The 71724-nt window shown below is 41.2% G+C and overlaps 2 protein-coding genes across 2 annotated transcripts; one reads left to right on the top strand and one right to left on the bottom strand.

Moving 5' to 3' along the window:
- Positions 1–18507: 18507 nt before the first annotated feature.
- PUM3 (pumilio RNA binding family member 3) lies at positions 18508–41530 on the top strand. The gene is made up of 18 exons (XM_071581278.1): positions 18508–18557; positions 19127–19242; positions 21002–21184; positions 22975–23110; positions 23833–23908; positions 24685–24778; positions 24966–25032; positions 25312–25486; positions 27072–27175; positions 27382–27460; positions 28836–28934; positions 29999–30052; positions 31602–31682; positions 32570–32712; positions 33486–33708; positions 34770–34857; positions 36678–36768; positions 41286–41530. The coding sequence occupies exons 2-18, from the start codon at positions 19137–19139 to the stop codon at positions 41413–41415; spliced, it is 1929 nt and encodes a 642-aa protein (XP_071437379.1). The 5' UTR covers positions 18508–18557; positions 19127–19136; the 3' UTR covers positions 41416–41530.
- A 14545-nt stretch (positions 41531–56075) lies between these two features.
- On the bottom strand, positions 56076–61100 carry KCNV2 (potassium voltage-gated channel modifier subfamily V member 2). The gene is made up of 2 exons (XM_071581572.1): positions 59661–61100; positions 56076–56393 (listed from the first exon to the last, which is right to left on the bottom strand). Exons 1-2 carry the CDS (start codon positions 61098–61100, stop codon positions 56076–56078), a joined length of 1758 nt encoding a protein of 585 aa, XP_071437673.1.
- Between the last annotated feature and the right edge of the window lie 10624 nt (positions 61101–71724).

Raw genomic sequence — 71724 nt, 5'->3', positions numbered from 1 at the left:
GTAACTACAAAAAGCAACTTGTTCTAGTCACTTGTTACTGCAGCATGACACCTAATCTTGAGTCTGACTGAATATATGGAAATAATCTTTTAAAATTGGCACAAACTATTCTATACAGAATGCCATGTGAAAAGCAGACATTTCCTCAACCTTTACCATGGGGGAGCTTTTCCTTGACTCTGTTATTTGTCTGTCAGTGCCACATGAATGCTGAAACCCTTGTGCCCAACCAGCCTATCAGTGTGCCATTATGGGGACCCTTCACTGAGCAATCTTGCTGGTTCGGCAGTTCAACTGCCTTATTAAGGGAAACCCCAACAGTGTAAGGGAGACCCCTCAGCGGGGCTTCCCGCTTTATTTGCGCTGCCAGCACCTATGGAGAACTCACAGTAACAGGTTACAGAGTAACACTATTAATACAAAAGTGTGACAGTTTAAGGTTCTAGGGTTGCTAGTGACAGTATCTGGCTGCAAAAACATTTTCGAAGCAATACACAGACATGCTCTAATTCCCAGTAAAAGTATTTAGCATGCACAGAGTATGGTTCTTACCTAGCAGATGTCCCTTCGGGGAAGAAGGCAGGTTCAGCCCATCAACCGATCCCAGCAGTTACAATGGAGTCTTCGCTAACTTTTTCCCCATTCTAAACTTTTATACCATCTGTTTAGATGGAGCTTGAGCAACTTTAGTCATGCACACCTTTGTTACTGAATGGTGTAAAATTCTCTCCCTTTGCTTTTAAACATACAATCAGAAAATACAGGGCACATACCTAGTGGGAGGTGGTCATACCTTGGAGTGAGTAACTTTGGGATGGAGGTGTGCATTAATATTTCAATTAAGTTTAATGAACCACATTCATTCAAGGAGAGAGATTTTGCCACAGTGGCTGGCTCAGCAGCAGTTCACCTTGTCCTGTCTTCCCTGGTGACAGGTGCTGTCCAGGTTATCAGCTGCAAAGTACCATCTAGTTCCTACCCCTGCAAAGCCTTCTACAGAGCCTGGCCACAGTGTCTCTACTCCACCCTGTGTTCCATTCCCTGTGGCAGGTGCTTACTGTTGTATGGGGAATCACTGTGGAGCTGCCAACCACATTCCATCCAGGCAGTAGCAACTGCATTTTACCCTGTAATTTCTGTACCATTGTAACTTCTCCTAGGATGTGAATATAACTTCTCTGTTTCCCCTGATTTTGCCCCCAGCCATCTTTCCACAGAGTCCCCGGCCATCTTTCTACATCACAGTATTCATTCTACACTGCTTGCAATCCATGACTCTTGATCTGCTTGTGATTACATGTTTCATTTGTTAAGCTGCAAATAAAGGCAGAGCTCTGTTTTGAGGCTGATAGGCCAGCACCCTGGTAGGTGCACGGTAACAACCAGCTGTGCCTTCAAAGGTCAGGTTACCTACTAACCCAAGACTGTTGCCTCTAAATAACTTCCAGGCTTGGGAGATGTCGTTTGCTGTGTGAGTGTTCTAGCCTTGGTTAACAATTACTGAGGGATGTTTACATTGCATTTAGTTCTGTGGGGTAAACATTCTTTATTGTGTTTGGTGTTTGAAAGAGCGTCATCAATCAGCTGAAGGAACGGGTGGAGTGGTGTGAGTAATAATAAGCAGGCATAATTGAAGCTCACTATTAGTGAGACTGCATTTCTTTCTTTGTATTTTCATTAATGGCAAAAACAAAGGTGATATTGAAGGATGTGATTTGCTTAGAGATTTGGTGTTTTGCATTAGCTGCCTGCATGCAGTAGGTGCTGATCTGCTTTTTAAAAGCAATACAGTTGTAGGAAACAAAAACTGAAAGACATGTAGCAATGGGTAACTGTGCCAGGTTATCTTTGCTCTAAAACTGTTTCATAGTAATTACTAAACATTAATTTAAACATCTTCTTCCTAATCACAAACACCAGGAAAATCTTAGAGGAAAAAATATTTTATCTTGGTGGACAGGATGAGAAGACCTGGCAGGAAAATACCAGCAACTGTTACGAAAGAGTTCTTACAATTAGAAATAAGTTACTCTGTGAGGCAAGTGCCTTTTCCTTGTGATTAAGTGTTTTAGCTAAATAGCAATCATCTAATGTCAGGAAAAGTTATGAAGAGAAGAATTAGTTTCAAGTGAGTACGTAAAATTATCGTATCAATTGTTGGTTTTCTTTTTTCCTAATTTAATGTCCTCTTTTTCCCGAACCTTTATTACATTTACTCATTATATTTCATAAATTTAATACATTAATTACAATTTGTATGGAACATTATTTTAGCTGTTGTAATTTCATTTAAACAAGCATGGTGTGAGCGTTGAAGAATATTTGCCATTGGAATTGCAGTAGTTTAAAAAAAAGAAGATCCATAATGTCAGGGTTTTTTTCCTGATGTTAACCCAGGAACTTTTCAAAGTCAGGTTGAATGGTGCTTTCATTGGCCTGGTCTGGTGGAAGGTGGCTCTGCCTGTGGCAGAGGGGTTGGAGCTAAATGAGCTTCAAAGGTCCCTTTCAACCCAAATCATTCTGTGGTTCTGTGATACTCTGCAATATTATATTTACTCTTCACAGTAGCTTATATCTGGCTGCACAAGCGTATTCACATTCATCAGTCTACACTGAAAGTAAAATGGAAGTAAGACTGGATTCCAGTAATGTAGTTATATGCTGACCTAGGTTTCTGGCAAGGGGGCCTTATAGTTACTGTACACTAATCACCCTCTGTGTTAATAAACTCCTAAATGTGATGATTGAATGCTTTAGTTGTGATAACAAATTGCTCTGGAGGCAAGTTTTTTATCCAGAAGAGGGTAAGTTGTGTGATTCAAAAGATGTTTCCTAATCAGTAATGCATCTGTTGTATTTCCAATATTAGATTCTGAGGAAACTAGCACTTTTTTGAAGATAATAAGTTTATTTCTTAGCCATACTTTTAAAAGTAACTTACCATAACTATATTGGTATTCCAGAAGTGTTTTGTGGGTGAGAAAGGAGCTCTCATTTTGTGCAGGAGTTTTGCTGCGTAACATCAGGCAAATGGCTTTGGGACTTTCTGCAAGAGCGTCTTTGAGAAGGTTTACCATCCTGAACACAAGAATCACAGATAGTGAAACAACTAAGCTAAAAGCAAACTGAAATCTTTTGGGTTTTTTTCAGTGAAGTTGTGATTTGGTAGATGTAATTTGAAGTTGGCTTTGATCCAGAGATCTGTTTGTAGTTGAAGTGCATGATTGGCAGCCACTGGGTCTATACTTTGTCTTTTCACAGCATTTCTGTGGGAGGGTCAGGAAGGTTTTCAGGCTCCCTTCATGACAGAACATCACCTGTTATAATGAATGCAGAAAAGCATCCTAAGACTTAGTTCACACATTATTATAATGTCTGTTGAGAGGTTCAGTGGGCTAGTGTCTTAGTTTAAGGGAAACCAAAATGTTTACCAAAACCAGAAGAGAGGATTCCTCCTCAATAATCATGTCACTCCTTATTAAATATATATAAAAAAGAACTTTTAATTATAAAATGGATATAAGAAGGATAACTGTTCTTAACTACTATATATATATATATATATATATATATATATGTGGATATATATATAACTATAAACAGATTAGGGCAAACTACTCCCCCAGTAACAAAAAAAAAAAAAAAAGCAACATCCCTCCCCCATCTCTCCCCCAAAAACCCCTGTAGGTTCCTCCTGGTGCAGTTATATTTATGGACAGTGTCAGTGTCACACCTGGGCTGGCTGTGAGGTGAATTCTCAGTCTTTTCCCAGTGAGGCAGAGACAAGGGGTGAGCACTCACATGGTGCAGGATGGAGCCTTTTTCGTGGGGGAAAAGCAGAGTCTCTCTCTCTCTCCTTGTCCTTTGTTCAAAAAGAAAGAAAAGCTGAGAGTTGAGTGGTGGTAATTCCCAGAAATCTCCTTGCAGTCCAAGTCAGTCCCCAGGAAGAAAAGGTCTGCAGTGTGTCCTGAAGCAGTGTGTCCTGAAGCAGATGCCTCTCTTCTCTCTCTCTCTCTCTCTCTCTCTCTGTCTCTCTCTCTCTCTCTCTCTCTCTCTGAAGCTCGGGGTGCCCAGAGATGGAGGGGCTTCTCCCTAAAGCCATCTCCAAGCTGAATAAACACTTATTTGGAGCTTTCAGTACAGAAAAAAAAAAAAAGCACAAGCACTGATACAATCAGAGTCATAGAATCGGTTGGGTTGGAGGGGACCTTAAAGAGCATCTACTTTCAGCCCCCCCAGGCTAATCATCCCATAGTCGGAGTCAACTTGGCAGTGGGCTGCTCCCGAGGGGAAATGTGCAGACTAGTAGGACTGGCCCACTTGAGTCTGTGCAGGGCTAGAGAAGGACAAAACAGAGTAGGAGTGGTGATGTCACAGCTGAGGATGCCTGCTGTGCTCCTGGTTGTCTTTTAGGTCCTGGAAAAGGTTAATAGTGTCTGCATCACTCTTGGCAGAACGAGGCCACTCCTGCTGGTTTGCAGATGAACATCCTTTAGGCATGTGAGTTCTGCCGTGAGGACTGAGGTGGATACAAGGGAGTGACAGCTTGCACAGTTTAGATCTGCGCAAGCCACAGCCTTATTAAGTTAAGCACCCACCACGACTGATACACCTGCTCAGTGGGATCTTGCTGCCTGTTGCTTGTCCTTAGGTATCCAAAGCTTGTGTTGCCTGGCAGAGGCTTGCAAATCTGGTGGAGGTGTTGCAGGCAGCACCTCAGCTTTGTTACTGTGCTTTGATGCCATTACCACAGGCACCGACCTGGCCTGGGACACAGCCTGCAGTATATGCTGGAGAATGACAGAGGTACCGGAGAGATAAGGGTCTCCCCTCTTGCTTTCCCTACTGATTTTACACTGACATTTCCAGCACAGATGAACCTGCCTGTCCCTCTCCAGAAGGCAGTGCTCTGGGGAAACTTGGAGCTATGAGTTATGAGGCTTTGCAGGGTCCAGAAGAGGTGTGGGAGCAGCACAGGCAGAGCAGCAGGATGGGCACGCAGCTCTCATGCGTGCCCTGAGCATGGCTTGGGCTGACTGTGCCACGGGTTGACTCATTGCAAACCCTGTGAGTAACCACATCTTGCAATCCATGTAGTAAGTTAGACAGATCAAAGCCTTACCTAGATCTCATTTTTCCAGGCATTAAGATGACTTTGTAAGTTTGTTGATACTGTATATTTATGAGTTTTCATCTCATCTAGAGCAATGTGGATCGTCACAAAGACTTTCAGAGTGGAAGATCTTCATACAAGTGGGGGATTTTCAGAGGTTTTCAGACTCTTGAAATTTAGACTGGTGCAGCAGCAAGAAAATATATTTGTCTTGTGCATGCTCATGATAACATCTAAGTGTTTCCACCTCTTCCTGTAATCATCTTAACTGCCTTAATAAACAGGAAAACGCAATCATCTGTTTTATAGAAGAAACCGAGGGATGGGACAGCTATGGCTTATTACTCATTATAACAAGATTGGTTTTAGGAACCTTTTGCCACTAAACTAGTGACTGGTTTTGCTCGTAAAATGACAAAAAGGACAGCAGGGCATGTGGGAAGAAAGAACTGTTGAAAGGCTGTGAAAGACAGTATAAGTAATATTAGGCCGTAGCATTCTAGACATCTGTTCTGATTCTGCAGCTATTTGAGGTGATAAATGTCCTCCACGGGTAAATCTGAATGTACCTATAACTATAGAAACATGGAATCTGTTTTCAAGGTTTTGCCTAGGAAAGCAGCAGTTTGCTTGAGACAGTTTGCAAATCATGGATTTTTGATTAGCCCTTAGAAAGTCTCAGACATTGCTTCCAGCTGATTGTAATGGACACTTCAGTGCCTTTGAAGATGTGTGTGCCTGAGCAAACTGAGCATGCTTGGTTTGCTTGTTTTGTTTAAGTATTTTGTTAAAGATGAAAGGCCCCTCATATGTGAGAACTGCAGCATGACAAAATAGTGTTTTGAGACCTCTGTCGGTTTGTCAGGCCTGTTTCTTACAAAGGAAATTGAACTTGTTTCTCTGACTAACTTCACAGAGATTATCAGTGGGACTCTTAATTGCAAGCAGCTGTGTGATATGGCTTAGAGGGAAGACTGCAAAGCTGCATCTCTGCTCTGTCCCTGTGCCAGACCACCTGCTTTATAAACTCAGAGCAATTGTTCTTTGTAAAATTTCATTGCTGCAACTAGTCCTGGCTGCTGCTCTACTTCACTCTCACCAGCTGCAGAGCCACTGTACCTCCTGCTCCACACGTGCTGCTAAAATCACCATACACACTTGGCCCAGTATCGTTCTGTGGGTTCATCCAACCTCTGCCCTCTCTGGCTGGAACCTTGACCAGAGGCAGCAGTCAGTAGTGTTTATGCAGGTTTGCCTGATTTTCTGGCTGTGAATCCAGGGAATAATCATTTTTTCAAGGCAGGAGCAAAATGCTGGCCCAAGCAGACTGGTAGATAGTCTTCTGTAAGCTTTAATTCCACAGCCCACAGTCTCCTCCAGTATCTGCTTTTCCAACATCAGGATTGAAGTTAGTCTTTTCTTGATGGTGTTCAATTTCTGCTGCATTTCTCTTTTTTTTTTACTTCATTTCAAACAGCACAGAAGTCATATTATTGATGACACAGAAGCTGGTGAGAGACATGTCCCTTGCTTTGAGTGTCATTGTGCTTTTCACTAGATCATTGAGGGACCTGGTGGCTTTTCTGGACAGACTGTTTAGGGAAGGACCCAGGTCTTCTTTGAAGATGTCCTGCATTTCCTAAGTTGCTGCATCATACTCTTTTCCTGATGCTTCATGTCCTCTATCAGCAAAGCAACATCCTTGTCTCTGGTTTCATTGTGTTCCATAAGATCATATGCAAGATATCCACTGTCCTTTCATTCACCTTGTACACTGGAACAAGCCGATTCTCATGTATCTTCTTTAGCCATAAAGCAACCCAGATGAGTCTCCTCTCCAAGTCCTCTGTAGGGTATTGCGGTTCTCCCACTTCCTCAGCAATGTCAGCCCCCTCAAGCTCCTCAGCTAAGGTTAAATGGGGCAAACAGCCACAATATTTGCAGGTGACAGTGGAAGTGCTGTCCCAACCACACATGCATTTTGCACACAGGCCTCTATTGCTGCAAAGGTTAAACTACTTGCAATGATAGTGATTTCAAAGTCCATACAGTATTTTACCAAAGGATTAAATGCTTCATTCTTCTGTACCTTCTTACCAGTCCAGGCTAATTTGGATCTACTGAATTTCAGACGGAGATTGCCCACGTATTACAAGACTGTTCCTCTTTTGACTAATAATGGCTCAGCTGTCTCTAACTGACACATATGCCTGACTGAAGGCCAGTCTCTTCCATAACCCATATTATAGAAGGAATTTACCTTTTGATCCCCAAATTAGTCAACATGCATAAAAAAGCAACACACCCCCCCCCAAAAAAGCCACCACAACAAAACCCCAACTACCACAGAAACCCCAAACAAAAAAACAACCAACAAACCAACCCAAACCCAAAACAAACCCCAACAAAAGCCACAAAACCAAAACAAAAAAATCACCACCAATCACAAAACAAGCCAAAACGATTTAAGAAGATGTCCTGGAAGACCAAAGTTATAAAAGCAGATTCTGATAATCGAACCGACAGCAATTGCATTAAAATGGGAGTCTGTGAGCCTTTCTTTGTCATTTCATAATTATGGCTTCAAAGTAATTTATGATAGATAAATATGCAGCACCTAGCTAGTAGATATTCCATGGTGACAGAGGCAATCACCCATCCCTACAGCATTCCAGCAGTTCCGCTGCATTTAATTAAGGTAATGGTGCCCCAGACATTGCAACCAGCTTCTGATTGGTGTTTCACCACTCCCCTTTCGCATTCTAAGCCAAATGCGTAAGTTGTCTTTCAGAACCCATTTTAGAGTGACCACTTCTCTCCTATTCCCTTTGTTCTGCTATGGAAGATTTCTCACTGCTAATTTTTTCTGCCATAGCAACAATCTCCATTCACTGACCAGCACTGCTTCATGATGGGTTCTCAAGGCACAGGTGATGCTCTCATGCACCTGGCACAGGTGACTTTTGCATTTAAGGAATGTTTGGTGAACTGTGCTGCCATCAACCCAAACAAGTGCCCTTCATCTCACTGGAGTGAGGACAGCTGGTCTGCCATGCCTGTGGCTGGGCAGGGATGCCCTCTCACTGGCACCAGTGCTGTCAAGTAGTTCTTTTGCAGGTCCCATTGAGTCTGAATCCCTTCCTGCTGGGGTCCCCACCCTCTCATGGAAGCAGTGGGAGCTGTGGCTGGCACCAGGGCACCATTCTTCTCAGGGACACTGAGACTGAAAAAACCAGGGAGATGCTGAAGGGCTGATGAGGAGTAGGGGGGTGGCTGAGGGGATGGTAGGGCTGAGGGGCCTGGGGTAGTTGAGGGGGACAGTGAAGGCTGAGGGCTCAGGGAAGGTTGGGGCAGAAGGGGACTGGGGAGGGACTGAGGGTATTGCAGTGAGGGCTGGGGACACTGGGGGCTGGCAGGGGCTGAGGGGACTGGGGAGGGGCTGAGGGCACTGAGATGTGGGTTAGAGGTGCTGAGGGGACTGCGGGGAACTGATGACATAAATACTCAAAAGACATATTATTTGCAGTATGTCAACTGTGACAGAAGAAACTGAGACCCACTGTTTAAAGTTTCATAAGCTATAATAAAGTTTCCTTCACAAAGAGACAAGTCGCTCAACCAAGCCAGCAGGACATGAACCAACATTCTCAGGCAACTTGTGGCCATGGAAGTTTAGTAATGTGAGGTGGCGGCTATTCCCCAAAACAACGACCAGAGACCCTCATGACAGCATTCCCCAAACTGTATGTTCATGCCCAACTATTAAGCTTTATCCACGTAAATAATTAGTGAGAAGAGGGAGGAGAATTCCCAGAATTTAGATGAGTATGTTGGCTTTGCCTAGGTAAGAGACAGCTTTGAAACTCTGGATGTATGTTAGAAGTGATCCCACACACAGCCAGTGCTGAAATAAAGTAATGCCTAACTTCTAATACTGAAATTACAGTCTTGGAGAGTTTTATTCTTCACGACATTTTGGTGACACCGAGGCCACTGTGGTGCAGGCTGGGGACACCGAGGGCACTGACTGGGGCCACGGAGGGCACTGACCGACCAGGGGCAGGGAGGACACTGCGGTGCAGGCTGGAGGAACCGAGGGCACTGACCGGGAGTACCGAGGGCACTGCGGTGTGTGCCGGGCCGAGGGGCCTGGCGCGGCCGGGTGGGCGCCGGCACGAGGCGCGTGTCGTGTGTCGCGTGTCGTGTGTCGCGTGCCGGGCCCCGGCGCGCGGGAGCCGCCCTCGCGCGGTGGCCGTTGTCGGCGCCGGGGCGTTGGGTACTCGCCCCGGCGGGTGGCGACAGTTGCCGACAGGCGCGATGGCGGAGCCGCCGCTGCCCTCTGATTTCCGCTTCGGCCCCGCCGCCCCCTGGCCCTGGCACTGCCGCGGCGCCCTCCGGTCCTGCACCTTCCCCGCCAAGCTGTGGCTGCTGGTGAACGACCCCCGTGTCCGCTCCGTGCGCTGGGACGGCTGCGGCGAGGGGCTGCTCATCGACCAAGCGCTCTTCGAGCGGGAGCTGCTGGGTGGCACGTCCGGGCCCGCCGGGGAGGCGGAGATCTTCAAAACCAAGAACTTCGGCAGCATCATCCGCCAGCTCAACCTGTACGGGTTCCACAAGTTGGCGGTGGCGCCGGCGGGCAGCGCGGTGGGACCCAGGCTGGGGCCGGCCGCGGCAGACGACAGTCCCAACAACCCCGATGGGCCCCGGCACCACTTCTGGAACCCCCACTTTCGCCACAGCCGTCCCGACCTCCTGGTGAGGATCAAGAGACTCACGAAGGCCAACAGGGAGAAGCTGGACGCTGGCCTGAAAGTGCCCAGCCGCCTGCTCGACGACATGCAGTACATTGATGGGAAGGGACCTGCTCCTGCCGCCCTCGGCGCTCGGCGGGGCCAGCGGGGCCAGCGGGACTGGTGAGACGGGGCGGGCCCGGCGGGGCAGCCCCCGGGGATCGGGCAGGCGTGGGCTCAGTAAATCGGCACCGCCCCGGGCGAGGAGGGTCACCCGCCCGTGCTGGGGGCTGCTCAGTTCACATGCAGTAGGAAACGGGTGGCGCTTACGGGAGGTTGATCTGCTGCCAGTAAGCAGAAGGGAATGTAATTACGGATTCCTAAAACTGCACTGCCAGTGCATAAATACACGAATATCGGTATATGTGTCTGAATATCCTTCTACGTGTAGCTGTATAACTCACATGGTCTGTTTGTATTATCTGCAGTAAATTCTGTGGTTCATGTGTGTTTCAGCATGCCGGTAGACTACAGCACCTGCAAAGACCAAACACTAAGATACACACCAAATTATCCATATATAAAAGGTGCAATGTGCATCCTTAGGTATGTTTAAAACCTCAAACCTTTTAAAGAAAAATTGTCCAAAGCAGCACAAGTTCAATGTGTGTTGCAAAAGAAAAGAAAAGGCCAATCAAAAGTAAATCCTGCAACAGTTCTGCTTTTTGCATCTTGTATTTTCAGCTATGGGAAACTGTATACAACATAGAGAAGAATGGAAAGGAGGAAGGAAGACTTTGAGATCTCCTTTAGGAAGATACTAATTTTCAACGAACTCAAATTCAGGAAAAAAATCAAAGAAAACTCATGAGTTATTTCAATAAAAATGTTGCATAATGCAATATGCCAAGAGCTATTATTCAACACATGCTGGTTTTCTAAAATTTAAAATTGTTATGTAACAAGGCTAACATGTGGCCTGCCTTAGGTATCCAAAAGACTTCTCAGCTTTCATCCAAAGTTCCCCAGCCCAGGATGTGACACACGTTAACACAATTACTGACTTGGCACTGGGATGGCTGAGGATGGGCAGAGACTGATTAACATTGGTGCCTTGGCACTGGCACAACAGGGGCAAACAGATGAGGTAGTTCCCAAGACTTTCCTGATCTTGGAATGGGAATGAGCTCAGAGAGTCTAAAGAGTTTTCGTAAAGCTTGTGCAAAAGGTTGTGTCTGATTCACATCATCAAGGGAGATGTTTCTCTGAAATATGTACAGACCAGGTGTAGCCAACATTGCCTCATTGCTCTCTGCTCCATGTGGGTGGGCAGTTCCTACCCAAAGTCCTTGTCATCATCTCTCTCCTCTAAGACCATGTCATAACAGTGAGGAGTAAATGCAACTAAGTGAAATAAGACATAACCCCTCAAGCCTGTAAGGGTTTTTTTAGAGGCATGTGGTTCTCAAACATCTGCTTGGGAAGGTTTTTGAGGAAAAGTACTTGGAACAGAACATTTTGAAATATGAACAATGTCCTCCTAACATGCAAGTTAGGAAGTTACTAGCTTCCCTCACTGTTTCCAGTTTCTTAAACACATGACTTGACCTTGATTTTCCCATTTTCGTCTCTGATCCACAAATGAAAGGAAAAGAGAAAGCAGCTGTTAGAGTTACAAAATCTTTCATGGGATTTTTTTTCTGTCCCTTACCAACACAGTGGTTTGGGAATTGGAGGCCAGAACAAGGTAGCTTGTTGAAGACCGCCCCCTCACCACCTGCTTCCAGAGCCAGCTGTCTAAAGCCAAAACAAAGGGACAGCTACTTTGCATTCCAGCGTAATGGCTGGGGAGAGGATTGGAGGACGTGAGGAGCGAGTGGCTTCCTGGTCCTCCCTCCGACTGCTTAGGTCCCCAGCTGCCGCTTGCTGGGCTGGTGGAAGCACTGGGAGGGGGTTCCTGGCTCGCCACCCCTCCCTTCGCTCTCCCTGTGCTGTTCTTTTGAGAGAACAATCGCCGCTGCCTGGATTCGCCACAGGCTTGTCGAGGGGCTGATGCAGTCTACAGAGGAGTTGCTGCCCTCTCCCCACAATGCTTTTGGACAAAAGATGGTGAGAGGGTCCTTACACTGCCCACGGGAAAGGTTTCAGCCGATTCCAGAGGCCGCCAATCCCACAAGAGCTTTGGAAGCAGCACCTCTCCCTTGTCTTTGCCTCGCTGGAGCCTCCGAGTCACCACAGCCGCTGCTCCCGAGGCGCAGCATCGCTTCCCGCTGTCTGTAAATAAAGGCACTGAAGGGGCAGAGAAGGGGCTTGTATGAAAATTTTGGTTAGTGTTGCTCTTTGTTCTGTTCTGTTTTTTGGGTCTGCTTTGGGTTTTTTTTTTTACTCTCTCTCTATATAATCATAGAATCACAGAATCGATTGGGTTGGAAGATCATCGAGTCCAACCCTTGGTCCAGCTCCATTCCATTTACCAGATCATGGCACTCAGGGCCACGTCCAATTTGTTTAAAAACCTCCAGAGATGGTGAGTCCACCACCTTTCTGGGCAGGCCATTCCAAGGCCTGATTACTCTCTCTGGAAAGAATTTTTTTCTGATTTCCAACTTGAATTTCTTCTGGCAGAGCTTGAGCTCGTGCCCCCTTGCCCTGTTGCTGACTGCAATATATATATTCGTATTAAAGAGCTGTTATCCTTTTCTCTACATTTTCTGATTGAAGTCTCTTATTGTAGTTGGGGTTTTTTTTTGGGGGGTGGGAGGGTGGGTGGGCCTTTCTCGTCCAGGATTCCTCACTTTCCTTGATAGACATTTTGGTTTCTTTTAAACTGAACAGCAGCCAAACGAGCTCGTTTCTGTATTATAAAACAACAGTTTTTAATATGTAAGTGTCCTTATGTCATTGATAACTTGGATTTAACACTCACCATTTTTCTCTTTTCCTTTTAGTAAAAGTCTAGGTGGGATCTAGTTAGAAGGAATGTGGGAGGAGTCCTTCTCACCTCTCTAGGGGAACAAACAAATATTGACTAGTCTTAGGCTGAGTTTCTCAAGTAGCAGTACCAGTGTAGCTCCTGTTGCATGGAGATCCTACAACCTGCCAGAAATCTAGCAGGACCATCAGATTACTGATGTGACCTTCTGCACACACTTCTTTTGACACAAATGTAAAAGAGGAAACTCCCATTTTTCTTCATAAATTCCAGCCATCTCTCTGACTGTAGCATGGTCACTCGTGCTCTCTGGCTTTCAGTTTGAGAGTGGAGCAATCCCTAGGACTGCATCACACACATCCTGCATAAAGTACATGTTTGGCCTTGATTTCTCAGCTGAGACTCCTGTTTAAGATCAGAAATGCATTGCTCAATAAAAGGCACATTAAATTGATACTTCTTTTAAAAAATCATGTATTTCCTTGCCTCCCCTTTACTCTGTAGACAGATATTGGTTATTAGATGGGTTAACTTGGGGGATACAAGGCTTTACAGTAAAAGTTCTCTTTACTTAAGGAGAACCTTGTGAACAGTGATAGATTAGCATTAGTTCATGTGATTAAAGAATGAAAAATTAAGGGAAAAGTTTTCTTTTACTCGCTGACTACTCCTAACATTTTTCTAGAGGGCAACCTGTATTGCATAATTTTGCTTTCTATACATCATTTATTTTTTAAATATTTCCATACTGTCTTAGTTTGACTTACCCAACTGAGCAGTGCAGAAGAGCACATTAAAATCTGTGTAGCTCAAAAAACCCCCCAGCAACCTCTAATAAATCAGGCAAAACCCCTCATTATTTTTTACAAGTGATTAATATTGGTTTTGGCTTTAATAAAATAGTCTTTGATAGGCATAGAAGCCATCCAATATATTAAATACAGACAATACTGCAAAATCTAAGTGTAAGAAAGGATGCTAAAACATGAAGCATTTAAAATAAGTTTATTGGGGTGAAGGTTGATTTTTGCTTTTTTTCTTTTGTTACAGAAAACAAATTTATATAGTGACAAGACAGAATGGGAAAATTTGCAAATCTTTTTCTTCCCCTGCTTTCAGGAGAAGAGAAACTGCTGGAGAATTGCTTTCCAGTTTCAGCTGGCTAGCGCTGACCTTCTTCAGGGGTTCTTGGAACTAACAGGTCTGTACACGAGTGATGGTTTTATGGCATGTTTCTGCAAAAGGGGGTGATTTTTTCAATAAATCCTACAATGCATTTCTGTTTATTTGTGTTGATAAATGCCTTTGAAATTACCATTGTCAAGAATTCAGAATAGTGCATCCATTAAAAGAAAATGGGACAGGCCTATTTGTATTTACTTTAATAGCTGATAGCAACATTTTTAATATCAAAAAAGGAACCAGAGACTCTACATCAGTTAAAGCAGTTGAGAAAAGGGCAGACTTGAAGGGACTCAAACAATCTGCTGAGAAGGCCTCTGTTTTGGAGTAGGCAATTCTTAATCAGCAGCTCTTTCGTGTGTCTGCAGCTCTGGAAGTTCTTTGTCTTAGCACTTTGAGACCTCAGTGACTTGGCTCCAGGTATTACCTGTGTTAATCCCTTCTTCGCACCTACAGCCCCTTTCAATATATTATTGAAATATCTCCTGAAAGCGAAAAGTAGAACTTCCTCAGAGACTGTTAAATTTAAGGATGAAACTGTTATTGTGAAGAGTCATATTGCCACATGCAGGGCAAAATTTAATCTCCTGTAATTTGTTAAAATTGGCTGAGTGGTGATGCCGTGAGTGACACCCCCCCCCAAAACAGGACTCTGAGCCCGTTAGTGTAGGGTAAGATAAAAGGTAAAGGTCCTTTAATACCACAGGCCTACAGCCCACAGGAATACAGGATGACATGCATGTGCCCTTCAGTTCTTGTTTCCATGGCTTTTATAATAAGATCCCTCCAATCATTGCATTACACATTTCTCAGTCCAGCCCCAGCCCCACCCCTGGAATTGGGTCTGGGGCCGTCAAGACTCTCTGTCTTCATCAGCTCCTCTTCCTCAGGCACACAAAGGTCTCTGGGAGTTCATCCAGTTCTGACTTCTGGGTCACTCTGACCTGTGTTTATGTTTCATTCTGTAGGCCTTCTGATATCCTTCAGCTCTACCTTGGAAAGGAGTCTAAACAAGATTAATTAACTAAAGGAATTTGAGCTCCCTGTTCTGGGACAGGGGTAGTGATAGAAAGGCATTAAACTGTTAGAAATATTAATCCTCTAAAATCTACAACTACTGTGTTCCTAAAATCTACAAAATGTGAAAATCAGAACAAAACCCCATTCAGCATCAGTGGTAAGAGGAGAAACTTGTATTCTCTATCCTGTCATTGTGAAAGAAGATAAAATCTCCATTTTTTAGGTAAGAAACTTATTTTACTCAAATACATCACTGTAGAATAGTAAGATCTTGTATGACAGGAAAGAAAGCACATCTACTGTGGAAGAACAAGTCTCTGACCTTCCAGAGTTTATTTTGTTTGTACAGACATGAGGGCATTGTTTGCATTAGCAATATTGGACACTTTTCCATAGGGAAAAACCTTACACTGTTAATTTCACGTGACAAGTTCAATTCTTTTCAGGGAAGTAACTAATGAAGGGGGGAGAAACAACAGCAACAGACAGCAGTGTCAGGTTGTGTCTCTATTTAATTCCAGAGCAAAAGGCCTATGTATCTAACAACCACACCTTAATGCATAGGAAAACTAACAAATACAGAGAGCATTTCACAGTGATTGCTACTTCTAAGTGATTGGGATGATCCAAGACTGGTATTTTTCTCTACTTTGGGAGTTCACTACATTCCAATTGTATGCCAAACCTGAAGAGAAGACTGACATCATATACTGTACAATTTGCAGGGTGACATAAGGATCTGCAACTGCCCTAATTTCCCTATGATGTGACATTTTCTTCTTTCCTGCTTTGAAGCACTGTTGGAGACACACACACAGACACAGAAGCCCACCCCAAGGACTGAAATGTTTTCACCTTACAGAACTTTCTGAATATAAACATAAGAATACCTTTGTAAAGTATTTTTGAAACACTATAAATTAAAATGTTTTATTAATACAAATGCTGATGCTTGTGATGCCGAAAGGGTTTTTGTTCTGCTTTTCACATTTTGTAGATTTTAGGAACACAGTAGTTGTAGATTTTTAGAGGGTTAATATTTCTAACAGTTTAATGCCTTTCTATCACTACCCCTGTCCCAGAACAGGGAGCTTAAATTCCTTTAGTTAATTAATCTTGTTTAGACTCCTTTCCAAGGTAGAGCTGAAGGATATCAGAAGGCCTACAGAATGAAACATAAACACAGGTCAGAGTGACCCAGAAGTCAGAACTGGATGAACTCCAAGGGACCTTTGTGTGCCTGAGGAAGAGGAGCTGATGAAGACAGAGGGGCTTGACGACCCCAGACCCAATTCCAGGGGTGGGACTGGGGCTGGACTGAGAAATGTGTAAAGCAATGATTGGAGGGATCTTATTATAAAAGCCATGGAAACAAGAACTGAAGGGCACATGCATGTCATCCTGTATTCCTGTGGGCTGTAGGCCTGTGGCATTAAAGGACCTTTACCTTTTATCTTACCCTACACTAACGGGCTCAGAGTCCTGTTTTGGGGGGCCACTCACGGCATCACTTGGTTTCCAATTTTTTTTCAAAAAGGCAACATTAATGAGTGCCAGAGAATACCTGGAAACTAAAGCAGAACTGTGGGGACACTGGAGCCAACAGTGATGGTGTAGTTGGACAATGAAGAGTCTTGAATAGCTTTGACCACATTATGAAATGCAGTGTTCCCTCATTTATAATTAATTAGTTAATATAGTTAATCCTGTTGAAAAATGAGAGATTATCTTGCATCCCAGAGACTTGAAAAGCACAACAGAAGTCACAATACCATATAAAGGAGTTATACATTTTCATGTTTTGTTTGTATCCATGGTCATTTAGAAGGGTCATCTTCAAGAAATTACAGCAGTAAGAAATGTAAAGGCTTATTTTTCAACAATTGCTTATGGTTGTGCTTTTTTACCTTCACACCAGAGAGATTCATTTAAAATATTTTAAGCAGACATATATACACAGCAATTCAGAATGAACTGTGCTCTCAGTAGCAATTATTTTCATTTTGAATGTCTGTCTATGCTAGTTCTCCTGTCTGAACTGGAATTAGAATTACTTTGTCCTTAGGAATAGCACAGGACATCAATGTGGTTATTGTTACTGTAGCAGTTGCCAAGAGAAATAGTGATTTACTGTGTATTGTGTGCAGGAGATCCACAGAATTCTTTGTGCTATTTACAACAACTATGATATCCAAAAGCAACCTTGGTGCATCTGGCTCTAAGGTGAATCTGAATCAATGAACCTGGACCTGAAACAATTAAATTGGTATTAATTTGCTTAACTACGTCTCTAAGTGATTTGGTTTTTTGTTTGTTTGTTTTGTTTTGTTTTTGAGATGAAGGGAAAAAAAAAAGAGACAGAGGAAAAAAAGACATTTAGAGGTTGGAAGAACAGGTCTCCAGACAGAATGAACTTTATTCCTCCTTAAGCTCTGGCAGCTTCTCACTCTCCGTGATGAGCAAACACACCTATTTACAGCTGTTCAGTGATCACGCTGAGAGCCAAAGCTGGAGACAGATGCACTGTTAGGATGCAGATGGAGAGTCAGAAGAACAGAGGACAGCAGCTCCACAGGAGACTGCAGGCAGAGAAATTTCTTGCTGGAAGCATCTCACAGGACATCAAACACTGACATTAACTGTAGAGCTTCATCTGTCAGGTTTGACCCACACAGACTTTAGTGATACTCAGATACACATATTTACAGAAGAAAAAGAAACAAAAGTTAAGAAAATCAAAGAAAGAGTGAGAATTATAAAAAGGTCCTCCTTAAAGCAGCTGCTCCTCCTCAGATTGGCTGTTTCTCAAGCCTGTGACCTTTTAACACCGACTGAGGCTTCAGCCTGACTTTGTTGGAACTTTAGCCTTATTTACAGGAGGTTTTAGATGTCCCTCACCTAACTGGTCAGTCTGCAGTCAGAGACCCAATGGATCACGATTCCAAGCTGTAAACAAAGCATTGCTCAATAGCACTAGAACCTGTGATAATGAATCTTACATTTAATGGCCTCTGAACAAAAGGCAGCGTTCAGTTCCCACTTCAAGTCACTGCCTTTCCTTTGAAATTGGTCTACAATGAACATCTGTGAGTACTTGCGAAGAAATCCCAGGCAAACTTTAGTCCGGCACTTCTACAGTGGTGGAAACGGAAGGAGAAACTTGTGTTTAGTTTCCCGGGTGTTTTTCTGCGCTGAGGTGCGCACTAACCCGGCGGTCACACAAGCGGCAGTGAAGATGATGGTCCCAGAGCGTGAAACACGCCTGAGGAGTTCAGGAAGCAGCACAGAACTCAACCTCCTCTACAATTACCCACCACCACAAGAAATCCCAGTAGAACACGTTTTCCTTCGCTCACGTACGAGACAAGTGCATACTAAGAGAAGGAACGCGGACGCAGTTTCGCTGGAATACAGACGGGACCTCCGCAGCCTGTGCTCTCACCCTCTGCCTGCCCGCGGGCCGGTCCGCTCGCCCTACGGCACCGGCCCGCGCCACTGTCGCGCTGCAGCGGCGCGGCGGCCAATGGGGAGCGGCTCCCGCGCAGCAGCCGCCAGGCGCGGACGCGGCCGCACGTGTGCGGTGAGAGCGGCGGGGCCGGGGGCGGCTCTGCGGGGCTCAAGGGGGGCTCTGCGGGGTCGGGGGGCCGGGAGCGGCTCTGCGGGGCCCAAGGGGGGCTCTGCGGGGTCGGGGGGCCGGGAGCGGCTCTGCGGGGCCCAAGGGGGGCTCTGCGAGGCTGGGGCGTCTGCGGCGCCCGGGGGACTCTGGGGAGCCGGGAGGGGCTCTGCGGGGCTCAGGAGGTCTGCGGGGCCGAGGGAAGCCAGGGAGGTGGGCCGGAGGGCTCTGCGGGGCCCGAGGAGTTCCTGCCGCCTCCCGGGAGCTGCCACCGGGCCGGTGACTGAAGAGTTGGACTCGATGATCCTTGCGGGTCCCTTCCAACTCAGAATAGTCTGTGTGTTTCTGTGTGTGGAGGTGGGTCTGGCGTCCCCAGAGAGCGCAAAGGGCGTCCCTGCTCGGCTGAGCCGCGGGGCTGCCCGGCCTGTGGCCCCGCACCGGCCGCCCAGGAGGGTTTGGCTCCGCCCGGAGTGTTGATCCAGAGGCACGGGGTGTCCCTTCCTCGCAAGTCATTCCGTCTCGTGCTCTGTTTGCAGCGTTGCCACCATGGAAAACAAGGGTAAAAAGAAGTTCGTGGGGAAGAATAAGAATGGGAAGGCACCTCGTGGAAAAGGGCCGGCACACGGAAAGAGAAAGTTTAAGAAGGATAATGGTAAGAAGGCAGAGGCTCACCGATAGAAGCCCTAGCTAGCCGAGTGATCGTGATTGTATAGTGGCATTCTTGGAGTTCTTTTTCCCCTGCATTGGTAAATTTGTACATGAAACTGACTAGTTTGGCAAATGAACAAAGAGAATTGGGTGGGTTCTACCTGTTTTTCAGTAAAGCTTTGACAGTGTCTCCTATAAGATCCTCACAGAGGTGCTGATGAATTAGGGCTGGATGAGCAGCTGGTGAGGAGCACTGAAATTTGCCAGGGTGGGATGCTCTGGTTGGAGGTCACTGGTTAGCAGGGAACCCCAGGAGTGAGCAGGAACTCTAGTTCTGTTCAGCAGCATCATGGATGATGTGGATTATGGGGCAAAGTGTGCCATCTTCTGATTTACTGATGACACAGAGCTGGAGGGAGTGGCAGATGCACCAGAGCGTTGTGCTGCTCTCCAGGGGGTCCTCAGCAGGTGGAGAAATGGGCTGACAGAAGCCCGGTGAAGCTTATCAAGGAGCAAAGGGCAAGTCCTGCAGTTTGAGGGGAACAGCCCAGAGCACCTGTGCATGGTGGGGAAAGCAGCTTTGCAGAAAAGGCCCTGGGGTTCTTGGTGATCAGAGTGGGACACAAGTCAGCAACGTGCCCTCTCCTCAGCTGTCCTGCTGAGGCTTGCCCTGGGGTGTCCAGCTCTGGGCTCTTCAGTGCAATAGAGACATGGAATACTGGAGAGAGCCCTTCTGGAGAGAGCCCATTGAAGGGCTGGAAAGATGATGAGAGGACTCCTAGGAGGAAGGACAGAGGCAGGTCAGTCTGGGGAAGACAAGACTGAGGGAGATCTTGTGAATGTGCACAAATACCTGGAGAGAGAGTTCAGAAACAGAACCAGACTCTTTCCAATGGTGTCCAGTAACAGGACCAGAGAACACTGGGCACAAACTGAAACAGAGGATGTTCCCTCTGAATGTCAGGAAAGACTTCTTTACTCTGAGGGTGACTGAGCACTGGCACAGGTTGTCCAGGGAGGTGGTGGAGTCTCCCACAATGCCACCCAAACATGGCCCTAGGCAACCAGCTTTGGGTGGCCCTGCATGAGCAGGAGGATTCGACTTGATGACTTCCAGAGGTACATTCCAACTGCAGCTGTTCTATGACTCTGTCTTGTATTCAAAACTATACAGAGTGTATGAGCAACTAACTTGGAAGAAGTAAATCTGACATACTTTTAGTAGGTTACATTGAAAGCCCTTTGTCTCTGTTTGATTCACCTAAAATGCTCTCAGTCAAAAATTTGAAGTTGATAACATTTTGATTCTAGATTTGGTTTCCCACATTAAAAAATAATTGTTTGAGATTTGAAGCTAAAATGTGTAGAAGTGCTGTGGTTTAGGATTGGGAAGATGCCTTTCAGCAGTGTTTGCTCTATTCTGCTCAGAACAGATGATGCCAGAACAGGTCTGACTATAAACCATGAACAGATGATTTGGGGATCAGTGACTTTCATGTCAGGGATAGTGACGTTCCTGATGGAGAATAATCCTTTTTATGCCAGCTGCCCAGAAAATAACGCCTGGGCCAAACTTCCTTAGAGAAAATTGGCACACCAAGGGGCTGCTATGAAAACACTGGCTTTGAGAAGCATATAACTACTACTGTTATATTTAGAATTGTCATTACAAAGAAGTTCAATTCATCATATAGTAATTTTTTAATTTTGAAGCAACACTATATCTGTGATAGCATGTTAATCTCTGTTTTATTGGTTCATAGATTCAGGTCCACCAAAGAAGCTCTTTAACAAAGGAGATGAGGAGGGAAAGCCTAAATCCATTTCCAAGAAATTTGTTAAAGGACAGTTAAAACCTGGAAGAGCTACTGTCAAACAGTTCAAGAATAAACAGCAACCAGAAAAGTTTGCAAAGAAGAGGAAACTCCAGGATGGTGAAGAGGGAGGTGAGCAGATTTTTAAGCCTGGATGTCAGTGAAAAACAAGTTTTATGAAACACATTGTTCATCTTCCTCTTTCTCCCTGTCTTGTTATCACCTTCCAAAATTGGCTGAATAACTTCAGGCTTACTTTGTGTTCAGTCTTTGCAATGGAAAAAATTACTTCATTTGAGTAAGCTTGAGGCTGAAGGTGTGAGAATCAACAGTCACAAATTTTCTTGGAAGTCAAAAGTAAAGACACAATAGGAAATTTAAATAATTGGCACGCCCTCCTAAAGCTGTTTATTTTAATGGCAGTGCTAAGTGATTGGCTTTGATCTGGCAATTTTGGCTCATTTGGAAAATACAGAGCTTTTCCTAGACCATTTTGGAAATGTAATCAACTGTTCTAAAAGTACTTGCTATAAACTTTGAAATAGAAATTCATGAGACAAAGTTGATCATCCTTTACATTATTTTATTTCTTAGTCCAAACTATCTGGGCACCTCCTTAAAAAATACATCTTGGGTGTTATCAGCTGCTTTTACCTTTTACAGCTTTATTTTTTTATGTTGAAAGACTAAATTAATTGTCTGGTTTTATTACTGTTTAAATTAATTTCTTTTTAAAATTTGTTTTTTCTGCATGAGATCCTCACGTTGTCACTCATTGCTGTGACAAAGCTCTACTGGGACAGTTAAACAGCATTGTAAAATGAGAAGAGGAATCATATGTGAGGGGATCTGAAGTTCTGCAGAAAACTGTTACTTGTTTGAAGGGCATTAGATGATGTTGAGTATTTTGTTGTTGCTGTTGTTGCACATTTGCAGAATAGCTTTGCATGGAAAATGCACTGGGTGTCTGGAAGTCTTAATAGCAACAGAATGTTCTTATTAAGCTGCTTTAGAAAAACCCTGAAGCCCACAGCAAGCCTTTAATGTTTATAAGAGTAGCTGAAAGCTGCTGTGTATTGCAAAGTGGCACTGCTCTCAAAAGCTTTGCAAGTTTTGCTTCTCACTGGTGCCTTAGGAGAGTGATATCAAAAATCAGTACTATACTTTGCAGAAGGAGAGCATGGGTTTTGTGAATGGGAGAGGCAGTTAAGTGCATCCTGCTAAATACCAGTAAGTGGTGCCTTAAGGTCTAAAAATTTGAAGTTGTGTCCTTAATGTTTCTTTAGAGCTAATAGTTAACATTACTTTCTTCTGTGGAGCCTTGTAATACAAGGTAATGGTCTTTGTCAAGGTATAAGTAAAAGTATAATCGAATTCTTGAAGTTTTTCCATAATTAATTTGTAGCACTTTTATAGTGTTCCTGTACCTCAGTTTGTTGTACACAGGTGAACAGCTGTTGTATAGTAAAATCCCATAATTAAGGAACTTGACTGAATAAAAAGATCAAGCATGTAAAAAGGCTTTAATTTTTTTCCTGAGTTTTCAGATACGTATTTTTATGTTAGGACTCTGCTTTTTAAAGAGGGCAGTACAGGGTGAACTAAAAAGTGAGAACTACTTGGGGCTGTCATAAACTGCTAGTCAATTTGCAAGGTATTAAGAGATTAGTGATGCATTCTTTGACAGCTCTGAGGAGGATTCACTGTTGACTCTGTTCTTCCAGTGTTCTAGAAGTGGCTATTGCTAGCCTAGCATACTTACTCAATTTTTATGTTTTCATGTTAGCTAGCTGGGTAACTGCAGGCAGAGGTCCTGAATTGTTAGCAGTTCAAGTCACAGGTCTGCCACAGTTTATACTGATGAAGAATTACATTGCTCCTCTTTCATTGACTGTGGAAAATGTATTTATTTTTGTCTTAAGGGTCAGATTCTAAGAAGCCAAAATGGAGTGACTTCAAAAAGAAAAGGAAGGAGTTAAAGCAAACGAGACAAATTAATGATAAAAGTAACTATGACATAATTGTGAAATCAAAGCAAATATGGGAAAATGTGAGAAGGTAATAATGATTTTTTTTCTATCAGTGTGTTAACTTTTAGTCATAAGTTGCCTGAATACTCTCTTTCTCCTCTTGTAATTATGTCTAGCTGTATATCCACACCAAAACTCCATGGGTGAACAATAACATCATGTGCATTTTGTGGTTCACAATATGGTGACCTGTGGTACTACAAATGTCTGTATTGAACTTGTATTTTAGGCTAAAATTTGTAAATGCTTAAGGAATTGTCCTATTTTTTTTTTGGATCCTGAAGCACAGAACTTGTACTGCTTCACCCTGACCTTGCAGTGGGATTACTGCTTGAGGTTTTTTTGTGAAGGTTTTTCTACTCTGTCTGCAGGCGTAATTATGGAACTGGGGCCCCATGTCAGTAAGAGGAGTTAATTTTGCTTGCTCTGAGTGTCCTTGCTTTGAAATTTTGGCTGTAAGATGCTTACAGACCCTTTGTATCTGTAAGCAGCTCTGACTACAAATTCGAGTTTATGTTTCAAATAATGCTGTTACTCAAAGATTAAGGTTGAAGTGTGATTATCTGTTCTGGTCTCCAGGAACTGGAACAGCTTAATTACATCTATCTACATAAATGACAATGTAAATTTGAATTAGGAGAAGCTAACCTAGTTTTATTTTGTACTGTCTTGCTTTTTAATTTATAGATATAAGTGAATCAGAATTCAAATATTAAAACATTTTTTTTCTTGTTTTTTTTTTGCTTGTAGGAAGAAATGTGATAAGGAGAAGCGAGAAAAGCTGATGAATGAACTACAGAAGCTTCTTCATGGGAAAATTAAAAATGTAGGAAAAACAACAGAATAGTGCACAAATTCATGAAAGCTTCTTCAAAGAATTGTGTACCCTAAATGAACTCTTTATAGTACAGTACTGTAGTACCTGTTCTTCCAAAAGCTACAGGGAATTTTTTTAAACTGTGAGGAAAAGAGTAAACACGGGGCTGAAAGACTGCATTTGGCACCTGTGTTTCAGGACAGTAGTCCTGGGATACTTGTCAGCTGGCTGTTTATAATATAAGGCTGTCTGTTTTGCCAAGCAGCTTTAGTCCAGTGAAATTTTATGTTAACTGAGGTTCAGGAACTTGGTTGGAGTTTTCATTAATTACACTTGTTGCTTTGCAGGTTTGTAGGGAAGGTAGTGTCCTGATGCTTAACTATGCTAAACACTCTCTCTGCTTTATTCTTGAAATATGTAAGATTTGCAGCGGACTTTAAAGTGAGTCTTGGTATTCCATGCTGAAGTGGACAACCTGTATCATCAAACTTACTCTGAAGTTACAAAGCAATGTGAAAAAAATGAGACACCATTTAATGGGTTTTTTTAGTATGAAAAACATTAGTGCATGTCCTTAGTAGTCAGCAACTGCAAATATTATCTGTATTTTGTTTGACAGAGTTCTTGTAAAGGGGTAAAAACCTTAAATCTTAATCTACTTTTATAACTGGCATTATATGCCACACATGACATGAAACAATACCAGAGAACACATATATTAGAATAAATATAGTGCATAATGGCTATTGAATGACTCTGGGTAATGAAATATCTCTGTTCTTTAGCTGGCGTTTGCTCATGATTCAACTCGAGTGATCCAGTGCTTTATTCAGTATGGAAATGAGAAGCAAAGGCAAGAGACATTTGAAGAATTGAAAGGTAGTTTCTTCCCATTTACCTATATGCTTCTGGATTGTTAGGATGCATTTGAACAAGCCACATTGTTTTCTCTTTAATATTTTAAACTTATTTTCTGAACTGATGCATCATTTCTAGTAATGACATCTTGTTTTGTGGAGGTAATGCAGTGAAAAACAAACATCTGAATTCTTCTCCCTTCTTCTAGATAGCCTAGTAGAGTTGAGCAAGTCAAAATATTCCAGAAATATTGTGAAGAAGTTTCTTATGTATGGGTGAGTATGAGTTGAATTTGCTTATATGTGTTGGCATCCTTTATTCTGTAGAATTTATCCACTGGTCTCTTTCCCTCAAAATTCCTTATAATTTTTCCATATTTGTGGCTTTCTTGCCCTATTTTCCTGAGTGCCATAAGGCTGATCCAGATGCTTATATTTCATGGTTTCTGTGTTAAAGCTTACTACCTAAATGTGTTTCGAGAAATAAAACTGGTGATAGGTAAGCTTATCTCTAAAAGTTTTGACTCTTCCTGTTTTTCTTTCTCTGTGAAACAGGACAAAAACACAAGTTGCAGAAATAATAAAAAGTTTTAAAGGCCATGTGAAAAAACTGCTCCGTCATGCCGAAGCATCTGCTGTAGTGGAATATGCATATAATGACAAAGCCATTCTGGAGCAGAGGAATATGCTGACAGAAGAACTGTATGGGAACACTTTCCAGGTTTACAAGGTGGTGTTTCAATACTTTGTAGTTTAAGGTGGTTTAGCACCTAAGGTGTTGTGTTAGCAGTTCCTTCTCTATTTTACCAACTATTTCTTTGGATTAAATTTCTTTCTGTCAGCTGTCCAAAGGTAGTCCAGTTTAGTGCGTTTAAATGTAATTATTACTTGCACATTTCTAGTCTAGATGAAATTGCTGTGGTTTTTTGTTTGAACTATGTAAAATATATTATGTTCATGGACGAGCTTGCTCTGCTCATCAAAGACTGTTAATAATCATATAGTTGCAGTTGTCATAGTATCATAGTGTCAAGCCTGAAGTCATACTTGCTCAGTTAAGATTTAGGGTGTCACTCCCCATTAACATTGTAGATTACTCTTGTGTCAGAACTCCCTTAATGCCTCGTGAGAACTGAGTGGGGGCACAGTGGGCCTATATCCATATACAGTACGCCACTTTGGCTTAATTTTTGTCTTTGTTTTCTTTTCCCTGAATACTGTAGGACTGTAGTCCAAACTCCCTTGAAACCACTTAGACATAGATCCTCACCAGACAATGAGAACCTTTCCTAAAAGTACAACCTCTTTTCTTGTGAATTCTGTTTTTGTCTTCTTGCTGACTTGGAAAGTCTGTTTCCATTAGAGTCAGGAATTTTGCTACAAAGTAGAAACTTAGACAGTGACAAGAACATTAGAGTGATTTTTTTCACCCTGTTGCACAACACAGTGTACTTTTACCTGAGATTCTTGTTAAAATGTAAGAAATTAACAGCTTTTTTCTGAACCATAGTCCTATGTTTTACTTTAGAGGTTATTACAAGGTTTAATTAAGCGCTGTGCAACATTGTAATAGAAAGGTGTGTTTGCTCTGTGTTCTGTAGTTTGTACTGGGAAGTAAAAGAGGCTATGAAATCAAGTGAGGTGTTACCTTCTGTCATTCCGGCATTCTTGGCATGAGTGCTTCAGGTAGCCTTGCAAGCCTGAAACTTAACACAGTGCAGGTTTATAAAAGTTACAGTGTAATCTTTAAAAAGAGCCCTGTAGCAGAGACAGTTAAAATTATTTCTTCTAATTTTCTATCTCGTCAGACTTCCCTAGTTCTTCCAACAACTGATGATTTTTCAAGAGTTACCAATATGATTCTATAGTTGAGATACCAGGATGTACTTCTGTATGGAAAGTATATGGTGTATTCTTGAACTGGAATTTCCTTAACCTTTAACTTCTCAGTTCACTGACTTGTTGTGTTGCCCTCTGATGTATGTGTACTATGATGCGGGATTTCTGCTTAGGTCAGGAGCACCTTAACACAATGCCAATTTTGTGTGTTTTACCTTATATCCAACCGTCTTGTGAAGAGCTGTTATAATGGGCAAAAAGCAGCTCAGACCATAAAAGTAGGTTTTGTTTGCTGCTGATGAATATTTGATTTGTAGAAACCTAAGTTTACAGCTGCTGACATACTCAAGAAAGGTAGCTTTCTATTTTTAAAACTGTAAAAATTGTTAGTTTTGCAGAAAATTCGTTTTATGTATTATATTTTTCATGAATACTTACTGGGAACATTGAAACCTCTGATTGCACATTCGTTTCAGACACCAGTTGTTGCAACACTGGATAAAGTGTTAGAAGCTCAGCCTGAAAAGAGAGAGGCCATCTTGGATGAAATGAAGCAGATTCTTACGCCCATGGCACAAAAGTAAGGACAGGTTTTATAATGTGTAAGTTTTGGTAGAATCTTTCACATATTCTCAGTGCTAAACATCTAATCCAAAATTACTCTAGTTTTTTTTGCACACTACTCTGCCTAACCTTTTTACATATAAATGAGGTATTGCAAGCACATGGTGAAATGATTATTTGTGGGCAACTTGTTTATTTTTATTTTCATCTATCCAAATACAGAGAGGCGGTGATAAAGCACTCACTGGTACATAAAGTATTTTTGGACTTTTTCATTCACGCTCTTCCAAAACAAAGATCTGTAAGTATGTTTGTTTTGCTTTTGGTCTTCTTTTTTTCAGTGGAGTATTTTTTATCTTCTTGTGAAAGTATTGTAAGTTAACTAGACAAAAATCTTTCATTTATAGAGTTTTATACTTATGGTGGTTCTAGATAGGTGACTGGGGAGTAGTGTTGTACAGAGGTTTACAGTCACACTGAACTTCCACACTACTGCTTGTGATACTAAAATCCATCTATGTGAAAGAACATTCATTTAACCTGGTATCCTGCTTGATTTCACCAGCCATGTCCATCACCCTTGTCCTGGTTCTGCAGTGAGAATCATCTCACTTGAAGTCAGGCAGAGCCTTTGAAATTTACTGTCATTCACCTAATTCTTCCAATCCAGTCTCCGGAATTCTGCCTTGTTACTGTTAATAAACCCAAAGCTGAGGGTACCTAAGTGGCCTATTTGTGGCCTATTCTGAGTCCAGGTCTTGTCTAATTAAACATTCCTGTGCATAGTTTCTTGTAATGCATTGTCTCAGAATGCTTCTGGATTCAGTCTTAAGTGAGTCAGGGGAGTAAGGGCGTATCTCCTTCTCGCTTGGCCTTTTGTGCAGATGTGCTGGTATAGGGACATCCTCTTTGGGGTTTGGAAACCCCCTTCTGCAGATCTCTTCATGCATATACGTACACCTAGTGACACCAATCGTGTCATACTGAGTAGTTTATACATAATTGTGAAATGCTTGGCGCCTTTGTCTGGAGAGCAAGAAGCAGAAATAGTGGTAGGTGGGAGCTTCATGTCAAAGAAATCTATTTGATAGTAATAAAAGTAGTATCTAGCAACAAAGGGAGGTTTGTTTGATTGAGTTTGGTTTTTTCCCTTGGCTTACAGTGTTATTTGTCAGATGGCTTCAGAACCTCATTCCTTTGGTATGAAGACTAACTTTTGGCTGAATCTTGTCACACCTGATTTATAATCTAACCTTGTTCTTAAATGACATTTTAGTTCTTCTTACTTTCTGTCTGTATGTATAAATAAATTGCATCATGTTCAAAGATTTCTCCCTAAGCTTGTGCTTGTCTTTGTCTCTAATTTCTGTTTCTGTTCTGAGCACCCTGACTTGAATTTTCTGTAACAGGACTGCTGACAAGCTTCAATACAGTTGGGATTCAATGGGATGATTATGATGAACAATGTAGTTTTAAAGAGAGAAAGCTTTTATTATTTACAGTCTTTCAGACTCTTTTTAAGGTGGTTTTTCATAAGTCAAGGCAATTACAGTATTTCTGTAGATACAGTGATGTTCTCCGTAGTGTTGTGGTCCTTTTAGACCCTCACTCACCTGCCTTGGCATTTCTGAAGCATTTTCTTTCACATCTTTGCCTTATCACCTTTTCTTCTCCAGGAAATGATAGAAGCTATCAGAGAGGCTGTCATTTACCTGGCTCACACTCATGATGGAGCGCGAGTGGCAATGCACTGTTTATGGCATGGCACCCCGAAGGTAATGTTTGGTTTCCCTCCACTCAGTCCTCTGTGATTGCCCACATGGCTCCTTCTGTTGGTGCACATTTTCATGCCATTAAGAACTTGAGAGCAGAGTTAAAAACTGACCCCTGTTTACCTATTGACAAACATAAGCAGTAATTTTTTTGTGGATCAAATACTTTTAGCAGAACTTCTATAGTGCAAACATATCCTTTTATTTTTGGCAGAGATTTTAGAGGTGAACATAAAGCATTTTAAGATTATTGTCCTTTCATTTATCCCAGAGATTTCTTAATACGAGTGAAATTGGCAGGAGAGAGAGGACAGTAAATAAAGTCATAATGTGAAAACATGTTTGGCTTTGGAATACCAAGACACATAAAATGTTACAGGAACTGTGTTTTAGTTTCATGTGCTGATACAGTATCCTGAAATATTTCAAGTGTAATGTATGTCATCACCATTTGGAAATACTGTAATGCCTCCTATGTTTTCTCTATATTAAAAAATAAAAAAGATGATTTACCAAAGTTGTCTGCCTGTTAAAGAATACAGAAAAAAATAAGAAGTTCCTAGGATCTAGGGGTAGTAGTAATAGGTCTAAGAAAGAATGAACAGTGATTGCAAGAGCCAAAAGCACTGGCACTGAGGGAACTTTCTGACACAAAATTCTTGGTAATAATAGAGTTTTGCAACAAGCTAGAATTTCAGGTCCTGTCGAATGAGATTCTCTCCAAATGAAGAGATGAAATTTATTCTTTAAGTAATAAAAATATATGTGAACATATGTGGTGGTTTGGGGTTTTTTGCTTGTTTGTTGATGTTTTTTCCAAGGTTTTTTTTGCATGTGCCGTTGGTGGACTGGACTTGTAAACATACCACAGCAGTTCTCTTTGATTCAGTCAGAATTCAAGTTTAACTTTTCACACTGGTTCTAGATGTAGACTAATAGTATGAATGTGAGTCTGCTTTAGTAAACAAATTGAAGGTTATCTTTTTGAAAGGTGTAAATAACAGTTTAGTTACTCAGAATCACTGATTCTCTAGGCTCATTTAGGTTTCCTCTTTCCTTTGGTATAGGACAGAAAAGTGATTGTGAAAACTATGAAGACATATGTTGAAAAAATATCAACGGTGAGTGTTCATTAACTTTCTTTCATGGTCTCTGAAACAGAAGTGATTTGATAAATGGTCATTTGGGTGTTCTTTGGAACTGAAAACAACTGAGGTCTTAATAAAACTCACCTTAAAACAGTGGTGATGCATTAGATAACATGAAATAATTGAACTTTATGGAATATTTAGAGTATAGATTATTTAGAGCTATATCAAGAAGCTTCATTGTGGGCACTATGTGTGGTACTAAGCTTCTTTGAAGTAAAGGAGTTCATTATTAGTCCTTAGTTTTCTTTCTGCTTTATCTTTTGTTGAACTCAACTTTATATTGTATCTTTGTACGGCTAACTGTGTAATTCTCCTTGTCTCAGAGTAAAACTGCATGTATAAAGAAGAGATAAAAAATCAAGCAGTGTTGGATCTGGAGTGAACATGCATATTTCTTATGCTTAATATTTTTTTCAAGTTGGGATGCTTCAAAATGAATTAGTGCCAAAGTGACATGCAATGGAAGAAGTCTGTGTTTTACTTTTTTCTGAGTAACATGTATGTTTGCAGACTGCAGCACCAGTAGCGTAACAGTTACAACCAGATTTTCATACAATTGGGCAAAACTGCAACTGTGAAGAAGAGCTGTTTGAACTTCTTCCCTTCACGGTTGCTGTGGTTTTCTGTTTGCTAATAGTTGATGTGGTCTCAATCAGTGACCTCCAAACTTTTTTGATCACATCATGAGAGGGTGCATGTGCAATATATGTATATTTATGTATAAATTATGTATATATACTACTCTACCAGTATACATTATAAAACATACATAGAAATAGAAATTGGAAAGAATAAGATGAAGACAACTAAAGAATTTTTATTTACTTATTAATGGTACCAAAAAATATTTTCTTTCTGCATCACCGTGGATTGTCTTGTGCAACCCGCTCTGGGGGCCATGGGTCTAGGTAATGTTTCTTTCCATGATTTCCTAATACCAGAATAAATGAGTTGTTACATTTTATAAATTATGTATTATATAGAAATACAAGAGAGTGGGTAAATAACAGCTAACACAACATTAGGGCACTGAAGGTCTGGCTTCACTGTGATGTAGAGTCTCACTGACAAACAAGTGAATTGGATTGTGCTCTTTAGAGTATGCTAGGGACTTGCTCTCCACCAGTGCAGTGGAGAATGTGTCATTGCAGACACATGATCTCAAAAAATACAGTATGTGACTTATTTCAGTTTTAAGCAAGTCCACCATAAAGTCTATGCAGGAAAAATCCTGTGGCTTCAAATGATGATTATACAATAGGATTAGGTTAATAGCTTGGATGTGATGAAACAATATATACACCTAAAATGGCAGATCTTCCTGTTTCCACAACATATTTCTCTTAACAAGCCTTGGTTTTAGAGAGTACCTAAATTTCGGGCTTCTATTATTCAAAGACAGTAGTCAGAACTTGCGGCTCACATGTTGTGGTTGAGACAAGTTCTCAAAAATACCAATTTCAAGTCAATTAGTATATTCATAAAACCTGACTGCATGTCTGATGTCTCTTCTTTGCAGGGTGAGTTTTCTCATTTGGTCTTACTGGCAGCATTTGATTGCATTGATGACACAAAACTTGTGAAGCAGTTAATTGTATCAGTAAGTAATTGAATATTTCCCAAAATAGTATATTAAACAGTGTCAATGTGTTTGCCAGTGTGTAGGAGGATGATAGTAGGAATCCATCTGCATTTTAAACTGTTTAAATACTTTCCATCTTTTCTGTTTCATGATCTTTAGGTATCATGATTAATTTTTGCTTTTCATAGCAGGAAAAAGAAAGGATCAAAACCAGCTCATCAGGTATCAAAGGAAAACTAGAGGCAGATAATTAGGTGGGAGCACCTTAAAGTCAAGCACTGAAACATACTCTTTAGAAGAAGCTAAGCATTAAAATTATCTCAAGAGTAGTTAGACTTCTAAAATGCCTTATAGTGTTTCTCATTCTGCCCATAATAAAATTCAGCTTTAGGAAGGTAACAAACCAGTAAAATTTGAAGGGGAGAAAAAGGAAAGGAGTTTTTTTGTTGTTCTGTAGGGGTTTTTTGTGTTCTGTGGGGGTTTTTTGGTAGTATTACAAAACTCATAATTTTTGTGGATTTGCAGTACATCTGGGAATTTGTAAGTGAGGGAAGGTTTTAAGCTCCTTAACTTGTTTGAGGAAGGTTTTTCTTCTCATCATCTCTCAGCTCCGCAGAGTTTTAATCCAGGACCAAAAAATACGTGGGGTGCTGTGAACCTTCATATATGATTGGAACTGTACATTGTGAGTTTGGCATGTGTGAGGATTCAGACAGATATTAGCATGAAATCCTTCTCTTTCATGAGGACTCCAAAAAAGGGTAGCTGGGGAGACATTACCAAAGAGAGAGAGCTTGTCTGTCGTTTAGAGTTTCTCCTGGTATAGCTTCTCACAGTTGTGATACTGGAAGTGACCAAGAACAGTATTTCATTCGTGTTTTGTTTTTGTTTGTTTACTCTTACAGGAAATAAATGCTTCTTTGCCCAGTATAATAAACAACAAATATGGAAAGAAGGTTTTGTTGTACTTGCTAAGTCCTAGGGATCCTGCGCATTTTGTTCCAGAAATCATCACACTTCTGCAACAGGGAGATGGAAATGCCTATAGGTAACTCAAATGCAAAGATTAAGTTGTTTTCCTTAGAGTCCAGAAGAGTTCACACAATTTTGTCATGATTTAATTTCAACTTTTCTTCATAATAAATCTAAGTAAAATAAATATATAAAAACTTTACTAGTAAGTGTTATTAGATACATTAATCTGTCCTTAATTTTTTTCTTTTTTCTCTTTTTGTTTAAATTTCACATATGATGGTTGTTAACCAGGATGGTATTGATGATCAGTAGTTTATCCCTTGTGTAAAGGGCAAATATTGTGATGTATTCTGAGTGAAAATTCATGTATCCAATTTGATGTACGAAAAAATTCTTAATATACACTTCAGGTACTGTGAGTTGGACAAAATAATACCTCAAAATCTAGAAATAAAAATTAAAATTGCTAATTTGATTTCAGTCTCTGGTATTGACATTGATGCTTATCTGCCTTTGAAGAAGGAGTAATTTCAGATGATCTGTGGAAGAAATACATCTCAGTTGCTGAGATAACAACATGAAAAGAAAATAAGCAGGCTGAATTATTATTAACAAAAAACTCATATGTTGTTTAAAGGCAGTCAGCTTTAAAGACTTTTGCACTCCATATCTTCTTAAATTGTGTGTACACCGTGAGTTTAATTGTATGTGAAACAGAGGGAACAATAATTTTAATCTTCCAGTACTTTATATCTGTCTCAAATAGCATGTATGTTCTGAATTTCTTGTTGCTTGATGTGTGTACAGAGCAAGTCTTCTGCAGTAATGTGCTGTCTTTTTCATCAGTAAGAAGAATACTGAACTCCGTCGCCGCGAACTCCTGGAAGCCATTTCCTCTCCTTTGCTAGAGTATTTGCAGGAACACACCCAAGAAGTAGTGATAGACAAAGCTACTTTTGTCTTGGTTGCTGACATCTTAAGAACAGCTCTTGGTGACATCCAGCCTGCACTAGATGCAATTGCCAATTTAGCAGCAGAAGAGCTGGTTCCAGGTGGCCGTGACGGACAGGTATTGTACAGAGGACATGGTGCTGAGATCTTGCAGATATATTACTAAAATGAAGTCCCCTTTTTCCTTTATGTAAGACATCAGCATATTTGCTCTAATAGCACTAATACAGTGGACATGATCTGTTTCCTGACATGTTGATGCATATTTATTATTTGCATATGGAGTGATAGTGGCTTGAACCAGTTTTTCACAGAAGTCGTAGAGCAGGACACTTCATGATCTTGAATCCTCGGGACTGCTTTAAACTCCTTGTGGAAAGGTGGCTGACAAGCTTGTTACACAGGCTCTCTTTTAATGTTACCACTATGCAATCAAGCACTTAGCAAAGTTTTATAGGTCATTTGACTGTTCACACTTAGAATGACAGGATCTCTTAGCTTTCAGGTATGCATATATCCATGTAAGGAAAAATCTTAGATAACAGTTGTTTGTCTTTACAGTATGATCTCCTCTGCAGTGTGCCCCTCCTGTTTTGTTTAGTTAAGCTCAGTCAGATATATTTCTGTAGACTAGAAAACAAACAAATGAGTGTGCTCTATATTTAAGATAAATGCCCTCCAGATTTCCATAGTTGTACTGGATTTGCTCTGTCTTTCCCCTTCTCTAAGATACACATTTTGCAGAATTTTACATGAACTGCTCATGTTTTCTGTGACCTTCTGTGAACCATGTTGTAGTGAATTACCAAGTGTGTGAAAATGTGGAAAGTCTGGAAGTTCTTGCAGAGGCAGGGAGACCAAGAGATTCTGCTCAGTAAGAATGAAGTCCTTGGAGGAGTGGGTAAAATGTTGGTTGATATTGTTTATATTACTAAAAGTTAGATGTTACAGGGAAGATGGTAAAAATTAAACTGGTCAATTTGAATAAGTACTCAGAAACTTGCATCAAACTTGTTGATATTTGTGTACGTGATGACTGAATGAATCAGTGTGATGTGGTGTCTGATGGCAGAATGAATAAATCAAGCAGAAATATTTATGGCCAGACATGTAACTGCATTTTGAAACATCATTAATAAATAATTGGGTTTTGTTTTGGTTTTTCTATTCCCCTTAAAGCTTCACATTGCAGAACATCCAGCAGGACATCTAGTGTTGAAATGGTTAATAGAGCAAGATGAAAAAATGAGAGAGAGTGGCAAAGAAGGTATGTGGGAAATTCATCTTCATTTGGTCAAATTGACTTTAGAATAATTAGTTATCTGGCCTAAAATAAGATTTTTGCATTTGTATTTTTTTAGTATAGAAATATAGGCAAAATTTGACATTATTACTTCCATATTTTTGCTGTTATGAGCTGCTATACAAACAATGCTAAGGATATGTTGCTCTTTCTGTAACACAAGTAGTGTTTGGGATGCAGTTCATTTCTATTCTTAAAATGTGTTGATAGCTCTGCTGAATTGCATAGAAGTTTAAAGTATAATAATAGAAACAGTAAAGTCTTTCTGACAGGAATCCCCCTTTCATTAGTGCTCATGAGCCAAACTGTCATCTTTACTGTGTTCATTAGTGCTGCTGGGTCAATGCTTTGTAACTATTATTACAATAATTCATGCACAAAAGTAGGACAATGTTACTAGTTTATGTCCCATAAAGCAGATATTTGGCACAGACTTTCCCATCTTAATTTAGCTTTTGTTTTATTACATAACTAAAATCTTGTTGTGTGAATCACCCTATCCTAATACTAATTTCTTTTTCTCATACAAAAACCTCAAAGAAAAAAGGGAGTGAGTGGCAAAGTATAATCTGAGGGAATTTCTTTCTATATAGTGGAGGTTTTTTCTGTGTACAATTATCAGACCTTGTTGAAAAGAAATAAAGAATTTTTCTTGCTACATTCAAGAAGCCACCATTTCCTTTTGAAAATGTTAGTTACACTTTATTAAATGTTTCTGAAAAGAGGCTGTTTTTCTGTTTCTCAGGTAGATGGTTAAAAATGTGCAAAGGCGAAGTTTTATGACTCTTTCAGAGACTAACTGAGATGATGATCGTAATCTGGATTTCTTTCTGATAGCATTGTACAGTTCCCAGTTTAAGCACATTGTGTTCCCTTTGGTTTCCTCCAAAAAGTGCCATTCAGAATCGTTGCTCTGATTTTATTGAATTGCAGTTGTTATTACATGGGGAGCAAGTTGTATAAAAACTGATCTATCTTCAAGTGGAATTCAGATCTAAAGTGACATGAAAAGTAGCTTTGGTGTTTGTTTGGTGGTTGAAGTTTGTTGGGACTTTTTGCCCTTATAAATTTTCTCAGCATGCAAATTGTAAGAACAGTTTTTATGAAGTTTGGTTCTTCAGATTTATCTGAGAACTTGAGGTCAGCCTAAGTTCTTTGTTTTGCATGTGTCATTATTGTAGTAAGTCTGTGAGTCAACACAGGATTTCAAAGCCAGTGAAGAAACAGAGCCCTAGAGCATCAGTATAGCTGAAAGAAACAAAGTTTCTGAAGGGGTGGGGGTGGTTTAATCAATAAAGGATTAGCTCTGAAATTTTAAGTAAGTTCTGTGCAAATTCTTTTCCTTCAGGGGTAGAGTCACACACCTTTTAACAGAGGTGTGTATGTATTTAGTAGGTTGCATATAATGCTCTTTTCAACCAAAAGGATTCTGTGATTCTTGTCAAGCTCTTTCTTTGGACTGGATGCTTTCATTAAAGATATTAGTAGCCTTTCACACCCTTTTAAAAATTAAACAACAAGTTTGCATGCTGTATATTAGTAAACTGTCACACAGTGCTGCTGTTGTCTAACAAATTTGAAGCAGTACTTGGAATTAGTCTTAACATCTCTAAAGGCGTGCATTTCATTGAACAGTCAAGTATTTTGAGGGAACAGAACTTTGTCAATACTTGGTGACTAAAAACTTTGATTAAATCACAAATAGAAAGAACTTAATCAGGCTTCTTTGTATAAAGATACTGTCTTATTTTTTTTCTTCTCCCTACCTCTTTCTGAAATTTTAGTTTGCTTTGGAAGAACACTGGTGGAACGGGTTGGTATGGAGAATCTGAAGACCTGGGCAGAAGTAAATCGAGGTGCCATTATTCTGTGTTGGTATGTAAGACACATGGCCACTCTGATTAGATTACAGTGTTAATTTCTTGAACAGCTAAGAGAACATCAGTTGAAATTTCTACCAACAAAATGGCATTCAATATGTACTGTTATTTTGTGCAACTGACTAGTCTCCGATGGAACAGGGAAATGGAGAAATTCAAGCCAGAGTTTACTTGAGCTTGGTCTTTTGTAGTACTCGGACATACTACTAGACTAGTAATAGTCTAAAAATCTGAAAACTAAAAATCAAATTTATTTTTTAAGTTGTGCCTACTGTGTCTTGCTTTACAAGCACAAAATTCTCAAAGAACAGTCCACAAATAGCTAAATTAAAATAATTTTCTCTCAAATATGTGGAACTGGTGGCAGGACAGAAGAATCTGGAAATTGTTGTGATTTTTTTTGTTTGTTTTGGTAAGTTATTGCTTTGTGTTGTTGCCTGAACTACAAAGCCTAAAATTTTCTGACACAAAAATAAAGAAGTGTTTAGGAGAGACCATACCTAAGAAAAGACTATTCAAAGGCTTATGATGAGCTAACTGGCTCATGACTTTGGTGCAGCTCACCACACAAGCAGTGAGATGAAAATACTCCACAGGAATCAGACTAATATTACCATTTTGTTTCACTGAACATGAACAGCTGTGTTAATCACCACTGCCTTCACTTTGTATCTTCCTGTCAGTATCAGGTCGTCGAAACACAAGGTTTTGCCTTTAACCTGGAGTGTGTGGTCTGTGTTCCAGAACTTCTCTTGCACTTTTGGCCACTTGTAAAGACTTTCACTGAACCAAAATCAGCAAAAAATTCAAACAGACAACATCATTTTGAAAAAAAATCCTCTGCTCTTTTTTTCTGCTCCATTTTTCTCTCTCCTAAAGTTACTTTAGACTCCTCACTGCTCTTTATGAGTTTAGAGTAGGGTTACTTTGATGTTCTTGCTCTTTTGCAAGATGTGAATCAAAAGGCATTTTTACTTCTGTTGTTAATTCTAACTTTGTTTAGTCATTATTATTTGCATCACTAGTGAGAAGAATTGTTAGTAGAAGAGTAGTTACAGGTACACAGATACACAAAGCCACTTACACAACATCTTAATGTCATTTAGCTGCCTGTTAAGATTATTCAGCTGCCAAAATGATAATGCTCTTTCTTTGCCTCTCGTAACAGGCCTTTTTCTATGCACTAATTGATCTAATGCCTTTAAGTTCCTGATTCTGCACACAGGTGTTTGGTGGAGTTTTGTTAGAAAGGCTTTTTCACTGGTACTGTATTAATGCTTGGACTTTTTTCATTTGAACAGATTACAGATTTATGTAATGTGGTGTTGCTGGTCTGTGTACTAAGCTGTTTATATTTTCCAAGTAAAAGTAAATAAATAGGTTTTTTTCATATTTAGCACTTTAATAACTATGTGGTGATTGCTGTGACAATAGTTTTTGAATAGGCTTTGAAAACTTAAAAATTAAACAGAAAAATATTAATTGCTTATTAGAAAAACCAGCACAGCAGTGGTGTATTTTATAGAAAAGTCTGTGAGGAATGGCAGTCCTTCTTCTATGCTATTACTCATGTCACTACAAGATGGGACTTAGACAAGTGTCCTTTTTTACCAAGCAGGGCAGCTTATCTCCCAGCCTGGCAGTATTTTTACCAGTACTTAAACTTATAGGAAAGAGAAAAAAATATATTGTAGAGTTTTTGTTTGTTGAAATTTTTTTCTTATGTTTTTTATTTCACTTAACTCTTAATATCTTGTAGACTGAACTTCTCTAGATGACTTTTTAGGCATGATGTCCTTTTGTTGGGCAGCTGAGACCACATAACCAGCTCCTTTTGTTCCACTTCATGACACCTACTTACCTCACAAACTTGTAGTAATTAATGGCATTTTTGTTTAACCAAAGTCAAGAAATTACCTAAATTGTACAGCAATAATAAATTCATAATAAATTGATTTTAGTCTGGTGTAGATAGTTACTGCAGGGTTTTTTTAACATTAGTTTTTAAAAACCTCATTTAACAAACTCAGATACTACTTTTGTCATGAAGGACCTCAGATCCTTCAGAAAAATGTAATTTTCAGACTATGCCAGTTCTCTCTGAAGCCATGATTGACTTATGTTTTGTTGCTGGCTTTCAGAAGCCATCTGTCACACACATGCAAATCTGAAACTCACTCAGTCCATTTGAAGATTTTTGGCTCTCTAGTCATTATTTGTCAGTTACAAGCAGTCATTGCATGTGCTTGACTTCTTAGTTACCTGGTACAATCTGGACCTTCTCCTTTCCTTGCCCTACTAGGTTTAATTCGATTTTTAAAAGAAAATCTGGGGCCTGGCTCTGACCTCGTACTAGCTTGTGGAGTCCTAAGGTAACAAGAGGACCCCCTGCAAGCTTACACTCCATCCTAGTGTTGTAAATACTTAAATGTCATGGATGCAAGTCTTACTTACTTTACTATATCTGGCCTCTTCTGTGTACTTTTTGATTTGTAAACACTGTGTTGCATCAGAGTAGAAAACGGACAAGAACATACTTTACCACATGTCTTACTGACCTCCATGTATTATTCCTGTAACCTGTAGAAGTTATATTTTATATCCACAAAATACATAGGTGCCAGCTTTCTAGATCTTATAAGAACCTTGAGAAAAATAATTTTAAACCCCGCCACTATATTCACAGTTTTGGTCTTATCAGACATGCAGATGTTCTGTATTAAGAATGATGTTTTGAAATACCTGTGGATATTCAGAATTTGAAAGCAGCTGCACATGAATAGCTGTCAGCAGATGAAGTTCATTTTTAGAAGTACATAAAATGAAGTCCAGAGTGTCTTGCTACTTTGTGTGCTCATTATCCCTGGTGGTGAGTAAACCATGTGTACCTCTCTGTGTTAGTTACCAGCACATCCTTTGTCAATGCTGTTGACTTTCTTGCTGTTACCAGGGGTACATGACTCACAGAAAAGATGAGAAAGTATTGCTCTCACCTGTGCTGAGTTCAGTTTTAAAGAAGGCATCTTGATTAAATAGTCCTGTTGTACCTAAAAGTGTAACAGAATTTGCTGCTGAAAGTTGTTAGTCTAGTCATAAAATCTAGGAATTAAGTAGCTGAAAGTAGTGGTGTTGTCAGATGGAGACCCCATGCTTTAGTGCCTGTAGTGTTGCCATCTGGCACAGGATTCGGAGTGCTAAAGGAGACAAAATTTAAATCTCATCTTAAGCTATGTTAATTCCTTTATGTCTTACTTTGTTCAGTTTGACATGTCTAATCTTTGTTTAAAAAGTGGCCAAGAAACAAGCTTTTAGGTAGCTGCAAATTTGGGAGCCAGTTGTAAGAATCCTAGGGATTGTGAGGTCTTGTAATATCCTGCAGCCTGCTACATACCAGCATATGGGTGTTAGAGTTTGTTTCCAGTCTTATTTGCATGTCAGACTTGTAATTCTGATTTGCACACATGGTTTGCACACATTGGCTGGAGAAGACACTTTATTTTAGACAGCGTTCACTCATCATTTTGAAATAGCAAATTAGGTGTGCCATTAGCTCTATTGATTTTGTATTACAATGCAAGAGCTTGTCACTGTTAACTGAAGCAGGGGAGGAGGACAGTCACTACCAAGGTCAGGATAATGCAAAAGCTTTTTCTTGTAGTATTTTACAGCTTATGATAAATTTCCTTGTTTCTGAGGAAGAGAGGTATCTGGAAAATCTGGTTTGTTTTCCTAAAGGAGTATCTTAAAAAAGAACAGGACTGATAAGGCTCTGTAGTCCTGCACTAAATGCAGCATGGAAGTAGAATAGTGAAGGTACTTGATATGTATTAGTTGTGCATCACTGCATGTGGTTTTAGCACTTCGGTTATAAGAAAGGTATCAACAACTGGAGGAGTTTAATGAAGGGTGACAAGCCTAGTCATGGGGTGGATCTCTTGGCCTGGAAGGAAAGGCTGTGAGGCCAAGACTATTTCTTCTGGGAGAAGGGGCAGCTTGTGGACACCCAGCAGCAGCCCTGGCACCAGTGGGGAAGGATGGAGGAGAGCTGGTCCCTTCACAACAGTGCATTTGTGAATAGAAGGCAAGAGTCACTGGCACAAGCTGAAACAAAAGAGACTCAAGCTGAAGATAAGAAGAAGTGTTTTCCCTCAGGGCATGGTCCAGCAGTGGGGCTGGGGGCCAGGGAGTTTAGGCTGTCTCCAGCCTGGAAGGTTTCAAGCCAAGAGTGGGTGAAGCCCTGAGCAACCTGATCTGACACAGCATTTGAACATTCTTTGCATAGGGATCGTTAGTTCCCTGCAGACTGATTCATCATTTGTTGTTTATGTTCTCACTTGGTGTTTCATATCTTCTAGAATTTTCTGGGTTTATGTCTTTTTATAATAGGAAGTAACAGAATGTGGCCTGAACTATATTCTTCCTAAATAGGTACTGTTTCCTTACACGGACAGCTTCTTTTCCTATGACCTACATGCTGACCTTTGACATTCTGCATATTTTCGTTTCTTGTAGCCTTCTCCGGAGCACTGATGAAAAAGTGGCAAATACAGTCAAAAAAGGACTGAAAAAGCTCATCCCAAAGCTGAAACAGAATAAAAATGTAAAAGGAGTAGAAGCATTACTGGAGAAACTGACTTCCTAATGTAAATGAAGCTAAAATGATTATTTACATCAATGCAATCAAGTGAGATTTGGTAAGATTTTGCACTGTGGTTTTGTAAGAAGCAGTGTATGCATTTGTATAATAAATAATTTCTAAAACAACTTGTCATTGTACTCATTCTGTTGTGCATAGTAAAGGATTGTTCTCAGAGATTGAAATCTCAAGAAGATTTAAGAGCTAGTGGAAACACGTAATCAAGAAGTTAAATCTTTTCTGATAACTTGGTCAAAAATATTTTGAGTCGTGTTAAAATTTGCATGCATGTTGTCATAGTTACCATAGAAACACAAGCATCTGTTCTGGAAATACTGTGTATAGCAAATACACTTGTACTTAATCCCTTTCCCCCTGGCTTCCTCAAAAAAACCCAAAACAGGAAGCCGATTTAAGTCCCATTCTTACCTGGGATGGAGGCCATCATCCTTGAGAACTGACAAAACCGGAATGAAAATAGTGTCTGACATTTTTCAGAGAAGGTCCTGAAGGAACAGCTGACTATTACAATGGACCAGAATTTGATTTTTTTTCACTCAAGTCCTCTGAGACAAACATACTTTTAAGCCCTAATAAATCTGAGTTTTTTCGTTGTAATGGGAGAGGGATGAATTTACTTCTGCATTATATCAAATAAGTATCTTATTGATTTCTCCTGTACCCAATTTTGATTAAGAAAAGTCAAGCCAATATTTTATTTTCTCCTTTTAGAAAAGAACCTGAAACTTTCTTGGTAGGGCATTCATAGAACACCCACCCTGCTAGTGTGCAATGCCATGGTGATAGACTGATCCATACAGACAGCCCAGTCAATTAAATCTCCAAGGGCAGGAGGCTTTCTTTACTGTTTAGCTTGATAGGATGTGGCTTCATTTTTAATAGCAGATAGTTAGCCATTACTTCTAAGATATGGGTTCCTCAAGATAAATTACAATACAACTATTTGAGTGTTGCCAGCGCCTCTTTTCCTGTATTTTACTTACTTGAAATCAGTTTCCTACATTGCTGTCTTTATTGCCAGAAGTCATGGTGATATGCCACTATTCCTGCAGTGTGTTGGGAACCACAGTGCTCAGCACCCATCACAAGCAGATTACCCAGTTTGAGACTCAGACTTGCATACTTAGCATGAGGTTCCCTAGGGAGCACCTGTATGGCCCTGACAATAAAACACACAGTCAAAGTATCACATCACATCCATGTAAGCAGGTTCTTACACAGCTCTTTGCTATTCAATTTGTTAACACCTTCTCTAGCTATGACTTGCTGTCATTGTTCCCTGTAATCCTCTTGATTGGAAGTATGTCTGTGCCAGATTATAAAGTTTGCATTATTCCCCTCAATAATGCAAAAATTGAGAAAGGCTGTATAATTTTTTTTCTGCTCCCTATTTTTATTACCACTAATTAAAGCTACAAAGTTGATCTTACGAGGAAAGGTTGAAGAAGCTGAGTTTGTTCAGCCTCAAGATGAGACAACTGAAAGGAGATCTCGCCAGTGTCTTAGCAGTATCTGAAGGGAAGTTGCCAAGAGAATGGAGGCAGGCTGTTAGTGGTGCCAGGCAATAGAAGAGTCAAAGGGCAGAAACCGATGCACTGAAGTTCCACCTGAACACTGTACAGGTGACTGAGCAGTGGAACAGATTGTCCAGAGAGTTTGTGGAGTCTCACTCACTGGAGATACCCAAGAACCATCTTGATGCAATCCCGTGCCGCATGCTCTGGGATGACCCTGCTTGAGCAGGGTGGTCAGACCAGATGACTTACTGTGGTCCCTTCTAACTTGATTCCGTAATTCTCTAATTATTCAGCATAAATCTGTTGCATGTTTTGTTCAGATTGATTTTTTTGGCAGTAACAGACTTCTTTAGAAACAGTTCATTGTGGTTTAAATTCACTATCTTGTTAATTAAAACAATCCATTTAATTGTCACAAAAGAAAGTCCTGCTACAGAAACTAATGAGCTGCCATCTTCAGTAACTGAGAGCATGTGTTTACAAGCCAGAACTCTTAGTGACAGTGCCAGTCAGGTCTAATTGGGATTAACCTTTCAGTAGTTACAATTACGTGTAAGCTTAGTTGGAATTAGAGGGGAGCACAGTCAGCGAAGTTTCAGTAAATCAGTATATGGATACAAACAGTGTTAGAAACCCTTTTCCTAACTATAACAGTTAGGTACTGCTCAAAGTAACCTAAGTAAACTATGAATTACAATTATGTTTATGATTATTTTTATAAATTTGCCTGTTTGAGTGTCTTGTCATTTTCTTTGTACTAACAAATATTGCCCCCAGACAGAATCAGTAAGAAGAAAGAGATTACTTACTAGGATGGAACAGTGCATTTCATTGCTTTGAACTATATATACTTAAGCATATAGATCTAGGAAATGTACTAAATTCCAGCACCTGACTGGCACTGGCAGTAAGTGTTCCTGCTTGTAAACACATGCTCTCAGTTACTGAAGATTGCAGCTCATTAGTTCTGTAATAGGATTTTCTTTCATGACAATAAAACAGATCGTTTTAATTAGCAACAGATAATGAATTTAAACTGTAGTGAACTGTTTCTAAAGAAGTCTTAGTTACTGCCAAAACCCTCAACCTGAACAAAATATGGAACAGATTTTTGACTGAATATTAGTGGCAGAATAAAACAGCAGAAAAAAAATCTGATACAGCCCTTCCCAATTTTTGGATTACTGAGAGGAATAAAATAATGCTTAGAATCTGGCATAGACATACTTGCAATTGAAGACTACAGGGAGCAGAGAAAATAAGTCATAGCCAGAGAGAGTGCTAAAAAACTGAATAGCAAAAAGCCTTGTAAATGTTTGCTTACATGGATTTGATGGGATGCATGGGTTATGTGCTTTAATTGCAGTTGCTTTAACTGGATGTGTACCGGTCAGTTTATTCAGATTTTTGAGTCTGCATATATTGTTTATTTTAAGTTACATGTAGTAATTTGGAGTGACTGACCACTGATTTTCCTTACCACAAACTGAGAAATGCCAGCCTTGGTTAAGTAGACATGAGTGAAGGTTATGCTATAGACAGCACTATTTTCCTACCAGGGATAGAACGTAACTTTTACTGTTAAGGTGTGTCTTTAATGTCAGCTGAAACCAAGTTCTGAAATAGCTTAATGGAAGGAGAGGAAAAGCAGGTTATGTGAAGTACAAAAGATTGATTCAGTGGCTTAAGGTACGTCAGAGTGTGAACTGATTTTTTGCACTGAAAAAGGTGGTTGAATGCAGTGCCATATCTGTCCTGGTGTGCTGAGGGCCTTTGTGGCTATGTGAAGGCTGAGATGTAAATTGTTTAAAAGATTCTGAAACAAAAATTATTTTGCTTTTTTTTTGAAGTGTGTCCTTTTAATTTTGTTTGAAATATACTTGGCAAGGACTTGTGCCTACTATAGATTATCTAAACTGCTGAAATTAATGCCAGCATGTTAATACAGCAAGTGATAGTTTTTGTATTGCCAAGAAGATGACAGAAGTGCACATGCAGCAGGTGTTTGTGTCAGCTACTTGCTCAGAAGAAAGGCTGTGCCAGCACTTATGGGACATTTGTTTTAAAGCCATTGTCCAGAGGTGAAGTTGACTGTGCCATCTAGAGTCAACACCTCTCAATTTACATGGTAGAAGTTGGAGGGTGAACTACCAGTGTTTAGTCACTGTGAATGCTGGGACAGTCTAGGACAGAAAAGGTGGTGATGATTGTTTTATTTTTCATTCTTAGAAGACAGAGGACCCATTACCTTGATAGTAATGTGTGTTTTCCATTAGCTTGAAAATAGGGGCATACAGAAAGGTATTGATGCACCTAAGGAAGCCCAGCAGGAGGTGGTGAAGCCCAGCCCCTCCTGCCATCAGGCAGACAGAATAGACCATAGGGATGGGGACGAATGGAAACAGGTGCCAGGTCGTAGAGGCAAAAACACCCCCTCTCGACCCCTTTCACCTGCCAGGGTGCCCTTAAAAAACAGGTATATGACCCTGGACTCGGACAGTCTGTTGGAGGACAGTCAGGAGAAAGATCTATCTACAAGGTCTTCTGGTTACCCCCAGTCTACGGGATGGGTTACAACTACAGGTAAGAGGAAAAAGAGAAGGGTTGTTGTAATCGGTGACTCCCTTCTGAGGGGAACTGAGGGCCCTCTATGTCGGCCAGACCCATCCCACAGGGAGGTTTGCTGCCTTCTCGGGGCCAGGGTGAGGGATATTACCAAAAGACTTCCTAAGCTTATCCAACCCTCAGACTATTACCCGCTGTTGGTTGTCCAGGTTGGAAGTGATGACATTAATAAAAGGAGTACCAGGGTAATTGAAAAAGATTTCAAGGCACTGACCCGATCTCTTCATGGGACAGGAGCACAGGTAGTAATTGCCTCAGTTCCTGTGCTAGCTGGGATGAATGAGGAGAGGTTTAGGAAAGCCCAGCTTACCAATAGGTGGCTTAGGGGATGGTGCTATCGTCAAAATTTTGGGTTTTTTGATCATGGGGCAAACTCCGTGTTGCCTGGTCTCGTCAAACCAGATGGGCTTCATTTATCTAGGAAGGGCAAAAGAACTGTAGCCCATAAGTTGGTAGGGTTGGTTAGGAGGGCTTTAAACTAGGTTTGAAGGGGGAAGGGATGGCAACTGGGCTCTCCAGAGATAAGCCTAAGGGTGTAGAGCCCGAGTTGAGAATGAAATCAATGGCCCAGCTGAAGTGCATGTACACCAATGCACGCAGTATGGGAAACAAACAAGAGGAGCTGGAAGCCACAGTGCAGCAGGAAAACTATGACATAGTTGCTGTCACAGAAACGTGGTGGGATGACTCACACGACTGGAGTGCTGCTATGGGGGGCTACAAGCTCTTCAGAAAGGACAGGCAGGGAAGGAGAGGTGGAGGGGTGGCTTTATATGTTAGAGAGTCTCTTGACTCTGTTGAAGTTGAGGTCAGCAGTGACAAGGTTGAGTGCCTGTGGGCCAGAATCAGGGGCAAGGCCAACAAGGCTGACACCCTTGTGGGTGTCTGTTACAGACCACCCAACCAGGATGATGAAGGAGATGAATTGTTCTAAAAGCAGCTGGTGGATGTCTCAAAATCTCCAGCCCTTGTTCTTGTGGGTGACTTTAACCTGCCAGATATCTGCTGGGAGCTTCATACTGCAGAGAAGAGGCAGTCAAGGAGGTTCCTGGAGTGTACAGAGGACAATTTCCTTCATCAACTGGTAAATGAGCCTACCAGGGGTAAGGCCCTGCTAGATCTACTGTTTACAAACAGAGAGGGGCTGGTAGATGATGTAGTGGTTGGAGGCTGCCTGGGGCATAGTGACCATGAAATAATAGAATTTTCAGTCCTCAGGGATGTAAGGAGAGCCACCATTAAAAGCTCTACTTTGGACTTCCAGAGAGCAGATTTTGGCCTATTCAAAAAACTGATTCAGAGCATACCCTGGGAAACAACCCTTAAAGGCAAGGGGGTCCAGGAGGGATGGACATGTTTTAAGAAGGAAATTTTGAGTGCACAGCAACAGGCTGTCCCAGTGTACTGAAAGGCAGCCGGAGGGGAAGACGGCCAGCTTGGTTAAATAGGGAGATTCTGAAAGAAATCAGGGATAAAAAGAAAGTTTACAGACTATGGAAAAAAGGGCTGGCTATTTATGAAGAATTTACAGATAGAGCTAGGTCACGCAGGAAAAAAATTAGGGAAAGAAAAGTGGAATTTGAAGTAAATTTGGCTAATTCAGTTAGGGATAACAAAAAGTCCTTTTATAAATACATTAATAACAAAAGGAGGGGCAAGGAAACCCTCCGTTCTCTGTTGGACTTGGAGGGAAATATAGTTAAGGAAGATGAGGAGAAGGCTGAGGTACTTAACACCTACTTTGCCTCAGTTTTCACCAGTAGGACAGGTGGCCCTCAAGACAACTGGCCTCTGGAGCTGGTAGACAGGGAGAGGGAGCTGAATAGCCCTCCTGTATTCCAGGAGGAAATAGTTACTGACTTACTGAGCCAGCTGGATCCTAACAAGTCTACGGGACCAGATGGGATCCATCCCAGGGTGATGAGGGAGCTGGCAGAAGAGCTTGCCAAACCGCTCTCCATCATCTTCCAACAGTCCTGGCTCTCTAGGGAGGTCCCAGATGATTGGAGGTTGGCCAATGTCACCCCAATCCACAACAAGGGCTGCAAGCAGGACCCTGGCAACTACAGGCCTATCAGCCTGACCTCCGTGCCTGGCAGGGTTATGGAGCAGTTCATCCTGAGTGCAATCACACAGCACCTTCAGGGCGAACAAGGGATTAGACCCAGCCAGCATGGGTTTAGGAGGGGCAGGTCCTGTCTCAACAACCTGATCTCTTTTTATGATCAGGTGACCCACCTGGTGGATGAGAGGAAGGCTGTGGATGTGGTCTATCTGGACTTCAGCAAGGCCTTTGACACTGTCTCCCATAATATACTCCTGGAAAAGCTGGTAGCCTATGGCCTGGACAAGTGTACCCTCTCCTGGATTAAGAGCTGGCTGGAGGGCCGGGCCCAAAGAGTGCTGGTGAACGGAGCTGCATCCAGCTGGCGGCCGGTCACTAGTGGTGTTCCCCAGGGGTCTGTGTTGGGTCCAGTCCTGTTTAACATCTTTATTGATGATTTAGATGAGGAGATTGAGTCCATCATCAGCAAATTTGCTGATGCCACCAAGTTGGGAGGGAGTGTCAACCTGCTGGAGGGCAGGAGGGCTCTGCAGAGGGATCTGGATAGACTTGAGAGATGGGCTGATTCCAGTGGGATGAAGTTCAACAAGGCCAAGTGCCGGGTCCTGCACTTTGACCACAACAACCCCATGCAGCGCTACAGGCTGGGCACAGAGTGGCTGGAAAGCAGCCAGGCAGAAAGGGACCTTGGGGCACTAATTGACAGGAAGCTCAACATGATCCAACAGTGTGCCCAGGTGGCCAAGAAGGCCAATGGGATCCTGGCCTGTATCAAAAATAGCGTGGCCAGCAGGCCCAGAGCAGTGATCCTTCCCCTGTACTCTGTGTTGGTGAGGCCACACCTTGAGTATTGCGTTCAGTTCTGGGCCCCTCAGTTCAGAAAGGATATTGAGGTGCTAGAGCAAGTCCAGAGAAGAGCAACAAGGCTGGTGAAGGGACTGGAGCACAAGCCCTATGGGGAGAGGCTGAGGGAGCTGGGGTTGTTTAGCCTGGAGAAGAGGAGGCTCAGGGGTGAACTCATCACTGTCTAGAACTACCTGAAAGGAAGTTATAGCCAGGTGGGGGTTGGTCTCTTCTCCCAGGCACTCAGCAATAGGACAAGGGGGCACGGGCTTAAGCTCTGCCAGGGGAAATTTAAGTTGGAGATCAGAAAAAAATTCTTTGCAGAGAGAGTGCTCAGGCATTGGAATGGGCTGCCCAGAGAGGTGGTGGATTCACCATTCCTGGAGATTTTTAAACGCAGATTGGACGTGGCACTGAGTGCCATGATCTGGTAAATGGACTGGAGTTGGATCAAGGGTTGGACTTGATGATCTTGGAGGTCTTTTCCAACCCAGTTGATTCTATGACTCTTAATAACTCTTCGAAGAAGCAGCTTTCCCTTTTGTTGCTGACAGCAGGGTTTACCAAGAGCAAGCAGTGTTTGCTTTTCCACTGGCTCCACCAGCTTACGTTTTCTTCAAAAGCACGTACACAATGACTGAGTTTGTTTCTGGGTTTAGAACTGAAGAAAAAGTGGGGTCAGCAGAAAATGCAGAATGATTGACTTAGCTGGAAATAATGGGGGAATATTTTGGGACAGTATACATATTGCAGGCAGACTGTGACCCATAAGCTGTGAGATGTTCTGTCTTACTTCTGTCCATCTCTTACTCAGTTGGGTTGTAGACCTGTTGGAATGGACACAACGCCCTATCCATGTATGCACACCATTAGGTACTTCAGGGGTTCTACCACGTGTTCTCACTATTCCTGTGTTATGCCTAAAAAATTAAATGGTACTAATCAAACATTAGAAGTAAGGACTTGTTGATTTCTTACATCTTTAAAACAGATTCATGCAAGTGCTGATTGCATTAATCAAGACATGTTACCTTCTGGTTTCTTGGAAGAGGTCTGTACTGTCCATTAGGCAATTGGCATTGTCAAATTCAAGGTCATTGTCAAAACCCCTCTTTTTCACCTCATCTGCTTTCTAAAAACAAGAAGTTCAGTTATGCTTAACCCAGTTATTCCATCAGTTTCCCCGTCTTCTCGGGATTTAAAAGTCTTGCATTGATTTGCTCCCTTACATGCTCCATTATGTAAATTGAATTTTCTTTCTTCATTAATAAGGTTTTTGTTGTTTAAAGCCCCTTCTGGTTTTTGTGTGTCTTGTTTTGAAACCCGTTTTTTAGGACATGGAATCTTTTATAAGATCTATAAATGGTAGGTACCATTCTATTCATCATCTAACAAAGAAAGAAAGAAGCATTCCTAGAAAGCACTGCTATTTAAGAAATGCTGTTCTATCATAACTGGGTCCTCCACCTTTTCTCCCATCCCTGTAGCTGCAAATTTCAGCAGTTCAAGGTTTTCTTGACATTTTTTTCTCTTGAATGTGTACAAAAGCTCTAACCCTCTTGGCTGTATTATCTAAAGTAGCCAGTAGTAGTATTTACAGGCTGTACTGTGGGGAGGGATTAAGGGAAAAGAAAGTCACTGATGGCTGTGAAGTGGAAAATATATGGATTAAACTCAGTTAGCAGCAGCAATTCCTTGCATATGCTCAATTTAACATTTTGTGTCTGTGATTTTTCTCTTGTATTAAAGGTTTGTCAAGGGTCGTACTGGTTGAAGTGATTGAAATGCTTTCAGAGGCTGCTTTTACAAATGGGTGCCACATGTTTTTACATGGTTTTTTTTCCTCTGTTTGTCTTAACAGGTTAAAATATTTTTGGAACCTCTTTCAAATTCCCTATCTTTTTATAATGGGCAGGGAAATGAACAGGTAGTACCAGTTTAAAGACATGTTTGAGATATTTCTGAATTATTTTTCTTCAAAAGAATTCAAAATGGTTGAACTTTTATGTTACTGTGAACATTTCATCCTTGGTGACAAGACTCCAGATTTAGGTACACTGTACCTAAGAAAGATGCAGCAGAACTAGCTAACACAGCAGGTAGCAGGCACCAGATAATTTTGAGGAAAGGGGAAATATGGCAGCCCATAACCTCTGAGTGGCAGCAGTCAACAATTTTCTGTGTGAGGGACTGTGTTTCCCACAAGGAGACCCACCCATCACAACAGGAGTCCCCCATCACAGCAGGAGGTGCTGTTGCAACTGCCGTGAATTCCCGAGTTTATGGAACTTACTGGGTTTGGGTTTGGGTTTGGGTTTGGGTTTGGGTTTGGGTTTGGCTTGTTTGTTGTGTTGTCTATCATCCTGTGTTGTTGTTGTTGTCCATCATTCTGTGTCGTTTTCATCCACCTATCCACCCCCTGGCCCCTGCCAGAAGTGCTAGTGTTGCTTGTGCACGTGATGGCCTGAAAAACAGTTACTAAGTGTTAGCAAAATACTGACTTCATAGTATGGTACTTGCTTGTCTGGTCATTAATACTGGTCAAGTTCTTTTGCTTATAAATGGAGCAAATCCACTTCAGAAGTTAGAATGACAGTACAGAGTAATTTTATACAGTAGAATTAGACTCTGGCAAGTTTTATTTAAAAACCTTAATAATATCTTTTGCAGGATCTACTTGTAGAAAGATTTAATTTTTCTCATAGTATTTCCATTAAATTACCTAAGTACATAAAAAGTCGTACTTCTGACCTTTCCCTTTTTCAGTCCTAGATAAAGAGCTGGATTACAGTCAAATGGCATGTAATTTCTATTCTACCAAATAAAGAAGTCAATAAAGGTCTTGTAATAGTCAACAGACATATTCTTACATAATATAAAGCCATATTCTAAACAGTTGAAATTTTTCTTTCCTAGTCTTATTGACAGTCATTATTTTTCTTCAAAAGCTTTGAAGTATTCTGAGTTGATAATCTTTAAAATTTTACACATTTAAAGACTGAATATTACTATTTGTCTTAGAAGCCTGGGAGTAGTACCAGATGCCTATTAATCTGTGGTTTACTGTAGCTACCGCTTTAATTGCTATCTTTCTGAATAAGAAAAGCTAACAGCTGCTGAACTGAATTGAAAAAATGATGTTCTACTAAGACAAGGATTTGTGCAGGAGAAATTTCTAATTTGAATTCTTTCCACTGTCTCATGTAGGGGCAGACTAGATTTCTACCACCCCCACCCTTTTTTTCTCTCTTCACCTTTTTAAATTTTTCTTTTTTCCTCCTATTTTTTTCTTTTTCTTTTTTCACCCCCTTTCCCCTCCCCAATAATTTCCAAGCCTAAATTAAGTAGAAGAAATGATACATGGTTCTCCTAAAATGAAGTCAGGCTATCCAGATAAACTGACTGTTTCTTTATGTGGCAGAGATAGCATGTTTACTTAAGTCTGTAGTGCAACATAATGATAGAACATATTTTCCTTCTCCCTCTGGATCTCATTAATATCTCCAATTAGTTAAAATAGAAGACTTCAGCATGGCCATATTCTGAGAGATTTTTAATTTCTCAGTGGTTTGAGAATCCTTCACCCTGTTTCCTTAAACCTTAGTTACGCCAAATTAGCATCTCATAAAACAAGACTTACCTACTTTAATAGTATTGCCCATCTTTGTTGTGTTTGATATTTTCCCTTTATGTGTTATATTGAAACCTTTTGCTTGTCAAAGCACTATGGCATTCAAGTAACCAAGACAATCTTAACTTCTGCACTAGTTTTGGATGTTGTTATAGGACTCTTTCCTTTGAGTAATCTAGAGCCAGAGACAACACCATTAAACGTCTCAGTTAATGGAACAGAATAAATTAACTCAGGCCTTCTCAGCAGGAAACATTGCGTCAAGAAAAATGTCAAACTTCTGCAACCCATTTCAAAACTGTCTGGTTTTGCACTGCCTTCTGCAGGTTTTCAGAAGTTTGTTCTGCGGGAATATGAATTCACTCTTCCCTCTGAGCTGGCTGGAGGTCCACTTTGTATAGGATGAGCCTCAGATAGGCTCTCACAGCAAGAGAGGACTTTATGAGAGAATCATCCACACAGAAAGTGCTGGCACTGACAGAACTTGAAGCAATCCAGGCAATGTCTGACTGGTGTAGTCATACCTCAACTTCAGGCATACCCTTTCCTGCTGAAATGTACAGACTCATGCTTGTCACCCATAAAATAAGATCAGTTAAGCAACAAGGCAGAAAGCTGCATAAGGTAATCCAGAGAAGAAAAGGATGAGTCTTTGACTAGAAACCCCCCCCCAGCTGAGCCCTAACTTCTGGTTTTCTGGAAAGTGCTTTACTGCACTAAGCACCTGTTTGCCTCCTCAGTGCAGCAGGGCAGGGAAGTTAGGTAATTACAAAGCGAGACTCAGGAACTTAATGTAGTCTTGTGTTTAGTGTTTCATAGCCAGAGGTCTGTCCTCCAGACTGCACACTTCTACCATGTATATTGTGCCAACTTTAGGTGTTAATCAGAGCTCTCAGCATTGAGGTTTGTCATGAATCAAGTGAGAATCTACCTCCACTTCCCCAAACAATCATGTTTGTTTATTCAGTCAGTGCATGGAGCAATCAAGATGGTACCAAAGCTGCCAGCAGTGGGAGAGTGTGGCTGGATGGCAGAGGGATGAGGGGACAAAGTTCATTGAGGAAAAAGAGAGTGTGGCAGCTGCTGGGTAAACTGACCTGCCCAAAGTGTGATGGCCTTGGTGCTCAGTGCACCCAGACTGAACCTGGTGGTACTGGTCACAATGTCTTCTTCTGAGGGGACAGAAGTCATTCTGCCCCCTGTCTGGCAGTGTGTTGGTCTATACCCTTGAGACGATAGGGTTCTCAAAGAGTTTTACCTTCATGTGGCTGTAGTGTGCGGGGACTGACTCTGGAGTCCTTTCAGACCAAAGCCGTAAACTAAAAATTCCTTGGGCTAGTGGAGACTGGGAGTTTGGAAAAATTTTGCTGCTTGGTCAGGATACTTTCATAGCTTTTATGTTAAAGCAGGGTCTGTGACCAACACCTTTCCACCCAGCTGAGTGCTGGAAACACCAAGCTCTATGGTCTTTCTTTTACTGATACCTTATAGGCCATTAATTACCTAGTGCTAACTGGAATAAGATTCAGCTAGAGGGGTGCAAGAGACCCTCTCCAAGCTATATTTGAATGGTTATAACTGTGCTATGGGACTTGTGCATTAAAATATTGTTGGACAGATGAGAAAACACATGTCAAGGACATTCAATTCTGACTCCTGATTAAAAAAAGAAGAAAAATCCTTTTTCTTCTGCTCATGTTTCATGTGGAAAGCGTATTCCCTTGCCTGTCCTAAAAAGCATAGTAGAAAATGAGACTAGTGATCTCTTGTCATGTCTGAGGCTGTGAAAAAGTCCAGTATCAGCAGAGTAATGGCTCAGGCTTTGAATTTTGGTAGGTAGCAAGAGGCTTCTGAGCCTGCCATGCAGGGTTGAGCATCTGCATCCCATCTGCGTGGTCATGCAAGTATGCATTCCTTCAGCAAAGGAATTAAAGTATCCTGTATCTTGGAAACCTGAGTAATCACTTGGTTTTAAGTCCTTTTAAGGGATCTGTCCTCAGCTGCGTGTTTTAAAAACAGCATAATTGTGTTTTTGCATGCTTGTAGCCTGCCACCTCACTGAGCTGCAGTAAGTGGTTTACTGTGGTTTCCGGAAGTGGTTTACTGTGGAAGCTTCTTGTCCTGTTGCTGCTATGCAAATTCATACCATCGACAGCGCCAAAGTAAAGCAGCTGTTCTTCTCTGTGAGTGCCAGGATTGTGCCTGCTGCATTGTGTGCAGTTCTGAACAACAAATATCTATCACATTGACCTCCCAAGGCTCAGCTCTGCCTTAAAGACACGGTTTAGCTTTTAACAGAGCTGATCAACACACAATGTGCTGACTGTCATTCCTCAAGAACAAAATGACAGATGGGCTTATAATATGTTTTTCTGGAGGCAGAGAATGAGAAGAGCAAGCTGGTTACTAATTACCTGCTCACCACTGAAAAGAGGAATGTCCCTCTACATGACACAATTTGCATGGACATAGCAAAATTAATTAACTTTTTCACCCTCATCTGTCCCAGGGTGAGCTACACACCATTGTCTTCCATGTAGTCCTGAGATTTGAATGCAGCCATTTACATTCAACAGGGCAGCACAGACACAGTGTGAGAGTTCAAGAGTTTTGAAATGCATCTCTGTCATCAGGAGGCTTTGAAACAGGTGTGCTGCTGAGTAACAGCCATGGGTCATATTGGTGATTGTTACCATTGCTCCTTTTTATTATACCTTTTTTTCTTAAAGCTCTTTGTATCTGGTTATCAATAAGCAATTTTTCTTTCAGATCTGTTATGCAGATTACTATTTCTAAACTAGTATGATGACTCTTATGTAAAAAGAATACTCCTGATATGCTGTTAAGTAAAATATAAAACTGCGATTCCACTTAATTGTTAGTTTTATTTGTTATGTTGGGTTTGGGGTGAGTTTAGAGAAGTTAGCAGTTGCATCCAGCTGTACAAGAAGACCCAATCTTAGGACATAAGGTAACCTTGAGGGTGAGCTAAAATGGCAGGATTATGTCCCTAATGGCTGTATGTACTAGACAAAGTTTCTTGACTTTAAACTGTATTTTAAATTTTTTACAGATAAGTGCTGATAAGATCCTTTGTGATCAACAGTCTTTATGAAATGCTATCCATTACATATTTACTTTGATTATTTTTTAAATGTTGCTTTAACACTTCTGTCCCATGACAGGCCTATTATTCTAACAATTCGATAAGTAGATACATTAAATACTACCTAAAAAGATTTGTGTTCAGAAATATTTTCAGAATTAATTCACGAGATTTATCAACTCAGACTCCAGAATTCTTCACTATTTCTTGTCATAATGAAAGATGAAGGTGGTGGTGGAGGGAATGCTAGAAGCAGTGTATTGCTTACTTAGGCACAAAAATGGGAATAATTTGCAGGGCTGCATTTGAAAAATAAAATTGGAACAGTGAAGTGTAGCTCTCTGACAGTGGAAACAGAAGCAAAATCTTAAAGTATATAGCTGCTGCTAATATCTAGGTAAGTGCTACAGGCTGTTTTCCTGGATTTGAAAGCTGATGAGAAACCAGTTTAAGCAATACAATCAGTATATTGGGTATCCTATTTGTTTAGTTTTTGAGACTGCCTTGACAGCAGCAAGGTCGCTGACCCTTAATGGCAGCAATTTTTTTCCCTTTGGTACAATTATGGTTGGTCTTTATTGTCAGTGTAATCAGTAGCAGGGGCCTAGATCTTCATGTAGGTTTATTTCAGAGTTTCTGTGTGGTTAATCTGAAGAAGGTAATTTCAGAGTGTTGATGAGCACTTTAGTTCTGCTCACCATCTAGGAAAGTTTAAAAAAACCTGTCGTTTTAATCTGAGCCTTTTCAATTTTGAAAACAACCCTCTTCAGAATAGACTTCACCATCTACATCTGTTACTTTTGGCCTCCTCAATTTATATTCACTTAGCTTGGCTGATCTGCTTTTCTTCTTTCTCCTTTAGCTTCTTGGTTCTCTCCCAATATCCAAAGCACAAACTGTATCATCACTGTGACGAATGGTCAGTTCACCTTCTCCACAGCACTCAGATATTTTCTTCATGGCTCTCCGTGTGAAGTCGACCTTCCCTCTTTCTTTCTTGAGAGCAGTGTACTCGTAGGCCTTCAGCTTGCTGTAATAGTCTGAAAATTTGTTGTAGAGGATGGAGATGGGCATGCCATTCAGGATTATTCCAAAAGCAATGCAGAGGAAAGCAAACAGGCGACCAAGGTGAGTTTCTGGACACATATCACCATATCCCACTGTAGAGATGCTGACCTACAGGCAAACCAACATTCAGCTTGTTAACTGAGAAGAAATAGATGAACAGATATGTTCACTGATCAGGGACAATTTTAAAGTTACTGGTTTTGTACTTTGCATCATAAGCTTGAAATGCTCCCTAATGCCGTTCTTTTCTGTACCATGCATCTTAGAGAAAATATATCTTAAAAAAAAATTCCCTCTCATGAAGTTAAAAAAGGCAGTGGTTTGACACCACTCAGGAGGAATTTTGGAAGCTTTGCCCTGTGGAGGGAATTTCTAAACAATTCCACATGAGTCCAGAAGGTGAGTTTGCTTGGCTGCAGTGAGATGTGGCTCCCTGACCATACAAATCCACTGATAGCTGCAACCCTGCTCCCTCATTATGTCACTTGGAACAGATGTCCTGTTTCTAAATCCAGTGTGGTGATAAAACCCAGTATTTGGGGCTTACTCTGTGGATTGTATTTTGAGTTCTGCCTTTGTTTGTCACATATATTTTAGGACCTAATGCAAAACACTTGAAAATCTTCAGCTAATTGTGAAATATATTTTCATAATATTTGTACTATAGGGAGAAGTGATCCAGGACTTTGAAAATTCTAGATAAAATCCACTTAATGATTACATGCTACAAGGAACTGTAGCCCGTAAATTTTTACTTGCAGTGTATTCTTCCAGCATATTTATTAATAGTGCTAAATGAGTACCCTGGGTGGGAAATTTTTGCTGACTCCCCATTTGAAGAAACATTTGGGGGTTGCTTAAAGTGTTTTGGGTTTGGTTGTTGTTGCCATTTGGGTTTTTTTCTGTGAGGGTGGTGGTATTTAGTGTATTCATTTTATATGAATCTGTACACTTTGCTATCACATCATATGCATAGTTTTGCAGACTTTTTTCTTCTCAGCCACCATAATTTTCTTTTTTTAGCCTATGGATATATGAAGGAACAGTGTCATGAGTCCAGTACTACACCAGGTACCGTATAGATTCATTGTAAAATTCAGTTTCAAAAATTCATGAATGTTTAATTATGGGGATGCTAAATATGAATTATGTACTCCCAAGTAGCAAAAAATAACTCATAATTTATATACTTTCACTGTACACATCTTTATTTTTTATTATTTTTATATTTAGTAAATATAATGTACTTTTCTCTGGCAGGTAAAACTTGCAGACTTCTGCCACTTTCTAATCAGTGCAAGAGATGTTTTTTAGCAATTTTTTGTTTTTTCCCCACAATGTCTCAACACACTGTGTGTATCTGTGAAACAGTAATCTAAAACTCTGGCAGAAATAAGCCACAGGCGGTAGGACTTTCACTGTAATACCCTGGTGGCTTTAGCCACAGTAAGTGGCTTCAGAATAAATAACTAAACAAGTCTTTGGAAGGTCATGGTGTGCAGCCTGCCATCCTTTAACATGCTAAATAAAATGTTATTTCAAATGAAGAAAGCACTAGGGTGCATGGAACAGCACTGGGTGAGCACATTTGTAGGATGCACCTGGTGCTTCCTGTGGAATAAAAAGGATTAGCCATTTGCTTTAATGGAAATTAAGTCACTGGATTTGAATGATAATACGGGATAAATATGTCCAAAAATAAATACTGAGATGAAGGCAAGATGTTTATCTCTACCAGCCAGGAGAAAAATATTATCCTGTGATAAGGTTCTGTTCCACTGGCATAGTCTTATACATTGCCTGTAACAGTTTAGCAGGGGTACTACTTCTGCATATGCAAGACTGTGAATGCTGTTGGATTTTAATAAAATTTGAGTGATCCAGATATTTTAATTCACAGTTCTTTTTCAATGTGCATGCTACCGCTCCTGTTTTGAAGAAACTTAATCAGCTAAATTTGCCTTTTTTCATATAGTCATAAAGTTTCTTTGGAATATCTAAATGATTATCGTGTCACCAGTTTGCAGAAATGAGCCCTAAAAATTTTGTGTATAATCTGCATGTTCAGAAAACAAAACATATGGCTAATGTCTTTATTCTAGCAATGTATGAAAAACAAATATTTTCATAACCTCTGTATATTACTGACAGATGATGTGTGAAGGTCATATTACAGGACCTTTATTCACTTATTTTTCCATCCTTTCCATGGCCCAGCTTGAATGATATTCAGTACAGGTACATAAATGCATGTGTACATATAACTGTCTACATGTGTCTGTAGGGCCAGTTTTTCTGCCATGTGCTGAATCACTACAGACATTGTGGTAAACCACCACACCTCATTGGCCATTGCTGGACCAGAAGTGCAGACCGTGGGCTCCAGGACTCCTGACTGGGAGAAGTGACCTTGGATGGGCTGAGATTACTGTCCTGTAGGCCCCATCTGCAGCTTGGTGCAGTCTGTGTCTTTGCTGATCAACCAGCATGAGATGTTCTGACTCCTATTCAGTCCATTTGCGTGGGCTTCTTTCTCCAGGAAAGTGACTGGGACAGAGCTAGACCCATAGCCAGGCCCAGGGATCAGTCCTGGGGCCCTGCAAAAACATAGATTATGGAGGGCAACATCAACTACTGCAAAACAGAGTGCATGTGAGCATAGACTAGGACAAGCCTTAAGGTTATGGATGGCCAAGATATGGGCCCTTTGCCTCCCCTCAGCATCTGCAATGTCTAGTTATGCCCTGTTTTCATACAGGATGCTATAGATACACACACCTTCTGCAACACAACAGAACACAGTCTATTGTGTAAAACAACTGTTGGTTCTAATGCATTTTTAACAGCCAGAACTCTGGGACAGCTTTTGCTTTTAAAGTTTCAGTGACCTGACAATAGTTAATAAACTATGTCTTGTCATCTTGTAGTTGTATGATGGGTCACAGAAGGACTGCAAATAGAATAAGGATGAAAATCCTGTGTTCACCTGCAACCAGATAGCCTGATGCATGAATGGCTTTCTCCCTTCTCTGTTTTTTGCAACACTAAAAATGGCATTAAATGAGGAAATGCTTTTTTTTCCCCATCTCTTTGCCCACTTCTTCTTTAGAAGTGCAAATACTTTCTGCATTTGGAGAGATGGAAATTTCAACACTGTCAGCCTATTTAAGCCTTGATTTAAGCTTCCAACAGAGGTGAATGAGTGCGTGTGTGTGTGTGTGTGTGTGTGCATATGTCCTATAAGCTCAGAATTCAGAGCAGATGTTCACTGATCTGAGCCTGTTTTTAGACTGTCAGCAGCTCCAGCAAGGAAGGAGAGGGAAAGTGAGGGGGTGGGTCTCTGGCTACCCAGCAAGGTAAGATGTGTTTACTTACGGCAGCCCACCACCAAGCATGAGGAATGCTGGTGAAATTGGTACTGGAGACATCATGCTCCACTGTGTAGACCATGGCAGAGAAGGCGAAGATCCCCATAGCAATGAAGAGCAAAAGGCAGCCCACCTGCTGGTAACACTGGCGCAAGGTAAAGCCGAAGGCACGCAGCCCTGTGGAGTGGCGGGCCAGCTTGAGGATGCGGAAGATACGCATGAGGCGCATGATGCGAAGCACTTGTCCTACCTTGCCCACCCGTCCCACCTTCTCGATATCGTGCTCATGCTGAGAGCCCCGACCCCGGGGCTGGTCATCATCAGTAAAGCATTCGAGCAGCAGCTGCAGATAGAGGGGCAGGATGGCAATGAGGTCTACTGCGTTGAGGGCGCTGCTGGCAAAGCGGCGCAGGTCTGGGGTAGAGACCAAGCGCAGTAGGTACTCCAGTGTGAAGAATGCAATGCATAGGGTCTCAATGTGCTCCAAGACAGGCCGGCTATCCCCACTCTTCCAGTCTACCTGTTGCATCTCCTCCACTGTGTTTAGTGCCAGGGCCACCACAGAGATGAGCACAAAGAAGCTGGAGGCCACTGCCATCACCTTGGCTGTGACAGAGGAGAAGGGCTTCTCCATGAGGTTCCAGAGGCGCCAACGCTGGGGACCATAGTAGCGCATGTGGTGGAAGAGCTGCTCATTCTCCTCAGCCTCTGCCTGGGAGCGCAGCTCCCGCTGGACCTTCAGCTGTTCAGTCAGCTCATTGCGGCGCTCCTCGAAGCAGATGCGGCAACAGCGAGGGGTGTATTTGAGACGCACGCCCCAGTAGCTCAGTTCCTCCAGGAAGCTCCGGGGGCACAGCTCATCCCGCACACGCAGCACTCCTGAGGCATAGAAATTGTACACCAGCTGGAAGACGGCTGGGTCCCGGTCAAAGAAATACTCATCCACCTGGGCAGTGTAGTCATCGCACAGGCCCAGCTGGCAACGGCGGTCAGTGGAGGTAGCCAGTCGGCCCAGGCGGGTCTTGGGATAGATGGCCACTGCCTGGTAGGTGAGACGGTAGCTTTGGCCGCCAACGTTGATGTTCAGCATGGATGGAGCAGATGCCATAGCTGGGGCTCTGGCAGAAAGAGCAGGGGAGCAAGGAGTGAATGATGAGGCCTTGTTTTCTCCCTTAAATGTGTCTTCATTTGGCCATTTTCTTTGGTCTTTCTCTTCATCTTCCTCATCTTCATCATCCACATAATAATAGCAATTCCCCTCAGGTCCCAGTAGCAGTAGGGACTGCGTGTTCAAGGGAGCATTAGCAGAAAAACCACTCTGCTTTTCCACATGCATGCCTTCATTATTCTTCCCCTTGTTGGGCTGTGGGAGGATGTTTGGCGCTTCCGTCTCCCTGCCTTTATGCTTCAGGAAAGGAAGCTCTTGCTGTATGTTAAGCTGCAACATAATATTATTCCTTACTCTTCTCCCTTCTTTGCATTCACCTGATCAAGCAACTAACACCAGTCCTTTCCAGCACTACAAAGGGTGGCAATCCTGTTTTCTTTATCTCAGTAGTATCATGCACAGAGGTGGTTCTGCATTTTTCTCCCTGCCAGGCACACTCCAGTTGTTGTGAAAGCTGTGTGAGGGATATAGACACATGAAGACTGCTGTTGGCCGTTTTAATCTTGCTGACAGCAAAGATCTGAGTGCTTAGAGGAGGGGATTTAGGGGCTATTATCCTGTTCCATCCTCATTTCCCTCAGGCTGTGACGTGAATGATTATGGATCCATAAATCTATCAAAAATCAGTAGAGGGAAAAAAACCCTAATGTTTCATTGGTAATAAAACTCACACATTTCCTAATTCAGTATATATGTTTTAAAAACAACCTCAAAATGAAAATATGTAAGGCACAGAGAGAGAGAGAGAGAGAGAGAAAGAGCAAGAGAGAACATCAAAGATTTCTTTCATTCTCATGAGCATAGAAAGGCTTGGTTTTCCTTAATGAAATTAATGAATAATTGATATGCAGATAAAGGGTAGAAACTCACTAGAGTAGCTCTTAAAATGTTTTCAAAAGGTGAGCAAATAAAAGTCATCCCTTTTTATTCCCAGTTAGCATACCTCCACTTAGTTAAGAGCGGAGGAAAGTTGCAGGTTTGGCTGTGGTCTGGGAGTGCAGGCTTTGTGCTCCACTGGACTCACTGGAAGTGAAGGACAGAGTGTGAAAGGGTTTCCAGGTCCAAACTCTTCATGAGCACTTGAGAGACAGCATAAAGCCACTCATTTTTCTTGCAGATCATGTCAGAGTAGAATACACCTGCAGTGATTAACTAGCAGTACAGGAGACGTGCTTTTTCTTGCTTTCATGGACATTTTATTGTCTGTTCTGATTGAGATGGATGGCACCAGCATCACCTCTAACAATGAGCATCCTGAAAGCCAAGTTACTTCTGCTTATCACTGGGAGCACTTCAGCTCATTATTCCACTAGTATCCAAGCTAGTGCAGGAAGGCAAAAGGCACTGGAAAACTACTAGCTTTGGCAATCCCCTTGCTGTTCTGGAAGGCCTTCCATGTGCAATCCTGTAGTCTGCCTTCCACTCAGCTTTCAAACAAGCTGCTGAGACATTGTATCCCAGAGCCCCTGCAGCAGAATTTTGCCTTTGATGTCTCCAAGCACCTCTTCCGTCATTGGGCTCATGGTCTAGCACCTGCAGACTCCAATTTTTGTTTTGGTGGTGTCCCATGTGAAGCAATTGCTGTTGCTGTGAGAATCCCCCCTTCTTGTTTCCTGTTTCCTTATTCCTAGTTGTAGCTTTTGTATTTACTAGCTCTTGAGAAACTGGAAGAGGTCATAGCTGAGCATTTTGCAATATTTCCATTGTCAGGTTGTATTCTAATGAGTGTATCACAGTGAACAGTTCAAGGTTTCTTTGAGTCACATAGTTTAAGGGCTGGATCACTTGTAATTCATATTTAACTTCACTTTAAAGTCTTTTGGTTCATGAATTTGTCTCCACTGTTCATTCTCTTTCTTGCTGCAAAACAGGCAAGGTCCCTATTAATAGGGATTGTCAGTACCTCTGTAGAGATACCAATCTGCTCTGCAGTTTGCTTTGAACATTAAACCATACCATGGTGAGTCCTCTGTATAGCAACTGTAATGCAAATTAATGTCCAATTTGAGGCTGTTTCTTTCTCCTAAGCAAATTAATTGACATGTAAGAAAAAGGCTAGTCTGCAATGCCATCATTTTACTACCAAAAAGTGTTCCATATTTCTTAATCAAGATTCAGGCTAGGCTGCAACATATTCCTCTTTCCGGCCTCTGCTGGAACATTTAATTTTGCTTTTTGTCAGGCTCCCTTGTCTCACTTCTGAAGAGTATCCAGTAGGGCTTATTGCTCGCTATTTGAGAGATCATTTCTTGTACCATACTACAGTTGCAGGAGCTTCTACAGGGTGAACTTCCTGAGTGTCAGACATCAGTTTCCCATGCGCCTGGACTCAGGTCCTGGACATCATTACTAAGCAAAGTGAGGAAGATCACCAAGTTCTCTTCTGCTCAGACTAATCATTTTGACCTTGATATTCTTGGGAATAGAGCTCTCAGGCATCTGCTGCACTCTATTCACACTTGACTCTGACAAAATAGGTAAAATGAAATTGCTTAATTTATGTTCTTTATTTTGTGGTTAGAGTTGGTTCTGAGATGCTAGTTCCAAGCCTAGAGAGATAAGAAAATGAAGTGACTGGAGGGCATCTACTTTTTTACCCTTATCTACCTTATTCAATGTGCTGCTTATCTTCATAAATGTCATTAGTAAAAATTGGTCAACATTTTGTGTGGGGAAGAGCAAGCCATGGGATGCTGAAAGACCTAACTAGTAAGATCCCTCGGGAATCCTTTCTTCCGTAAGTTATTTGGGTCCAGAAAGTCTGGTCACTTTTTAAGACTTGTCTTTTAAGAGCCCAGAAGGATCTAAATTGAAAATGTTGGAAGCCAAGACAGTGGGACAGAAGGCTGGCTTGACTGAGCAGCGATCTTCTAGAACTTAGGTGGAGAAGGAAAGTGTATGACTTTGGAAGCAAATACAGGTGATGCGGGAGGATGACAGAGATGCTGCTCACCTCTGTAGAGAGAAAACTTGTGTGCCCAGAGCTCAATTAGAGTTCAAGCTAGCAAGCATTGTGAAGGACAACAACAAGAGCTTTTTTTTTTTTCCCAAAATGGTAACAGCAAAAGGAGGATCAGAGATAACATTTGTCCATTGCTTGAGGAGGTTGGTTACTTCACAAATAGGAATGTAAGCACAGTAAAGAAATTTAATGCCACCTTCGCCTCTGTCTTCAACACCCGTGATGGGCTCTGGGTTCCTTAAAGCACAGTGTTGGAAGAACTGTCTCTTGGGGAGAAATAAACTCCCAGGCAAGCCTGAAATTTTTTGAGACTTGCTGCTTCAGTTGGATGCAGATAGGTCTATGGGGCTAGACAGGATCCGTCACATGAAAGAACTGACTGATGTAGTTGCAGGACCTCTCTCCATTACTTTTCATTTGTCTTGGGAGTCTAGAAGGGTCCCAGTTGACTGGAACCTGGCAAATGTTGACCCAATATTCAAGAAGGGTATGAAGAAGATTCTGGAAAGTATAGGTCTGTTGGTCTCACTGCAGCACCTGGTAAAATTACAGAGAAGGTTATTCTGGGAGTTACTGAAAAACACTTGAGAGACAATGCAGCTTCTGGTCACAGCCAGTATGGGTTCACCAAGGGAAAGTCCTGTTTGACCAACTTAATTTCCTTTTATGACAAAGTTGCTCATCTAGCTGAACAAGGAAAGCCATTAGAAGTGGATTGTTTTTTATTTTAGCAAAGCTTTTCATACAGTCTCTCACAGTACCCTTCTGGATAACCTGCTTAGCACACAGCTAGTCAAGTCTGTAATACGTTGTGTGAGTAATGAGCTGATGGGTCAGGCTTAAAGGGTTTTAGTAAATGGTGTTACATCAGGCTGGCAGTGAGTGACTAGTGGGTTTCCCCAGGGCTCCATTCCAGTGGTCTACATTTTTAGAAATTATCTGAGTTCAGGATTCAAATGCACATTAATTAAGTGTGGTGATGATACTCAACTAGGAAGACCTCTCTAACTTTGAGGGTAGAGAGGACCTGCAGAGAGATGTGGATAGACTACAAATCTGGGCAGTTACCAACCATACAAAATTAAACAAGATTAATTGGAGGATTCTTCACCTTGGATGGGGTAATCTTGGTTATACATACCAACAAGAAGCTCATTGAAAGGGATCTGAGGGTCTGGATTGGTGGCAAGTTGAGTGTGAGTCAGCAGTGTGCCCTAGCAGCCAGGAAGGCCACCTGTGTCCTGGGGAACATCAGACACAGCATTGCCAGCCTGTTGAGGGAGGGGATTGTCCAACTCTGCCCTGCACTGGGATGGCCTCACCTTGAATATTGTGTGCAGTTTTGACCACCACAAATATAAGGACATCAGAATACTTCAGTATGTCCAGAGGAGAGTGAGCATGATGGTTAAAGTCCTCAATAGCAAGACTGAGGTCACTTGGTTTCCTCAGCTTGGAGATAAGAAGGCTAAGGTGACCTTGGGGCAATCTATGACTTCCTCAAGTTGGACAATGGAGTGAGAGGTGCTGATCTGTCTCTGGTGGCCAGTGATAGGACATGAGGAGATGAAATGAACCTGCATCAGGGAAGTTCACACTGAACATTAGGAAAAGGTTCTTCATGGAGATGGTGGTCAGTGATTGAAACATACTCCTCAGGGAAATGGTCATAGCACCAAGGCTGTCAGAATTCAAGGACCATCTGGGCAACAGTCTTAGTCATATTGTTTAGTTTCAGATAGTCTTCTGAGGAGCAGGGAAATATTCTATGATTCTATGAGTAGAGGAAGAAAATGTGAAAACCTACTGATCAGTTAACAATGGAGGTTGCTGTTCAATCAACCAGACTGTGCTCTGTATACCAGCTTCAGGATTTTCACAAGAGAAAACTATAACTGAAAAGGAAGACAGTCAAAAGAAGACGAGTCTTTGCAAGTCTTCATTTTTTGAAGTGCTGACTTTTCCCAGGATAGGGGACTGTATAACTGCAATGCTCTTTCCCTGAGCAAAGCAGCTTCAGAGCTGAGTATATGTGCTTTGTCTTGGTTAAAAAAAGAGAACTTTTTAATTAAAATTACTTTAAAGAATATATATGATCCTGTAAGGCCTCAGTGGATTAGTTCCTACCTCAGTAGAGGAATTTCTCAGAGACTGGTAGTTCTTTAAGGTCAAGAAAGGCCTGTATGGCCATCTATTCTGACCTACTTGAAAAATGATCCCAGAATTTCAGTCAGTAATTTTGCTGCTGTGCTTAAAAATGTATCTCAAACTACTTTTGCACCTTGAAGACTTTAAATAACATGCTCAGCTGTCCACAGGAAATTGTGCTGAAAAATTACATGTTTCAAAAGGTCCAGCCAGACTCTTCACTTAACTTCCAGTGACCTCTCAATCTATGTTGACACCGTGGAAAATATGGCTAATGGTGATTATTAAAAATACAATAATTCATATTATCATATTAGGGCACTCAAAAAACATAATAGGGCTGAAGGTAGACTGTCTGACTGCAGTGTCTGCTAAAACTCTAAGGGGTGAGTCAGCAAGTAAAAGAATTAAGATTCTGTACTGCCTCTGTCCACACCAGTTCTTTATAAAGAGTGATGGTACAAAAAAAAAAAAAAAATTAAATTAATAAAAAAATCTCAGGCTAGAGCTTTACCAAAATACCAACTCTGCTTAAAGCTGAAGCAACATTTATTTTACTCTTTGTTTCCACTCAGTTCAGTTAATTAGACGCAAATGCAAGCAGGTGAGCAAGACGATCCTTTCTACTCTGTAATTTCAGTCATCTTTGCACCCTACAACCCTAGCAAGCGTGTCTCAGCTCTCAGAGTGCAATGCTGTTGTTGAACAAATGCTCCCTTGCTCATTGTTTATTTCTATTTGTTTGGGCTTTTTTTCCCCACAGTTGCCAACCCTGCTACTGCAACCACGAGAGGTTGTGTAGAAAAGATGAGTGAGTACAAAGAGAGGACGACTGACGGGTGGAATAATCAGCATCACCCACCTGCTCACATCTCTTCCTGCTTACACGGGAAAGCTCACGTGCCTGTGCAAACCACTGCCTTCATGCATCAGTGTTGCCCACACTAGTAAGGAAAAAGAACACAGAGAAAGCACCAGCTACATATACAGATGAAGCAGAGAGGCAGACTAGGGTTGTCAGCATGCTACCTGAGCAGTTAGGTTTTGTCAACCCAGGCAACAGCACTGATGTATGGCCAGGGGGTGTGCCAGATGACTGCAGCAGCGTACCTGAGCCCAGAGACCCAGCACGAACTATGTGTGCTACCATTACTGTGTGTCAGCATGTCCTTGTCAATATCTAATTCCACCTCTGCCACTCTATGCTATCTCTTTCCTCTACCAGAGGAGCATCTGCTGATTGTTGTAAATTACATTTTCTTAAACAGATAAATGCACAAAGTTCATGTTTCAGCAAGTTAATCCATTGCAACATCCAACATGCATCTGAAAATGTGACATACACAAAAAGAGCAGTACTATATTTGTCTAGCTTAGTGAGTTCATAACCCTTTTTTACAGGTGGGATGCTGAAGAACAGTTACTTAACCTGGAAACAAGCAGACGAATCAAACACTATTTTTGTATTTCATAGATCTGGGCTTTCCACTGTGCCTTGCTTAGTGTATGCAAGGGGTCATTTGTAAACATTAGCAGCTCTTCAAACAGAGGCAGCTGGTGCCAGCCTATCAATGAGCACAAACTAACAGTAAAAGCACAGAACAGCAGCAGGAACAAATTTTACTAAATGCATGGGAATGAATCTCAACTATATGTAGAGAAACAGGAAGCATGCTGGGCAGCAGAGACCAGGGCATGACAGTAACACATGTCTAAAAGTGTGTGCAATCAACAGGCTTTATGTTTTCTGAGCATTACATCTTTATGGGAATAAGCAGTATTCTTGATGACAGAATTCAGCTACCAGTTTTGCTTGGAGATTTTTTTCATACTGTTGAAAGGCAGGAAGTATGGATATATTTATACAACTCCTCTCTCCCCCAAGAGTTTACTTGTGTAGCTTTTTTATTTGTTTTTCTGTTTCCTTACCTATGGTAATGACAATTTTGACTGGCAGCATACAGCGCACTTTTTTTTTTTCTGTGAGAGGACCATGCAAAAACAATAGTGCCACTACACCTATCAAAAACCATCTAAACCTTGACAGTGATAAAGTCACAAAGTGGAAGCCACAGATGAAAGTCTGTCCTGAGGAACAGCAGTCCCTCAGTTCACACAGCTCTTTGGGGCACAGTAAGAAGCATGGAATTAAATCCCTGATTTCAGGATCAGTGATGGGCTGGATACCAATTTGTTCCATGAGTTGCAAAGAGCCTACAGAGATTTTGTAAACTGCACCATTCTGGTACTGTTCCAGTCAACATTTCCTCTTTTTTCCTGTTTGCATCCCACCACCAGGATCACAAATCCCAATGTAATATAGTTTGTGATGATGGATATATCAGGATCTTGAAAAAACAAAAACAAAAGAAACAAAAACCCCCTACCAACTAACCAACCAACCAACCAACCAACCAACCAACCAATCAACCAACCAACTAACCAACTCCCCTCTGCCCCTGCCTCCCCAACACCCCCCCTCCCCAGCTCCCCCGCCCCCCCCCCCCAAAAAAAAAAAAGAGATAAAAAAGTAAAGGGTTGCCTTCAACTTTGGATTTGTTTTGGTGGAAAAATGGTTAGTTGTGTTGGACTCAGTTACAGGGTGATTCTATATATATTTATGTGTCATGGCCTCTGGATAGCAATATTTTCTGATTCATGCATTCTGTCACACACTGTGATGAGAACTGCTGATTCTTTACTTAGACTTTATTGAAACTAGCTAACAACAGGAAAAAAATAACAACTCATTCATGCACATTGCATATAACAGGTTCACATAGACTTGGAAAGTACCTAATGCATGGCATGTATCCAGGATTATTTTTCAAGGCCACTGGTAGTCTTTTCCAAGTTCTGTCCTGTAATAAACACATCCATTGTAAATAATTTTTCCATAGTTCCTTCTGGTTTCCTTGTGTGTGACTGCTCCTCCTGAGTCTTTCCTATACCAGCATTACCAGTGGTAATAAATTGGCACAGCTCACCTGTCTCCTGAACATTTATTTGCTGCTTTGCAGCTGTATTATCCTCATGCACCGGTCTACTGCTATGCTACAATCCAAATCTGAAAGAGCAGCTTGGCATCCACCATGTCCTCCACTTCAGTGTACTCACAGTCATATCTGAAGTGAGGCTCCCTATAGTGTAACTTGCTTAGAGAGATTTAGATGTTTTTTTTGTAAGGAACTGGCCTTAATCCTGTGAAAAGATAAATGTTTTCTGTCTGTCTTCTATCAAAGATAAGCAGGAGACAAGTATTTCTGAACAAACAGTAGGAAAACCATAAACCACAAATTTACTTAACCATGAGAGCTTTAGTAAAATAAAACCCTGAAGACTAGTCCTACAGCTGTAAGAAATAAATCAAAAGACTTACCTATCCTAGAGACTTAGTAAACAATGTCTAGTTAGAAAAGAAATATATAGTCAACAGATATGTAGTCTTTTAGTGGTTTGTCTAAGCCCTAAAAATGTATAGTGTAATTTACAAGATGTTTGCGTAGCTCAGAAGGATGTGCAATGACTGATGTAACTTAGAAGGATATGTAGCAATTAATCAGGGAATGAATCCTTAGGGAAATTCACTATTAAAAGCTGGCCAAAATTTTACTTCTATGGAGTTGCTTTTTGTAAAGCGCAGACGCTTGTAACTCTCCACTGGTGTCAATAAAGTTGCTTTGGCTTACAGTCTGGCTGTGGGTCAATTGCTTTGAATCACATCCGGCTTCACACCAGCATTACCTTTGATGAGGGAAGAAAGGATACCATGCTCCTTGAAGTGAATTTTCTGACCCTATACTTGTAAATGCATAATTCATATGGGATTTTTTATGGCTGTGATGTTGAGAAATTTTGTTTGCTTCATGCACATGCATGTCACCACTCTCCACGTCAGTTTGAGACTGCAGCTGTATGGCTTCTGCTTTTCTAGCATGTATTTGTTGCTTCATTCTCTTCCCAGGTTGTATCTGTTCTGTACTGCCTTGGTCCCATTTGTTCACATGCTCTTTCTATAAAATCAGTGACACCAGCAGTCTTCTGTTTTGAGTGAGCTGTACACATACCTCATGAAGAGTTCTCTATCCACAGCATGCTCATGGTGTCATTACGAGAGTTTAGTATGCTCTGTCATGGTGAAGCTCAAATATTACAAAAAGCATGTTTTTAGCATACAAACTGAATTATTTAGCTGCAAAATTATTAGGAGTTTCCTTACACACAAGAAAGATTGGTTAGAAATAAACAAACTACTCCTGGAAATTTTTACAACACATAATTGTGTGAAGTAGAAAAAAAAATGTCACTCATTACCGAGATGCTTAATTCAGAGCTAATTAGGATTTTAAATTCTGGGAGATGCTTTCCAAACACTGACACAGTCTTACAATAAAGCTATCTACAAAGTTACATACGAAAGAACAAATCAGTTCAGGGGCAAAGAAAGCTTTTGCAAGCCTGGATTTTAACCAGTTTTTGTGTATGGATGTTTGTACACACACATATTTGTGCATATGTGTGAAAATCTGTCAGCAAGATTGCTATCCTTATCACAACCATGTACCATTGTAAATCACTTTAATACACTGAGCTTTTCAGGCATATCATGAATATAGGGTTTTAACAGGTTATCTTTTATTTCCTCACTCTGGCCATGCACTGCACAGAATTGACCTGATTTACAGGCTAGAGAGGAATTCAATTCTCAACTCTGTACTCCTATGCTCAATGCAGTACAATAACCAATTTTTTTTTTTTAAGAAAAAGGCAGAGAAAAGATCTCTTGCTGATTTTGCCTCTGAAGAAATAATGAATATACATTTGAAAATATTCCTTTGATTTTGGCTTCTGGCAAAAAAATAAGTTCTTCCCTTTAGCTCCCCTATCCTCAAAGTCTGGCAAGAGAAAAAAATAAGTAGACCTGCAAGACTGCAGAAGGTTTTTGAATGTGACAGAGCAACAAGTGTTTAAGATGATCACTACCTGTGTCAAATACTATTCAGAAAATCATCCTAAAAATTGGTTCTTTTAGAAAATACATTGTGCTTTGTAGTTTTAAAAAGAAGTCACAAATCCCAGTTTTGCAAATATGATTGTTAATTTTGTTATGACAGGTTAATTGCATAACGCTTTATGTAGTGTCATCTAAGACCTCTGTACATGAGATACTCTTTTCAGATTTGCTTGGAAGACAGTATTTAGAAAATATTCTGCAAAAACATAAAGTCATTGCTATTATGGATAACCATTGCAGAAATAAAAGGATTTAGATAGCTTAAGATGCACTGTCAGCAGATTTGGAGTTTATCACTGTAAGTAGCCTTAGATAAGCAATAGACAGTAATGAAAGGTGATTCACTGTAACACTAACATGATCATAAATGACTTCAGGAAGTCAGAAGAAAAAGTCAGGCAAGTACAACTGAGTGGCATCAGTGACAAGACGTCATGGGTTTCACTGCAGCTCAGACTGGGTTTGCAGAAGGTGGTGTTCGAAGTGGAAGTGCATCCTGTGTGAGGATTGCTTAACACTAAGCTACAATGAGGCAGGAAGGCAGGCAGGAAGGGAGGAAGGAAGGAGCTTTCTAGAATAAGCTGGCAGAGGGTTACTTGAGGCAGCAAAAAAAAATGTAGCTGGGGAAACATACAGTTCATTCACAAATGAGGGAGATTTGGGAGAAGCAATTCAGACATAACTAACTGATAATGCTAATGTAGGTTCTTGGCAGTGAAGCAAACAGTGACTTGCCTGAGCTGTCAGCATCCCTGTTTGAAATCTATTTCAGGAGATGG

The sequence above is a fragment of the Pithys albifrons genome, chromosome Z (assembly GCF_047495875.1).
Source record: "Pithys albifrons albifrons isolate INPA30051 chromosome Z, PitAlb_v1, whole genome shotgun sequence".
NCBI lineage: Eukaryota > Metazoa > Chordata > Aves > Passeriformes > Thamnophilidae > Pithys > Pithys albifrons.
The sequence above is the reverse complement of the archived record's forward strand: the minus strand, read 5'-3'. Positions and strand labels throughout refer to the sequence as shown.

Coding starts and splice junctions, on each gene's coding strand:
- PUM3 (XM_071581278.1), top strand. CDS start 19,137: ATGGAAAACAAGGGTAAAAAGAAGTTCGTGGGGAAGAATAAGAATGGG. Junction 27,461..28,835: donor CTCTTCCAAAACAAAGATCT/GTAAGTATGTTT, acceptor TTTCTTCTCCAG/GAAATGATAGAAGCTATCAG. Junction 36,769..41,285: donor GGTGCCATTATTCTGTGTTG/GTATGTAAGACA, acceptor CGTTTCTTGTAG/CCTTCTCCGGAGCACTGATG.
- KCNV2 (XM_071581572.1), bottom strand. CDS start 61,100: ATGTTGCAGCTTAACATACAGCAAGAGCTTCCTTTCCTGAAGCATAAA. Junction 56,394..59,660: donor ATGCTTGGTGGTGGGCTGCC/GTAAGTAAACAC, acceptor GTTTGCCTGTAG/GTCAGCATCTCTACAGTGGG.